Raw genomic sequence first — 60,948 nt, 5'->3', positions numbered from 1 at the left:
GAATCATGGAATGTCTTCGGTACTGCCATATGCACGAACAAGCTTGATGGGCTGAAAATCAAAGATGTTGAGAGTGCTTTATTCAGTGAGGAAATCAACAGAAGAAACAATGATGCTTCCCGCTCTTCACCTGCATTGACCGTTAGATGTGGCAGACATGGCAGGCATGATAATGATCATAAGGACAAGGACTCTCAGAATTCCAGGTCCAAGTCACATGGTCACAGTAAGTCCCGTGGATGGAAATATGATCTTACCTGTCATTATTGTGGGAAAGCAGGACATATTAGACCGTAGTGCCATAAGATGTGCAATGATAAGTGCAAGGAAAAGGGAAAAGAGAAAGTGCAGAAAAAGTCTTTTGAGCGCAGTATTGTACCTACAAAGTCTAGTGTGAAGATAGAAGAGGTTAATGTCATGCAGGCCACTAATTCAGATGACAATTACATACTTACAGCTTCTTCATGTGATGCCTCATAGGCTTCTGAGATACATTCTATGTATGCGTAGTGCTAGCTTTTGGATTCTGGTGCGTCATTTCATGTGACACCCTGTAGAGATTGGTTTCATACCTATCGTACCATCTCTGGTTCTCTATGTCTTGGTAATGACAGGTCTCTTAACATTGTGGTCATTGGAGATGTTAGGCTGCAGTTTCCTTCTGGCAGTTTTTTTGTTTCACATGATGTACGCCATGTACTTGCATTGAGTCGCAGCCTTATATCAACTGTGGGACAGCTTGATGATGCAGGGTATTTTGTGTCTTTTCGAGACTTTGCATGGAAGATTACTCATGGCAAGGTTATGCTTGCAAGAGGTGCCAAGTCTGGTAGCCTCTATCCCTAACTTGTATCTGGAGCTACCTTGGATCATGTTTTTTTTGTGGGTTCTATCCCCCATGTATCCCTCTGGCATGCTTGTTTGGGGCATATGTCCCAAGGAATGAAAATGCTCTGTGCTTTGCAGTATCTTCCACCTTTTGATTCTTGTGATCATTGTTTGTATGGCAGGCAGACTAGAAATATGCATAAAAAGTCTAGTAATAAACGCATAGGTGAGCCCTTAACTCTTGTGCACTTAGATGTATGTGGGCCCATGCCTTGTCAGTCACTTAGTGGGGCAAAGTACTTGGTTACTTTCATAGATGATTACTCATGTAAGGTTTGGGCTTATCCCATAAAGAGAAAATCCAATGTCTTAGACACATTTCAACGTTGGCTTGCATTAGCAGAGAACCAGTCTGGGAAAAGGCTAAAATGCCTAAAGTCAGATAATGGGGGTGAGTATGTATCACGTGCTTTTGAGTAGTTTTGTGATAAGCGGGATATTAAGCATCAGTCGACTGCCCCTTACACCACACCCCAGAATGGTATGGCTGAACGCATGAATAGGACCATTCAAGAAAGGATCCGTAGCATGCTTAGCCAGGCTAACTTACCGCAGCACTTTTGGGCTGAGGCAGTTACTACTGCAGTGCATCTCATTAACAAGTCGCCTAGCAGTGGCATTAACTTTCAAGTTGTAGAGGAGGAATGGGCAGGCAAGCCCCCCTCTTATGATCATTTGCATGTCTTTGGATGTTAGGCATTATGCCATGTGCCCAAGGACAAACGCAATAAGCTGGATCCTAAAAGTGTCAAATGCATTTTCATTGGCTATGAAGATGTAGGAGAGATGGGTTACCATCTATGGGATCCACAACCGTGGAAAGTGATCTGCAACCATGGTGTCATCTTTCATGAGGAAAAAATGCATATACAGCCTGAGAAAGTGGTTGAGGTACGCAAAGTTATCTTTCAGGAAGAGCCACCTACTCCCGTTCAACCCACTCCACAGCCAGCTAGACAGCGTGCAGCATCACCTGATGCTCATGGCCCAGATGTTAGACATGCTTGTGTTAGTCAGGATGTTGGTTAGGCAACAGAGCCTAGATTGAGGTGTTCTACTAGAGATAGATGACCTCATGACCGTTTTGCGTCCTCTATGGATTATGTGCTGGTTTACAGATGCAGGAGAGCCTCTTACTTATGATGAGGCTATGCACAGGGGTGATTGTCACTCTTGGGAGAGGGCTATGCAGTCTGAGCTTGACTCATTGCATAAGAATCAGACTTGGGATTTGGTTTCCTTACCTCAAGGTAAGAAGGCTTTGCCATGCAAGTAGGTGTACAAGCTGAAAAGCACCCTTGGACACCCCAAGCTGGCATACAAGGCTTGATTGGTTGCTAAGGGTTTTAAGTAGGAGCATGGTGTTGACTTTGATGAAGTTTTTTCTCATGTGGTCAAGATGACCACCCTACACTTAGTATTGGCCTTGGTTGCACAGCTTGACCTAGACTTGTACCAAATGAATGTTAAGAGTGCTTTTTTACATGGGGACTTGCATGATGAGATTTACAAGGAGCAGCCTAAGGGCTTTGCTAACCCTGGCAGGGAACATCTAGTGTGCAAGCTAAAGAAGACTCTATATGGCTTGAAGTAGGCACCTAGGGAATGGTACCATATGTTTGATGCATTCATGCAGTCACAGGGCTACAGCCGTAGTGCTATGGATCTGTGCTTGTACACAAAGAAAGCATGTGACGGTTCTTTACTGATTTTGGTACCCTATGTGGATGACATGCTTTTAGCACGGACAGCTCATGAGGAGCTAGATGCTCTTAAGGCTCATCTCAAGAAGAGCTTTGAGATGAAAGATTTGGGACACGCCTCTCATATACTTGGTATGCACATTATGCGCGATAGATATCAAGGACTACTCTATCTGTCACACAAAGGGAATACATTCATAAAGTCCTTGAGTGCTTTCGTATGCAAGATGTTAAGCTAATCCTATTGGCTATCCATTATCTTCTCATGTGAAGGTTTCATGGGCCGATTATCCACAGACAAATGAGCAGAGGGTCGAGATGGCCAAGATTTCCTATACATCAGTCGTGGGCCTGTCTTATGTATGCCATGATAGCCCATGTCCAGATATTACTTTTGCAGTTGGGATTGTGGCATGTTATATGGCTACACCTGGCAAGAAACATTGGGATGCCGTAAAGGGTATCATGTGGTACTTGAAGGGCACAGTAGATATGTGTATTTGCTATGGCAGCCAGGATACAGGAGTCATGGGGTACACTAACTCTGATTATGCAAGACATGCAGATAGTAGGAAGTCCACTTCTGGCTACGTGTTCACTTATGCTGGAGGGGCTATCTCTTGGATGTCCAGGGCGTAGAAGTGTATGGCCCTTTCTACTACAAAGTCCGAGTATATTGTAGCCACAAAGGCTTGCAAGGAGGCTATCTGGTTAGGCCGTTTGATTGCAGACCTTGGTATGACAGATGCTATGCCTACACTACATTCGAATTCTATGAGTGCCATTCAGTTGGCCAAGAATCCGGTCTTCCACGTGAAGACAAAACATATTGAGGTGAGGTATCACTTCATTCACGAGGTCATTGAGGACAGGTCTGTTGACTTTGTCAAGATTCCGACTGAGAAGAATCCTGCAGACTTGCTCACGAAGAGCCTCACTACAAAGCACTTTGCCTTCCTTAGGAGATTGATGGGTGTTGGATGAGATGACATTTTTTTTCTCATCTTGTTGTACATGTGTACATGTTGTGCTCTCTTTTCTTTTTCTCTCTCACTAGGGAAAATTCGCCTTTAAGTGGGAGGTTGTTGGGGGTAAAGGCGCCTCCGCCTAGCCGCACGTGTATTACTACATTGATAGTACCCGCCATTGCACATTGTAGGTGGCGGACACCCGTCACAGTCACTTATTCTTTATTCTTTTAGTGACAGTTTGAATAAAGGAAGGATTGGCCACACATTGTGGTTGTTGGAGTTCCCACTTTGAGTTTCACTCTCTCTCTTGCTCTTGCTCTCCATCTGCCATAGCTCTCACCACCAAGCTTCTTCCTCCTGGGTTCCACTTCCCTTTCATGCACTGTCACTAATGATGTGGGTCAAGTTGTGCTCACCTTGAGATCGAAGCCCTCACTCCACATTACATGCTTGGAGGATTGGGAGAGCATATCCATTGCAAATCATATAAACAGGGTTACAGGTGCTCATGAAGGTGTCAGTGCAACAATTAAGTCTATCAAATCAAGGTGGTGCACTGACGTGCTGAGCCATGGCATTGCTCTCCCCTATGTCAAGGAGCTTATCAATTTGTGTGCATGCAAAGCTATCACAAAGTCCCATCGATTTGATGGAGTTTCCTTGTATCCATTTCATGCGGTGGAAAGGAAAGTGCCTATCATTGAGCTTGTGTCAGATAGATCGCTTGTGGAGTGCAAGTTGTAGGAAATCATGGTTAAGCATAAGGTTAGGTTGTGCAAGCTTCGGTCGACCAAAAATCATGGTCTATCCAAGGTGATTGGGGAATTTGCATGCCATTGTGGTGGTAGTGCCACTCGCAAGGGCTCCCAAGTTCGTAGGCTAAGAACATTGAAGAAGTGTGGTTGCCCATTCAAGGTCCAAGTGGAGTATAAAGATGGCACACAAGAAGTCACTACAAGGGTTCATGCCTTGCACGAGGGGCATGTTCTTGGTTCTCGTGTAGATTTGTCTCACTTACCAGTGCATCCTCGCATCATTGATTGCTGCAAGGAGGACTTGTTTGATGTTGGGACGTCTCGCCATATGTCGCCAAGATGAGTCTTTCAAAGGAACAATTTCACTTGCAAAACGCCTCTCCACAAGATCAAGCCACCTTCAGGTTCCTCATAATCCCAAAAGAAGTGCGAACTTTGTCATACCAACTGTGCCTCGAAGGTATGTTGGATTTATTGAAACTTCGGTTCTATGCCAATCAATTACTGTTGACACCAATTGGATATGGGGTATTGTAGGCAAACTTTCCAAGGACGATTGGATGGCCATGTACATGGAAGCAGTTCGTCTACGAGACTTGAAAAAGGTATTACACATATCCCTTTTCACGTTCGTATATTACAACAATCATTGTGCCTGTGTGATGAAGCAACTTTGGATCATGTAGGTGTTGTACTGCCAGCCTTACAATCCCCATGCAAAAGAGGATAAGGATAAACCATTCATACTGGTTATCCAAGATGAATGGATGTTGGAGATTAGCAAGAGGTACTCAAGGAACAATGCATGGGCAATTGACAGCACCTGTAAGACCAATGTGTTTGGTCTACCACTTTATGCCGCCATTCTACCGAACCAACATGGAATGGGTGTTCCCATTTGGTCCATGTTATGTACAAGCGACGACGGTTCCAGCCAGGAGATTGAGACATTGCAAATTACAATGCAAGAGTTCTCTCCAGGATGGGTGATATTCGTCCGGCTGCTCTTATCATTGACAAGTCCCACCAAGAGCTAGAGGCCCTCTCTAGCATTGTTTTGGAATATCCTTTTTGTTGGTGCACAAGCAACCTTGATGGTGGGAGATGTCAGGTTGCCTGCCACATAATACTTTGTTGGTTTCACACAAAGAAGGCATGGGTTGAGAATCTCCTCCCCCAGGTACGAATTAGCTTCATTTGATGTAGTTTGATTAGCTTGGGGTTTATATTTAAGAGTCTATACATTGAGGTTCATGCATGTGTGGCCATTGAATGAAGGTTCCTGCAGACAAGCGTGGCCATGTTTATGCATCACTATGCAATCTAATGAACTGCCCAACGGAGGAACAATTTGAGGACCTGTTTGAACAGTTGGTGCGTTGTTATTGCTCTCTCCCAAACGTGGTGTGATATGTGACCAATGGATGGTGTGGGCATACTTGCATTTGGTGAAGAAGGTGGCCCAAGTTTGGTCGGATGTTTCCCCATAGCAATGTAGACACCACTAATCTCATTGAGAGGTTATGGCAATTCATAAAGTACACGCTCCTTGATGCGCAAATCAACAAGTCTACCTTGGATCTACTACACGCCTTGGCAGGTAGCTCCAACCTTGGGTCCTAGGATGGGTGGAACCACGATCGAGTTTTTCAAACAAAAGCAGGAGATGGGTAGTGTATTCAACCTATAATAGATCTTGTTTTATGACTATATGAGTGATTGAGTGACTTTAAACATAATTACTTGTGATAGCTAACTTCGCGGGCCTTGTTGTCTATGGATCGAGCAAGAGTCACACTGCTAGGCTGGCTACAGGGGAGAGGATACTCCAACAGTATGAGAGGGATCAATCCTCTCTTCAATTCATGAACGAGGGAACGATGCTCTTCAAGATGGCCAGTACAACACAACAAGAGAAATGGTACCATGTGAGTATGCAATCAATTTACTATGACTGTGTTGATTGGGTCACTAACTGCAAACACTTATATGGCCTGAGGCTGATCTTGGAGAGGCACTTTCCACACCTTCAACAAGTTTTACCCATCATCGATAACTTGTGGGCAATTGGTGATGCACCAGTTGGCATAGCTACATTCAAAGGCCATGATTTAGAGGAGCTTTCTTCACAAGAGGGGGTGTATGAGGAGGATCTTGTGTCTTCTATAGTGAACCTAAGGGGGCTTCTAAAGAGGATTGAGGACGAGGTTCCTTCATACGACTCATCATAGAAAGAGGCTTGCTTGCGGAAACTACAGAGTGTCAAGAGCTCTCTTGATCACACGTTTGCCCCTATGGAGGTTGTTATGCCAACAAAGGGCGGGGTCCATCAAATCCAAGCAAATGTGACACAGACATGCCTAGGCCATGGCAAGAGATCTCACTGTCGCCCAAATGAGGAGTTGGGTTCTTCCATGCAGCCCATGAGTCGTCCTCTTGTCACAGGTGTGCTAAAGCGCAAGCATCAGAGAGGAAGGGGTCGAGTGAGGTTTAGCACTAAACCTCGCATATATTGCAGTCACTACTGCACAAAAACATTTTTGGTTGACCCTATGGTCATTTTTTCATGCCATACGTGCCATGCTTTGCTCCCTCTCACCTTACGGCACACTTCACGTGATGCGGCATCTATTTTGGTAGGTAGATGAGTGCAAGTCTATGATCAGGCGTGTAGTGACACTCTCACTATTTCATATTGTTTCTATACGGAGCCTTATGAGGAGCGACATTTCTCCCTCACATCTCACAATGGGCAGGTGATCACTCCCGTGCTGGCATCTAGATGTCGGATGTTGCTACTATATACTTGAGCATTGCTTGTTTGGATTCCACCAATTTTTCTTCTATATAAGCATGTTTATGGTTTATAGTTGTTACTACATTATCTAGAAACTAGTGGAGCTATTTTTGGTATATGGAAAAATCAACATGTTTGCGCATAACCAAGATGAGGCTTATGTGATAAAGGAAGCAACCAATGATCGGAATTTATGCTACAATAAGAGTGTATCGTAATTTCATATTAGCATGAACCAATCATCTAAATCCATCAACTAGTTCCAATACTCTACAATGTGCAACTGTTCAATTATTTGAAAATAATGGCCATAACAAAGCAAATTTTTGTGAGAATAATTGCACTCCATTACTATGGAATTATAAAATAAATAAATCTCACATTATAATGTACTAATATTGACAAAATAGTTCTAATTTGCTCATATGTCTTACTTATTATTTTAAAGCACTTATTATCAAAACCTTGTTGTTAAAAAGAGTAGAGTAGGTAAATTTGTGGAATGAAATTTTTTAATGTGGTCAAAGATATAACATTGGAAAATTATATCACAAGTTGCTAAAACTTATCACAAGCACTAGTGAGCTTGATAAGCATGTTAAAAAGAGTAGAGTGGGTAAATTTGTGGAGTAGAGTAGAGTTATCAAATCAAAACAATATAGAATCTTGCCCATTCTTTGGGCCAATATTTTTATGCATTTATATTGACTTCAAGTTCTAGGTGTTTCATCAGCTAGTTTATTTCTCCTGCTTATGCTTGTTCAATCTTGAACACATTATCATACAAGTATAATTCTGGTGCATGTGAACATAAACACATCATTAAATAACTATCAACTTGAAGATGATTGCATTGACCATCAACATCTCCCCTTAAATATGTATATACAATAAGTTGCCATGCTAAACCATACAGTATTTTACACATTCTTTGCACTAATCTTTCAACACATATATATTTACTTTAGGATTTTAATTGTTTTGTTGTTGAGTGTATTTTTTTTCTTTATGGTCATGCAATTGACAAAGGGTCGTACATGTATAATTTTACTATATGCTAGAACACTTGAATATGTTGGAAACACTTGAACTATTCATTATCAATCCTCATCCAAACAAGTGGTTGTTCATGGCAAGTAATCTCATAGATATTACTACTCTTACAAATTCACAAAAAGTGAGGATTCATATATTGGCATTTACCTCCCTTAACACATCCAAATCATCCTGAAATTATATTTCAAATTCCACAATAAGAGTGATCCAATTCCATAAGCATGACACATCCTGAAAGTATGTTCCAAATTGGCATTTCATCAAGTCATACATGAAACTTACAAATGCTAACTTGCATTCCAAAGACTATAAGAGAATGTCTACTACCACTCAACTACCACCCTAGCACAGTAACAATCCACTATCATTGCACTCCAAAGACTATGAGAGAATGTCTGCCTCTTGCATCTCTATGATGGTTCATTCTTGAAACATGGGATGATTATTTCATCACAAAATCAAGTACTTTGTGAATTCAATATGCTGGAAACACTTGAACTATTCATTATCAATCCTCATTCAAACAAGTGGTTGTTCATAGCAAGTAATCTTATAGATATTACTACCCTTTACAAATTCACAAAAAGTGAGGATTCATATATTGGCATTTACCTCCCTTAACACATTCAAATCATCTTGAAAGTATATTTCGAAATTCCACAAGAAGAGTGATCCAATTCCATAAGCATGACATATTCTAAAAGTATGTTCCAAATCCATATTTCATCAAGTCATACATGAAACTTACAAACACTAACTGGCACTCCAAAGACTATAAGAGAATGTCTACTACCACTCAACTACCACCCCAGCACAGTAACAATCCACTTGCAAAGATCCTCCTTGGTCGATTGCACGTACTCAACATCAAACCATCTTCTCCTAAATTGCAAGAGGCAACACACAATCCTTAGAAATGCCCAAAAAACCAAAACCCATTATTGCTCAACTTGAAAATTTCTTACCCAGTACTTTGGTGGCTTTCCAATAACCCCACCCTCGATGATGCTTCTCATGTAAGCCATCACATAGAACCCGCAGTCCACTGCATTTGTTTGTTGAGGGCCCTGGTTATAGCAAAACACGAAAAGAGGGTTAGTGCAACCTTTTACCCTAATCCCTGAACCATGAGTGACCCTTATGCAATGTTCATAAAGTACAACCTTTATGTGTACAAGCTTCATTTGATCCACTTTTGACAACATGTTGGCACATTCCGCGCATGTGCAATGCCTAGACAATGCATACACAGCCTTGTAACACATACACACGAGTGATCAAAAAATAATATGTGAAACAACATCACAATCCACACAAGAAAATGGGGTCGGGCGGATTCAACGTACCTATATACGAGGGACAAGCATTCCATGGGATCAGTATACCTCAATGAATCGAGGTATAAGATGACACCTCGATTATCGGGTAATTTCTCGACCCTTTTCAATCTAGGATTGTAGACAATGAACAGGCTCCAATGTGACCTACAACAAAACAAGAATGCATGTCATGCCGTCAAGATCAAATGGAAGTCCCTTGCAAATAACAATTTTGTCGCATGGCATACAAACCTCAAAACCACTCGAAAGAAAATAAAAGTGGCTGTCGTGGGATTGGTGTCGTCGAAGTAATTCTTCAAGGCCACAATGTCATGCTCCTCAATCATGGACAAGTACAAATACCACAAACTATCGACAAAGCACACGTCATGTGTGTGCTCTCTCGGAAGCACATGCTCCATCCATCTAGAACCAAAACCATCGTTAGTAATGTAAACTATGATATTACCCTAAACCCTCAACATCACATATTGTACAATGTACTACTCACATGGCAAATAGATTCAATGTGTGTGTTGATGCCTCTTCAGGGCGAAGCAAGACATCAATCAAGGCTTGGTCAATATCAACGTGTAGCCTCGACCATGATCCCACAAGCTCTGTGTACACATAATTCTCCAACCTAAAATGCAAATCCTCCATTATGCTTTTACATAGAACTAACATACACAATGACAAGCATACCAAGAGATATGAACATACCTTGATGTGACATTTTTTTGGGCCCTTGTCTTGACAGGAGACCCATTCTTCATAACATCTATCATGCCACTGCCAATCATATACTTGCAATGTGATACGGAGCTAATAATCCCATGAGGGGAGGAGATGGTGATGGGGTTGGAGCTGGGTGTAGGTAATTTAGGTGAGAGAAGAAGGGATGTGAATAGCTTCCTCCTATCAACCTGCAATCCCAATAAGCCATGATTCAAGTCTCACAAGCCACGTATTTCTCAAAATTATCCATAAGCATCAACAATAAATACTAACCTGGAGAGTTATATCTTCATCACTAGTGGCAAGACCGCGCTGCAACAAGCCATCTACCTCTATTTGTAAGTTCTGCTCGTTTACTTCCGACTCATGGTGATGGTCGATGGCATCACCCTCACCACACGCAACCCCATCAATATCACCACTTATCAATCCCTCAGGCTCTCTAGTGTGGGACCGTCTCTATGCCACACCCCAAGTCATTTTTAAACATGTTAAAATAAATGTGAGATAATTAAACCAATGTATTGCATTGCTCATAAGAGAATAAAGATTAGATACTCGCATGCTTATCATATCCCTCGGTAATACGCATTTGTGTGCGTTGAATGCGATGCTCTTTCTTTGAATCGTACTGGCCCATAACTCTTTTCACAAAAGCGGCTACGAACTCTTCTTGTGTCATGGTACGCTCCTCCTCTAGCAAGTCCCATAAGTGTCTTGCTCTTGCATATTACCCTCTCTCATACTTCTTGCGAGCTAGCTCTAATTTTCTCTCCAAGTTTCCAAAACAAGTCTCGGCCTGACAAAGCCATGCATTAATAACAACATGAGTGTGTGTGCTACCAACAGGGCGACTAGTCTTTCACCGAGGAATATCTATATGGATGACATGCTCATCCCTCAAGTGGACGACCATGTTGATCCTCCTCTTCATGTTCACATGTTTCTTTGGGCAAAGGATATCCGCATGGCACTGCCGGACTTGAGAGCCATCAGGGAGAGTGATCTTCACATATGGTACTTGACCCTAAGTAAGCACATACATAGTGAGTGGCCACTACATAACAATGCCAAAATCTTAGAGAGCACCACAATGCCATCGAACACTATGCATGGTATTGCAAAACTCTTACCGGTGAGTGATTCTCGAAGATGGCACCATCATTGTGTGGCGGAGGTGCAACACGCTCATCATGGCTTTCACAGGTAGGCTGAGAAGGTAATGTTACATACAAAAAAAATGGAGGTACTCCTCATGAAATCATTATAAATCAATACAATTCATTGAAAGTAGAAATTGAAAGATAAATGAAACTTACAATCCTCTTTGATCGTGTGTGGTGCCATAACCAAGTGTCTATCAACCCTGAACCTAAACAAACGTCATGATTTATGTTACACAAGATAAGTGAATGATAAACCCTAAAACCCCAACAAAACCAAATACCAAGCACAAAACAAGAGAGGAATCAAAGCTAAATCCCAATAAGCCACTATCATAAACAAGAATCGTAATCCATGACACACTCATGTTTGGTTCCTTTCCCATCCTTAGAAAGCATACTTTCAATTCTGGGTTTACTTCTAGGTCCTAGGCACATAAACTTTCAAGTGAAAAAGGTAAAAGCTACACAACTTATAGTCATATTGTGTCCTATTCAAACAAACATTGCTTACATACCTTCTCTAGCTTTCCTACCTCTTTCTACAAATTACTTTTCTTGTTGAAATGCTACATTCTTTAAGTAGTTTATCCTATAGCAACAACTCATAAACATTGCAAAATCACACCCAAAGAGTTTTGAATTTGCAAAAAAGTAAAACATAGTAACTTTGTACTTTGAACCATAACATAGTAACTTTGATTCTTTGAACCCAATCATACATGATTGATGTAAATAACTTTATTAGTTGAAATAGATTTCATTGAATGCCTCAAAACATAGGTGAATCATAAATGAACTTGTAGTAAATCAAATAAATGTTCTTCCAAAACAAAAACATAATGCGACAAGATTGTATAGTTGACTTTGCACCAAGTCATGATGTTATGTGAATGACTCTTCATGTTTTAACAATCTAGGTTCAAAAAGTTTATGAAAGTAATATTTAAAAGGGAAACTTGATCCATTATATCATCAAGTTGGTTATAAATCCTTACGAGAATTTAGAATTCTTAGTACAAGTCATTGATATTACAAGAAATTTGTTATGTTTTATTGTGATATTGATGTAATGTATCATGTTAAAACAACCCAATTTACCATTTTCCGAGGAAATTTCATGTGGGTGCAACATGTTAAGTAAATTTTTAGATAGGGAATAAAAAATGTATCATGATAATATGAAAGTTTACCATTTTTATGGAGGAAAGAGGTAAATCCAGCATTTCAACCAAGGCCTAAATTATTCATGCTCCTCAAAATAGCCACTTGTTTTCAACATCTTGTTTTCATAAAGGGTATTCTTCTACCAACACATACCTGTATATACATCACACACACACTACTCTACATAAGTGGCAATTTAGATACATTTTACATATCACATCATTTGGATAGTACTCTAATTTCCACTTTCCACTTTCCCTCTTAATTTTCTAAATACATACATAATACATGGTCACTACTACTCTGTAAAGAAATTCCATGTTAGTCTAATGACATGGAAATTCCATGCTAGTCCAATGTTCTTGTACACCCGATTTCCACTCTCTTAATTTTCTAAATACATACATGATCAATGGCAATGGAAGTATGAAGAGAGATTTGTGTCAAGAAGAGAGAGAGAGAGGGGGGGAGGGGGGGGAGGGGAGGGGGGGTCCTCGACTCCAGAGAGAGCAAAGTGTCATACCCTTAAGGGAATCCTCTTGAGAGAGATAAGAGGAGTTAGGACACAAAACCACAGAGAGAGAGAGAGAGAGAGAGAGAGAGAGTTGGACAAACACAAGTCGCACCTAATTTGGTCCTGGCCATGGGGCCACCCTGATAGTGAAAGCAATCACAAACCTACAAGATACCCTAGCCCAAGATCTCAAAAAGATACATGTAGGCTAAGGCAAAGGGGGAAAAGAGGCTTAAGGATATTGTAATGATGATCATGTTGATGAGATGATGATGGTCATGATGATAAGGAAGGCTAAAAGGAACTTCCACAAGGTTAGCTTAGGACCTATTCGTACCACACTCTGATTCACAATCAAGTTCAGAACTTCCTTCTTCAATTCACAAGTTCACATAGTTGGAGAGTTCGCAATTTGTTTGTGAACCAGAAACCATAATGGCCAATGGATGAGGGCATGGCCCTAAGTGGTTCTTGGTGGAACATGATTGAAACAATATGAGTAAATAACACACATGGTGAGTAGAACTTGTGGAAGAGGCATCTTACCCCCCAAAGTTTTTTTTCATAAAGTTCAAATTTCTTTGTTTCTAACTAGCTATTGCAAGACTATTTACAACCAATTTTAGGTCACCATCTGAAGCATGTGGTCTTAAATCAATTTTTGGGTGTAAAACATATTCTCTCTTAAATTAATTTTTGGGTGTAAATCCACTTTCTCTCCTAATTTTTTAAATACATACATGATCAATGACAATGGAAAGTATGATCAATGACAAAACCTTTGCTACCTATGAGCTATGGGATCAATATTGGACTCTTCACGAAGGACAACAAAGAAGATGGCCCCCCAATTTGCAGCTACAGTGTCGCGACCTCGAACAATTTTCCAGGAGCGTGTAACCTCTAGTCATTTGCATGAGTGTGTGACCTCCAGCAATTTGCACGAGCGTGTGACCTCTAGCCGTTTGTCAGAAAGTGCGACCTCAGGCAGTTAGCTTGGACGAACCCAACGCGTGGACAAGCCTCAGAGAGAGTAAACCCAACCTCGCGCCGTGGAGCAGTCCTACAAGCGCCAATGACCAACCACGCTAGTCCTGAGCGGGGGCGTTGTTTCGTCGAAGATGGCACGGGGGCATCATTTCGTGATGTTGCACAGAGATAGTCCTGAGCGAGCGAAGATGGGTGGGAGATAGGATGGAGATGGTCTTGAGCAAGGGCACCTTGCGGAGATGGAGTTAGGCGAAGCAAAGTTGAGGTAGAGAACGGGTGAATGGAAAAGAAACGAATGATGGGGCCTCGATCTTCACTTCCAACTCCAGTTCGACCGTCGATCACAGCAATTGATCACTTCCATGGCGAGAATTACAAAGATTTTGACCAATCATGGTTAGTTAAGGCACGTCCAGACGGTGGCGCAAGTGGGATCCACAATGTCCACCCTGCGGCAGTTTTTCGAGCAACCAAGTTTAAATTTTGGTGTTGGGTTTACTTTTGCAATACAAATTTACTACCCCGTGGACTGACTGATGCCAGGAGGCATATTTCACGGTGGATTCTGTGCTACGGTCATATTTCACGATGGATTCTGTGCCACGGTGGATTCCGTGAGGTTTTACAGTGGATTCCGTAAACTTTGTTTACCGGGGCTCATACACAAAGTGGATTCTTTGTGCGAGAAGTCGATGGGGACGCCTATCCTTTTCGGGCATTTCGTTAATTTAGTGTGTACATGGGTGATTCCACAGCGGGTGATTCCGCAAAATACATATTAAATTAATAAATGTTTATGAGTTTAGAGTGCGCACTCGTGATAAATTAAGGTTAGGATTGATTTCTAACCAATTGATTTATTTATGTAGTTGAAGACTGCTAGGTATTCACTTTTGTCGGTTTAATTGTATTATTTTACTAACGATTGTGAATGCTTCAGTTGATGTGTAGAGATAGCAGCAGTGGCGGATGAAAGCATTGGAGGATAGCGTGTATTCGAGTTATCACTTATATTTTGATGGGCGCATACCTTAGGCATGGCGCCTATATTTTGTTGCGCCTATTTATTAAGGCGTTGGATATTTATTTATTATTTTTGTATGCGCATGGATGCACGATTATTATATTTGTATTTGGACATTGTATTGGGTATACCTGACTTCTTGGGCACCCGCCCATTAGCTTTATTTCTATTTGGCACTAAAGCAAACTCAAAAGCCAAAAGCGTGTTATTTTGTAATTTGGGCTATTATTTGAGCTTGAAGATGATTAATACATAAAATACATGCTTTGTGAAGCGCTCACACAAGGCATGGGGGGAGATTGCATCCAATTGGTCTCTTGTTCATGTCGTGCATGCTTTCTACCTTGAGTTTTGTGCAAAAAGTAGAGTTCTTTTGTTCTTGGGGACCTTATGCCGCTCACTACGCGCGCTTACGGCATCCGATCTGTGCACCAGTGGTATCAAAGCAAAGCTGAGATCAAGAGCTTCTAATCGCTACCCATCTTGCGCAAAGGCGGAACTCCTGGAACGATTGAGCTCTACAATCGGTTTCATCGCAAACGGTCGATACGGGTGGATTCCTGGCAGTTAAGAACCTCTGTCTACAGCCTGTGATCGCGAAGGACCGGCCTGAGGAAGCGGAGGACCACTCCTATATCTCTCCTTCCAAGTCGTTTTCCACAATCAACACAGATAAGCTCTATATCTTTCAAAAATCCTAAAAGCTTAAAATTAAAGGTTAGAAAGCTTAGTTTTAAGCTTAAACAAGCTTAAAACTAAAAATCGTCAAATCGGTGACAGCAACAGGTCTTTTCCGTGATTTTCGGCTCAGAAAAACGCCCCCCTTCTCAAAAAACGTCAACTGTCATCACCAAGCTTAGTTATCTAAGCTATAAGTCATAAATCCTCGTAATCATTCAAGTTTTCCAAGTCTTGTGATTACAGTAAGTCACGAAGGTCAATCAAGTTCTCAAAAGTCAAAACTGACTTATTCCAATAACTCCTATAAGGACTATTCATGTGCAGAAGCACAAAACTACAAAGTTGTTCCCTGGAAGACTCTGTTCGCATACGCAAACTTACTGAACCAGTTTTAGCACACGCAGAAGGTCATACGCAGATTTTACGAAGACTATAAATTTCACAACTATAAAAGACAAAGACCGTGAAAGCCAAACAAAAATCTATAAGCCTTGTATACCCGACTTTGAGCTACGCTCATCCCACTAATTGGATTTTGAGAGAGTGAGGTCTTTTGGATTTTTACAGGATGACAAAACAAAATATGGACGATTTAATGGCTGAAGGCGATCTTCCCGAACCTACGATGGAATAAAAATTAGATTTAATTATGATGCAGCTTGATGAAGAACGAAGAGCCCAACAAGCTTTGCAAGTTCAATTGGCCAATTTACAACGATCAACCATCGACAAAGATGGACCACAACCCGAAGATCTTATCCGACGTACCATCGATGCGACTCTTGAAGCTCAATCCATCCGCAAAGAAACAAAGATAAGTAAAAGAAATTTCAAATTCCATACTTTCAATGGAACTCGAGATGGAAAGACTGTCCTTGCATTCATCAATCAATTTGATTATTACTTTCATGAAGAGACATACGTTGAAAAAGATAAAATTAAATGTGTCACTAATCACTTAGTCGATCGAGCATCTCTTTGGTGGACCGTGGTTTGTAAGTGCATAGATTGTTCCACTACCTAGGAAGGTTTCAAAAACAAATTTCTGTAAAATTTCCTTCCTCCACAATTCCATGAAAAAGCCATAAAGCAATGGGATCTTCTTCAGTAAAGAGATCGTGAGCCTATTTCCCAGTACACCGAATGTTTTTGGATTACTCTACTACAACTCTGAATGCTTGAAGACGTATCTGAAGTGACTCACAAGCGCAAGTTTATGCCTGGATTACTTGGGCATTACTACGCTGAAGTCAATATGTTCAAGCCTACAACCCTTGAAGATACAATTTCTTTGGCTCATGACACTGAAGACAAGATTCGAGGAAGAGACAAGCATCCACAACAATTTCAAGCAAATGGTAATTATGGTTCCAAGCAATTCAATTCAAATTTTAGAAGATTCAATCAAAGTCGTTTTTCTTCATCATCTTTCCATAAGTCTTGGACAAAACCACCTGCTTTGCCATCAAATACCAATCAAAACCCTAAGCCATCCTCACAGCCAAATCCTAATATTCATAGACTTCCTGCCATTGCCAACAATGTATCTAAAGCCAAACCTATAGTGTATTACAAATGCCATCAACCTGGACATCTAGCAACCAATTGTCAATTAAAGAAACCACATGTCTATATCAATTATCTTGGAGCAATGGAAGATGAAGAACATGAGGAAATGCCTGACTTTACGGAAGGTGAGGACGACATTGCTACTCCAGATATTTTACCAGGTATGCCAACTCCACATTCTTTGTTGACAATAAAATGTTTAGTACATAAAAAAGAAAATATTATTTTGTATGATGATGAAAATACACATTATTTTATTTCTGCAAAGTTAGTGAAAGAATTGAAATTACAAACTGTTTCTACGCATTATCACATTAAAGCAGCATTCTTAGGCACAAGAGGTGCATGACTTAGAAATTAAAATTGATGAATACACTGAACGAAGGAATTTTCTAGTTGTATCTTTACAGTCCAGTGATATTATCATAGGTATGCCTTGGCGTCATCAGCATAATCCTGACATAGATTATTCTACGCATTCAATTAAAATTCATTTTCAAGGAAAATAAATTACGTTGCATGGTATGCACGTATTTAATAATTTTCCACTACTTACTCATACTCAAGCTAAACGTGCATTACGTAAAAGTAGTAAATCTTATCTAATTTGGATCAATGAACTTCAAGCTAAAGAAAAACATACGCATCCTAGGCATAAAGAATTCCTTGCACAATTTAAATATTGTTTTGTTGAAGATTTACTACCTAAACTACCTCCTTCACGTTCTGAAGACCACAAAATAGATTTAATTCCTAGTACACAACCACCATGTAAAGCATCATATAGACATAACCAGATTGAACAGAAAGAAATTCAAAATCAAATAGAAAAATTATTAAATTGATGATTAATTAGACCTAGTAGTTCTCCATTTTGCGCACATGTTTTATTGGTAAAGAATAATAATAATACTTATCGCATGTGCATTGATTATCGTGCCTTAAATAAAATTACTGTAAAGAATAGATATCCAATTCCTAGAGTAGATAATCTTATGGATAAACTACAAGGTTCTGTCATATTCAGTAAAATAGATCTTAAATCTGATTATCATCAAGTGAGATTAGATAAATCTGATATATTCAAAACTGCATTTAGAACATAATTTGGACATTATAAATTTCTAGTGATATCTTTTGGATTGACTAATGCACCTGTTACATTTAGTCGAATGATGAATTACATATTCTTGAAATATCAACATTATGTTATAGTATTCTTTGATGATATTGATATTCAGTAAAAATAACAAAGAGCATTATGAACATCTGTCTTTGGTTTTCAAGGTATTGAAAGATAATCAATTGTATGCTAATCCAGAAAAGAGTAAGTTCTTTCAAACAGAAATTGAATATCTAGGTCATATTATGTCATCAGAAGGTATTAAGGTTGACCCTAAGAATATAAAAACAATATTAAACTGACCCATATCTAAAAATGTGCATGAGTTACGTTATTTTTTAGGTCTTGCTAATATTTACAAAAAATTTGTGCGAAATTTTTCATTACTTGCTTTGTCTTTGACTAAACTTTTAAAGAAAGGTATTGCTTATCATTGGTCTGATAATCAACAAAAATCTTTTGATTTATTGAAACATACATTAACACATGCTCATGTATTATAATTACATGATTTCAATAGACAATTATTTTTAGTAGTTACTGATGCTAGCAGATCTGGAATAAGAGCTATACTTATACAAGATAATCATCCCATAGTCTATTCTAACTGTAAATTGAAACCATCTGAATTTAAATATTCTACATATAAAGAATTATTAGTTATAGTACAAGTTTTAAGACAATGGAAATATTACTTAATGGGTTCTGAGTTTATGATTAAGATTGACCAACAAAGTATTAGGCATCTCCTTAGTCAACCCCAAATATCTAACCGACATCAAATGAGCAGCTTTCATGCAAAGTTTTCATCCCCTTATCCAATATCAACCAAGTAAAGAAAATGTAGTAGCCGATGCTTTAAGTAGAAGACCGACCATTCATAATATCTCTATCATATCATTTGATTCTCTTACCCCTATGAAAGATACTTATCATCAGGATATTACTTTTCAATCTGATTGGAATAAATTAGTTGAAAATAACTGAATTCCTATTAATTCATTGTCTTACAATGATGGATTCATGTTTTATGAAAATAGAGATTGTGTTACAATTCCATTTAGATCTTTTGTTTTGAATGAGATTCATTGTCCTCCATATCAATGTAATAGAGATATTATATCTACTTTGCGTACATTGACTGAAGATTTTTATTGGCCACATATAAACACTGATGTATCTAACTTTGTGTCTGAATATTTAGTTTGTCAAAGAGTTAAGAGACATCATGGTAAACAGTATGGTTTACTAATGTCTTTATCTATTTCATCACGACCATAGAAACAGATTTCTATGAATTTTATTACTAGTTTACCTAACACTAAAGCTAACCATGATATGATTTGGAATGTTGTAGACAGGTTTAGTAAACAAGCATATTTCATTCCATGCAAGAAAACTTTAACTGCATCTCAAGCAACTCAAATATTTTTTAAAACTGTTTTTATTAATCATGGTTTATCAAAAGTTATTATTTCTGATCGTGATTCTAAATTTTGTAATAATTTTTTGATTATCTTATTTGCTAACTTATGAACAAAATTTAATTTTTCATCTGCATTTCATCCTGAAACAAATGAACAAACAGAAACTACTAACAATACTATTTTAGATCTTTTACGTACTTACACTATTTCTAAACCACAGACATGAGATACACATCTACATTTACTTCAGTTTACATATAACAATATACCACACACAGCTACAAAAAAAACACCGTTTGAAGTTATTTATGGTTATAGATTGTCTACACCTGTTGCATCTTTATCAAATAAAATTCAGAGTGTTGATGATATTGCTAACATGTACGCTACTATTTTTTATGAGATTAAAGATATGATTGTCAAAGCCCAACAGTCATATACAAAGCAAGCAAATAAGAAAAGACATGCCATGAATTTCAAACTTGACTATGTTTGGTTGAGAATAGAAAAACGTAGATTACAAAGTGTAGATAAACACCCAGTTATAAAATTAGCACCTAGATTCTATGGACCATTTAAGATCATTCACAAAATCAATGACAATGCATTTAAGTTAGAACTACCACCACATTGAAAAATTCACACCTTTCACATTAGTTTATTACGACCATTTAAAATCATTCACAAAATCAATGATAATGCATTTAAGTTAAAACTACCACCACATTGAAAAATTCACAACACCTTTCATATTAGTTTATTACGACCATTTAGAAACCAATTACCTGTGCATCCTGTTTATGAAAACCCACCTTTGTTAGATGAAGAGACTGAAATCCTTGAACCTAAAGCTATTATAGATACTGACTTTATGACCACTAGAACTGGCCGTAGATATTCTAGATATTTGGTCAAGTTTAAAAACCATCCTGTTGAAGAGGCCCAATGGATGCACGCTAGAGACCTAAATGCTTTCTTCACTTTGTTAGCTCCACATTGAGCTAATAGCAATTGAGGACAATTGCTATCCCACCCTGGGGTATGATACCAGGAGGCATATTTTACGGTGAATTCCGTGCCACGATCATATTTCACGGTGCATTCCGCACCACGGTGGATTCCGTGAGGTTTTACGGTGGATTCCGTAAACTTTGTTTACCGGAGCTCATATACAAAGTGGATTCTTTGTGCGAGAAGTCGATAGAGACGTCTATCTTTTTCGGGCGTTTCGTTAATTTAGTGTATACATGGATGATTCCATAGCGGGTGATTCCGCAAAATACATATTAAATTAATAAACGTTTATGAGTTTAGAGTACGCACTCCTGATAAATTAAGATTAGAATTGATTTCTAACCAATTGATTTATTTATGTAGCTGAAGACTACTAGGTATTCACTTTTGTCGGTTTAATTGTATTATTTTACTAACGATTGTGAATGCTTCAGTTGATGTGTAAAGATAGCAGCAGTGGCGGATGAAAGCATTGGAGAATAGCGTGTATTCGAGTTATCACTTATATTTTGATGGACACATACCTTAAGCATGGCACCTATATTTTATCGCACCTATTTATTAAGGCATTGGATATTTATTTATTATTTTTGTATACGCATGGGCGTACGATTATAATATTTGTATTTGGACATTGTATTAGGTATGCTTGACTTCTTGGACGCCCGTCCATTAGCTTTATTTCTATTTGACACTAAAGCAAACTCAAAAGCCAAAAGTGTGCTATTTTGTAATTTAAGCTATTATTTGAGCTTGAAGATGATTAATACATAAAATACATGCTTTGTGGAGCGCTCACACAAGGCATGGGAAAAAATTGCACCCAATTGGTCTCTTATTCATATCGTGCATACTTTCTACCTTGAGTTTTGTATGCGCATAGACGCATAATTATGATATTTGTATTTGAACATTGTATTGGGTATGCCTGATTTTTTAGGCACGCGCCCATTAGCTTTATTTCTATTTGACACTAAAGCAAACTCAAAAGCCAAAAGCATGCTATTTTGTAATTTGGGCTATTATTTGAGCTTGAAGATAATTAATACATAAAATACATGCTTTGTGGAGCACTCACACAAGGCATGGGGAGAGATTGCACCCAATTGGTCTCTTGTTCATGTCGTGCATGCTTTCTACCTTGAGTTTTGTGCAAAAAGTAGAGTTCTTTTGTTCTTGGGGACCTTCTGACGCTCACTACGCGCGCTTATGGCATCCGATCTGTGCACCACCGACGGCATAGATCAAGGAGGGATCTTAAGGTGGCTCGTGCATCATTGATCCCATCTCTTGGAGGTAATAAAGACCCCGTGGGAGATAGTCCTGACGAGCACCGAGGATGTTAAGAGATGCAAGATCTAGAAGAAAAAGGGTTCCAATAGATCTCTCTCTCTCTCTCTCTCTCTCTCATCCCCACCCCAAAAGCAAACGAGCACTTGTGCGCAACAAAGCATTCTTAGGGTGAATCTCAAGTGGTTACAGACATTGCGTTTTACATACCAGCTCGTGGATCTACACGAGTGCCCATATCTAACTAAAAGGCACCCTGAACACAAGGAGACCGTACGTTTTGCATGTTTCTATCATTACCGCATCGTTCGTACTCTTGTTGAGACACCGTCTGTTGAAGCAGCATCAATAATCACGGGCACTCGTGCTGACCTATTAACGCTTGGTCTTGCCAAAACCGCTTGATTCGAGCCTCGAGTATCTTCAGACGTTGGAAATGTGGGAGCGATGCAGAGGGACTAGGGCTGAGTGAGCTCTTAGCTCGAGGGATACAAAATCTTTGATGCATTAGATGCACAGAACACACGTCAGAACATCGTGAAAGACTTGGCATGTCCGATCAAACTTCCAAAAAGCTACTGCAACTTGAATGTCTCATCACACAACCTCACCGCACTCTTCATATCTTACCTCACACCACACCCACCTATGCTAATCATCTTTCAATCCGGTTGGCCAAATCCCATAACCACAGATTCTGTCATCCTCCCCATTCATAAACCCATTCGCGAGTGTGTGAATTTCAGAGATTTAAATTTCTTTCAGAGCTTCATTGCGACAGAATTCAGTAATACCTTGAAGGACGGATACAGAATAGGAATCTATATTCACATGAAGAAATCTGCACAAAATGAAGGAATAAATGAAGAGCATAAAGGTGGCTAGATAACAGATCCAGTCTTCATTAAAACAAAACTGCTAGTACAAAATACATATTTTGGCCTCAAGTGAAAACGAATAGATTTTCTGCCCGAAATGCCATTTGATGACGCTTGAAAGCTTGAGTGACCAAGATTCATGACATCCTTGAAACTTAAATGAAAACATGCCCACTATTGATTCAACCAGCGCGCAACCCCATCCTCTTCTCCTAACACTGCAAGTATCTCTATTGCAACATCAAGCGAAACCTGCACACAAAACCAAGACATTGAAACACTTAAATATAGATACAAAATTACAACTGTGAAGTCTCGCTACACTTCAGAGAACCTGAAGAAAACAGTGATGCATTCATGTTCTATTCTTTCATAAGCAATCATATAGACAGGACCCACCCAGCACATGGCCCTCTTCATTTACATCATCTTTAAACTGAAAGCACTTGGGATGAGAATAGCCAAGAAATGTGTTTGAACTGATAACTAAACTATTTTGACCTTCATAATCCTACGGCCAATTGACGCACATGTCAGTGAACAGTTGTACTTGGGCCGATGCACTATATCTTTACTATATTTAGTGGTTGTGAGGAGCTTTCTCAAATGTTCTCTAGATCCAAGCAACTAACAATGGCCTAAAGTGGAATATCAAAACGCTCCAGATGCAAACAACTGGCAATGACCTGCGTTGAATACATTATCACCTGCCAACGGACCTTCTAACCTTCCATGAATGCACGTCAGTTATATGGAGAATGGTTTCTATTTTCCGTTCTTTGACTGGTTTCTGATTAATCAGCACTTGATCTCACTGTGAAAAGACCAAGGGGAAAGACGTGTCGACTGAGTAATTCAACTACTAATAAAGACTGCTTATATTTTTTCGCAGAGAGTATCAACTAGGACTGAACCTTGTCATAGAGAGAGAGAGAGAGAGAGAGAGAGAGAGAGAGAGAGAGAGAGAGAGCATCATAATATGTTTCAGTAAAGGAAGAAGAATAAGGGGAAAAAAAACAAAAAAAACCTACATTGCGGAATTTGCTGTTGGTTAATCTACAGTCCTCTAAGACTGCACCTGCAAGGACCCAGCTCTCCCAAACATCAAAGGTATGGTTTACAAAAACAAGCTCCAGCTTTTTATTCACCTGAAATATTAAGGATCCACTTCATTTTAAATTTGAGGTCTTTCAGCTTAGGTAAAGAGAATGCAAAAAGTATAGTCCCTTATACAACTCCGAAAGAAGGCATCAAATCAATTATTACCTGTAAAAGCTTTCCTCCAGCTGCAAGTGATCGCAAGCCAATGCGTTCCTAGCGAAAGTAAACAGAGACAGCACAGGGTAGATTCATGTATCCTTCACGGTCCTAGATTGCAGTATGTCATCTTGACAAAGAGTTGTACAAAATGGAAAAATGGGAACTGCAAACTTGAATTACCCTGTTTCGCATCACAATCAGAAACTGAGCTGCAGGATCACGAGGAGTAACATTAGACATTCTATCCAACCACCATCCACGCCCTGGGCCCCGTTGCCGTGCTACATAAAAACCAGACCCATCTTCTGCTCGTAAAGCCACAACGTAACCCTCCTTTAGAAGATCAACTGCTTGGCCAAATATCCCCTTGCTGAAACCTGTTGAACCTTGTCCATTATTGGTGGCCTCACCAGGAAAAGCATAATCAGAATCTCTTTTTGTTTTGGAATCATCAGGTGATGCGAAACGGGAGCTTGCACTGAGCACTTGATCCCTGCCACTGAAACTCAATGTGTGGTCATCTCGCTGCAATGGCAGCCAGTTTGTCTCCCTTTCTGTTGCTAAAGAGTCTGCACTCTTTTGTGACTTGCGCCGACCTTGACGCTTCTTACTTCTTTTGCCTGGACCTTTTACATGGCTCCTACTGTCATGCTGACCAGAAGGTTGAGTGATACCATCATCTTGAACGCGAGGATCAGGTGTATTGAAATACATTTGTTTCTGCCAGAGTTGTTGTCCACAGTGACTATCCCCCAATAGAGGTTTTGATTCAGTAGCCCACAAAATCGCATCCTTAGTTTCTTGTTTGTCTTGCCTCTCTTCTTGCCATGCATAATCTAGATCATCATCCTCTTCATCAGAGACAGCACTACTAGGAATAACTCCATCCAGCAAAAAGGAACGCAGAATTGTGACAGCTTTTGCACGGATCTCCATCCAGACTTCCTCACTGTAATCAGCACTTCGAGGCAAAATTAAAACATTTGGCATTTCTCTGACCTGCATGTAAGTTCATATATAAGGAGCTGAAAGTCCAACAATGAGGCAGTAGCTACAAAAGAGATTTCTTGACAATCATGGTGTGTGCCTTTTTCCTAGACTGAATACCTACTCCAATAGAAGCCCACACACTGAAAGTAGATAACAAGTACAGTTGGAAGTTAGGTTTCCAATTTTTAGGTGCTATGACTCTGATCACTTTACTCTCAATCTTTCAGAAAACTTGAGAAGAACAGCAACCACTCCAAAACCTTAACAAGACTATTATTATCAACAATCTGCCGTCGCCTTTTTTGAGTAACTATCATCCTCTTAGTGTAAGAAGAACTTGCTTCTGCGCAACGCACTTTCTAGACCTTCACAACATTGACTGCCAATGAAGAATTACACTTCAGATAAGAGGCCAAGAGCTCATGTTCAAGGTACTGTGATTGTGGGCATTTTCATGTGAAAGAGAGTAAGCTGAGATGCTTGATGGATCGCCTGGCAGGATGCAAAAAGTCTGCTCCAAAAAGATGACTTGGGGGAACTCTTGCAGTCAATACAACTTTATCATCGATACAAAGAACTGACAGAAAAGATTTGGACAAAAGAGACAGAAACAAGGCACTGAGCTGGAACAGGCCCACACCAGGCACCCTCACATAAAAGAGAGAACAATCTTCCCCTCAAGTCTCTTGTAAGATGCTGGTAAGCTTTCTGCCAAATTTTCAACAATGCAAACAGTGAAAGAGAAAAGAATCTGATGGAGATAATGTTCCCTGGAAAGCTTTTCCTCAAGTAAATCAATGTCATCACTGAGGACACCTACAAATCCTAAATCCTCAAAACAAATCAGTCAAACACAACCCCAGATCGCTGAGAATGCAGAATTCAGCACCTAGACAGCTTCTAGAAGAGATCTGCAAAGAAGTAAAATGTAATAAAGGTGGTAACTGGAGCAGATCAGCCTTGCCTGATGAACAAATTTGGACAAGCTCACCCAACAAAATTGATACCAAAATCAGCCACAATGTGTACAGGCTTGCTTGACAAAAACAACTAGTGGCAGCCTTGTCTGCCAAAGAAAAATAGGGTAGAAAGTTATTTGATGATGGCGATGGCAACAAGATGATCTTGCTCTATTTGGGAAACATGTTGGATAGCTTCATCATCTTTGAGCAGCAAAGGCTTGAGCAGTCTAAATTAGTAAAACAACAGAAGGTTCCATCTTTTAAATGGATCAGGCTGCCTCTTGATGGCCTTGAACAGAAGTTTCAGCCCCCAAATTCTGGTTTCATAGCTCTTTTTTGACACAACAGCTTTCTGAATAAACTTGACTCTTATGATGTCAACTTTAAAGAGAGTTTAAAATAGCTGCATGATTGAGTTCTGTGCTTTTAGGATTCTCCAAGTACCTACCACTATTTTATAAAGCAGCATAAAGTAAATGCTTGAGTGGATACTCTACACCTACAAAACTCAAACATACTGACCTATCCAAAAATTCAGCTCCCAACATCACTCATGATTAGGATTATTGCCTTGTCATCACTTGAAAGCTTAACTTTGCCCAAGGAAGAAACGTACAGGCAATATCCACATCTCAAAGATTGCCCACAAAGAAAAGCGTCAAGAATCTCTTAATAAACACATATGCATGAATGCATGGTGCAGGTTGAGACTTTTCCTTGTATCATCTTTAATATCTCATGACTCATGCACTATCACTAAGGTCATCAACTCTATTAAGCTACAAAACATGAGCTTAAAAAGTAACCCAAAAATTGTTGCCTGATTTATTCAGCTCTCATACAGCCTCAAAAGGAAAATCATTAAATTAAGATTGCAAACCGAAAATCTAGAGTTTTGGTAGGATAAAAGTCATAAATAGTTCTATAAATGGGGACCATTGGATGGGCCATTCTTAAACTATGAAAAATTGGCTCAAAATTTGTCCTCAAATTGTTGGCCAATTTATTCAGCTCTTGTACAACCTCTAAAACAAACTCATTAAATTAAGATTTCAAACCAAAAAATCTTGAAGTTTTGGTAGGATAAAAGTCCAAAATAGTTCTATAAATAAGGACCATGGGGTAGACCATTCTTTATCCCTTCCAATCTATCATCATTTGCCTAGTTTTTGCCACCGTGATCAGCTATGTCCATCACCATGGTCGCTGCCTCATCATCATCATCATCATCATCCTGTCCAAGAGATAGGCGCTACTACTACCTACTATTTGGCATCATATGAAACCAGCCTTCCTCATCGGATAGGGTGGTAAATAACTTGATTAAGCACTAATTACAGCAAGCATTAAATTCACATAAACTGAAAATGCACACTTTACCATTTTAATCTTAGACATTGGATACCCTGTTGGACCCAAAATTGGCACCCCTTGTGGTATTTCTTTAACTTTTATTGCAAATGGATGGAGTACAAATGAGATCCTCTGATCTCCTATTGGGAATAAAGGGACACGGTGATTTGCCATCACCATCGCCAAACATTGCACCTCAACTGCATATCAAGCACTTTAAACGGGTATCAAAGAATTGGTTATCACGAGCACACTTCTCGGAGTCCGTTCGAGCTGTGTCAACTCATCCCACACAACTATCTGAGGTGCAGGTTGCAAGTCACGCAAGGCGCAGGTCGCAGGCCGCAAGTCACCAAGAGCAATCCACAAGCCAAACACAGGTCACAAATTATGCGACAGTTTTCTGGTTGGCACAGGTCTAGCGCAAGTAACACGCAACAGGTCGGCAGTTAGGCGATAGTTTCCAATTCAACGCAAGTCACTCCTAGAGCAGCTCGACAATTCACTTTTTTTTTTCCTTGATAAAAATCATGTTTTTTTTCAAAGGTTCATCTTTTGGAAAATTTTGTGGGTTGTCATGCACGGGTAAAGCACAAATTGAAGAATCTCAAAGATTGTGCATGCATTTACTCCTAGAATTTGGGGCTTCCAATGTATGCTTGGAGATTTTATTCGACTGAGTAAAATTTGCGAAATTTACACAACATCGCATAATGATAAATACAATTTCCTGAAATTTTGACACATTGAACCCTGTGCAATTTGGGGCTTTTGCAAAATCTACAAAGTTGTGTCAAATTTGATCTTGATATGCACTTGCAGTACAATTTCTATGCAAATTGAGCAACATTGGACCTCGAGAAAATTTAGGACTTTTGCAAAATTTGTAAAATTTTGGTAAATTTGGATTACAATTTCAGCAGAGAAATTTTTGGGCTTTTGACCGTGTGGGTCAAATTTGGGTCTTTATTATGCAATTTGTCGTATTAGACCTTGGCACAGCTCCAATAACTTGTGGTGTGCTGTAGCACACATTTTGTGACTCTAAAATTTGATTTGTAGATCTGAAATTTCTGCAATTACTTGATTTTCATTGCTGATTGATACTTATTTTGTGCCTTGGTCATCTGTGTGACTGTTAGGCTTAAATTTGTTGACTTTTGAGTCAATTTTGGGCTGTGAATCATGGTTGGCAATAGTGATAACAGCAATCTTTGCACATTAAGAAGCTTGAGGGTGCACACAACTTTGCTATATGGTAGAAGCATTGCTATAATGTATTGGTGCAAGAGAAACAAGTGAAGCCCATTAAGACATAAGGGATAAAACCAACAACCATGGATCAAGATGAGTGGGATAAGTTAGATGAGCTTGCACACCCTACCATAGAGCTTTCAGTGTCAAACACTCTACTATTTAACATAGAGAAATTGAATTTTGCTTATGATATGTAGCAAAGACTTGAGGAGTTATATGCTTAGAAAAGTGCAACAAGCAAGGTTTATTGATTGAAGAAATTGATGGACCTTCATATGAAGGTACAGCTATGTCTGTACATTTGAATGAGTTTAACTCTATTTTCAACCAACTGATTGCTTATATTTCAATGTTCACCTTGCATAATGTGAGGCATGTACCCCAGCTCAAGAAGAGCTTGATAAGCACAAGGCAGCTAGATGATGAAGGCTATCACACCACTTTGGGGGATGGCAAATGAAAGATATGTAAGGAATCTAGGATTGTTGCTAGAGACTCTAAGAGTGACACTCTGTATCCATTACATGTATCCAGTATGCGTGACCATGTTGTCTCGCCACAACCGAGCAGCCAAGTGTATCTTTGTGGCATGGCCAATTGGGACACATGAGACCAACTAGAATGAAAGTGCTTTCTCATTTGGATTATTTGCCGTGTTTGAGGTATGCTAATTTTGACCATTGTGATCATTGTATATTTGATAACCATGCTCAAACGTCACATATAGAGTCTCTTTCGTTAAAGTCTTCACCCTTAGAGTTGGTATATTCAAATGTATGTGAGATACTAGGCTTGTCTCTAGGGAAAAAGAAATACTTTTATCAGATTTGTTGATGATGCCACATGCGAAGTATAGGTTTATCCAATCTATCATAAAGACAAGGCATTAGATAAGTTTTAAAAATTCATGGCACTTGCTGAAAACATAACCAACAAGACATTAAAATGTCTTTGCTCTAACAATGGTGGTGAATATGTATCAAAAGCCTTTCAGGCCTTTTATGACAGCAAAGGGATAAAAAAGAAGCTCAATGTCCCTTATAATTTGCCCAAAACGGTGTTGCAAAGCGTACGAATAGTACTATTCAAGAGAAAGTTCGTACCACGCTATCTCATCCTACGTTATCCCATGGATTTTGAAGAAAAGCTATTATGGCAGTCGTACACTTCATAAATCGATCATTGAACAGGTCTTTGGAAAGGAAGTCCCTCAAGAAGTGTGGTCGGGCAAGCCACCCTCATATGCACACTTGAGAGTATTTGGCTATGAAGCATTTGTTCACATACGTAAGAAACAACGCAACATATCGGAGCCAAAGTCCTGTAAATGCATTTTTCTAGAATATGGTGACGAGGATGAAATGGGATATAGATTATGGGATCCCAAGAAAAGGGAAAGTGTACACAGCAATGATGTTATCTTCCAAGAATATTGTATCCATAAGCAGGGCAAAAAGACTGAGGAAGTCAGAAGGGTTGTGTTCCGAGAAGAGATACCTATAGGACAACAAGAAGTGCATGTTGTGTAATAGAAAATACATGTTGTAAATGACCCTATGAATGCAAGGAATGATACTGAATTTGATCAACAAGAAACTGCCCATGATATATCATAGTTTCAGCAAGAAAATGTGCCGTTAGAACAGCCAGAACAAGCAGGACATTTGAATAGCAAGCTATTAATGCAAATTTGCAGGCTGAATAGCCAACAAACACTGATCATTGGGTCTGTAGATCAAGTAGAAATACAAAACAGCCGGATAGGTTTGTTTTCTGGTGCAAATTATGTTGTTGATTTGTGGTGAACCATCATACTTCAAGGAAGCTACGGACAAACAGAGCAGCAAGAAATGGCATAAAGCTATGCTCTCAGAGATGGAATCTCTAAAGAAGAATGACACTTGAAATTTGGTGCATTTGCCCAAGGGATAGAAAGTCCTACCATGCAAATGGATTTACAATATGGTCACTTCTTGTTCCTCACTAAAGTACAAAGCACCGCTTGTTGCAAAGGGCTACAAGCAAAAACATGGGATTAGTTTTGATGAGATATTCTCTCTTATCGTCAAGATAAATACTTTGCGGACCATATTGGACTTGGTTACATGTGAGGATATGGAGCTCATACAAATGGATGTAAAGGCTGCTTTCTTACATAGTTATCTGCATGAGGACATATATATGCAACAATCAAAAGGTTTTGTTGCAAAGGGAAAGGAAAAGATTGTACGTAAACTCAACAAAAGCTTGTATGAACTAAAACAAGCACCATATGAATAGTATCATAAGTTTGATACATTTATGCAATCTCAAGGATCCAAAAGGAGTCAAGTGAATCATTGCTTATATACCAAGCAGATAGCAGATGGCTGTCATGAGGACATGTATTTTTGAAACCTCACTTAACAAGAGGATTAATTTTTAATCACATGGTTAAGTAAATGTCGCACATGTGAGGTGTAACTAGGGTTAGAGTAAATTTACAAGTCTCGGACCCGAGAAAATCACGGGATGTTAAAGGCAAAAGTTGCTATAAGTTATGCCGCACAGATACTTGGTGGTATCTAGTGCTAGTTGTTGGCCTAGGTCATTCATTTGGCCATAAGTATCAGTTGTTGCTAACACTAAAGAAGTAGCATTTAATGGTACTTAACGCCAATTTGATAGTCAAAGATGACACAAGACACTCAAGAATGAAAGTTGCCTAGCCAATTATATTATTGACCAATCTGATTATTTTCCATGGCACCAAAATAATTATTAGCTTAATTTTTAATATTTAAAGACTAAAAATTAATATTTAATTATAGATAATGCTGAACAAACCATTTGGAAAGCTTGCTACTTGTCAAAAATGCCCATGCAAGCTTGAAAAACTCTTTAGAGGCTGGAGAGAGGCATTTTTAGTGTATTCAACCTGCAAGAGAGAGGGAGGAGATACTGCTGGTCTGATTTGCAGCCATTGGCCGACCGTTTGAGGCAGCCAGGAGCAAGAGAAGACCAATCAACAACAAGTAACAGCATCTACAGGCTGTTGAGACAGGGCAGCAGCAAAAAATGACTAATTTTCTTCAATTCTTTACATCTACAAGCTATTGAGACAAGGCAGCAATAGCAAATGACAAATTTTCTTCAGTTCTTCGCAATTCAAGTCTGAATTTTCTCTCTCCTCAGCACCCTCTCTCATCTCCACTCTTTCTATAGTCATGCTCCGAAGATAACAGCATTGAGATCACCAAAGGCTGAGAAATTTCAGATTTCTCTTCTGTAAACCCTAATCTACAACAGAAATTAGGGTTTAGCAACAACCTCGAAAAGTATGCTGAAAATTGGAAACTCCAAGACTTGGATTCAACAAGGCTAAAGCTGTTATTAGTCAAATTCAAGTGGAGGGACCAACAAATTAATGAAGAAGCCATGTCAAGGTAGTATAGGCTAGTACACTGTGCCTCACTGTGAGCAATCACTAAACCGATATGAGAGTCAAAGACCTCAACTCTGGGCATCTGGGCATTATGCAAAAGATTGCTCAACCCAACCAATAAAGTGGATAAACGGATAACAAGTTTACCCCAATCTGGGAGGCATATTATACATCATCTAGCGTAGCGCCATCCGAGCCTTAGTCAATGGTAAAACTGACACAACCATAAGCCTAAATCTTGACCGAGGAGTTGTTCCCAACTCAACCTCGTCTAGCTCTATAAGGGCTCAAGAAATGAAAATGTCCTCAATGGGTTTCATATAATAGGTAGCTCCACTGTCCACAATCCAAGTAGTTGAAGTACTCAACTGTGACGAGTGGGCCTTTGCTATCACCTCGTCAAGAGGCAACTCGCACATACAAACAAAACTCGCATCCTCCAATGTCTCTACAGAGATGATGTGGGCCTTTCCAGACCAATCAAACAAGCCCTCTGGCATTGATAACATTGTCAATTGTGATGGCTCACAATGGCAGTGTGGGTCTGCTGGCCTGACCACTGCTCCTGCTGAGAATTGCCACCACCTATCTCCCCTGCTAGAGATTGCCCGACTCAAGGACGAAGGTCTACGTCTTAGTTTTTGGTATTGTGTCTCTTGCCTTTGATCGACATTGGTCATCAAAGTGGCCAACCTTGTGATAATGTTGACAATACCAATTTTTCCTTGGTACATTTTGCCACCTAGGTTTGAGAGATGACTGGGAGTTTTCTAGGGCCTCACTAGATTGATTTTGACTCTGACTTGGAGTTTGTTTCTTATTCTAAGTGATATTTTACTTTTGTTTATCCTTCCCTTGCTGCCCCTTCTGAGAAGCAACAACAAGAGTCCCCTCTACACATGTCAGATTATGAAATTGAACAAGTAGTTGATCGTAACACAATAGTTGACACTTAAATTCATACAATGTGGGTATAGTGAACTGACAAACAAAATGAAAATATTTCCTCAACAACTTGTTAAGAAACAATGTGACTTGATCATCTGAGGACTTAGAAGCTCCCAAATAGAGAACTCCATAAGAAGGTGCCAATACTCTGTCAACTTGACTTTCAAGTTAACAAGTCAATGATTTTAAAGTTTTGAAGCTCATGATCCAAATCGATGCAACAAGTCCGACGAGCCACGTAGCAGTCAATCAAGTGTACTCAACACTCAGATGCTAAGTCAAAATGTTGAAGGGGTGAATGAAATTCAAGTAATAGACCTTGCACCAGCTCGACAATAGCAAAGGCATTCCTACCTTTCCATGAGTGAACATCCTTGTATGGAACAAGTATGGGATCAGGTTGGGGTTTCAAATCCTGCACAAGATCCCATAGGTTCTATGAGTCAAGGATATATCTCATCAAGTTTGACCAAGTAGTAAAGTTCAATCCATTAAAATGAGTCTTGTCATTAAAGGCATCTTTGGCTAATGAGGAAGAATAACCATGAGGTGTCATGTCAAATAAGTAGAATAAGATGGATAAGGAGGTGGTGGTGAAGGGGATAGTAGGAGGGGAAGGTGGATAGACCAGAATAGGCTAAAAATGCCCAATGGGTGTCGATTGATGTGGAGTCACTGGAACATGCATGTTTCCATAAAGTGTCAGTGGAGGTGGAGGCACCAGAACATATAAGCCATGTCCAACGGTCAGCTGGGCACAGCAAAATGACCAAAAGGTGCACTAAGTAATGCCATGGAAACAAACTATGGCACCAACTAATCCACACTCAATGATGGCTAGGTGACATTCCTAGGCCATGAAAACCCCAAAAGTGTGGGGATGGGAGGATGAACCTCCATCATGGAGACACCACCCAGCTGAGGAAAAGACAAGTTCTAAAGGGCGTGCCTACCGGTGACTCCTCGTGTGATGTCTGAAGACATAAAAGGTGCACTTAATGGAGACTGAAAGGAAGGTGCACTGGATGGGTGGAAGATTAAATGGCTTTGTCATTTGTGTAGTTGTGGGAAATCTGTCAAGTTCCTTTTATCCATTAAATGCAAATGATGAAAAAGATGATTCACAAAATCAAATTGACTATGAGATGTAAAAGCTGAAGAAAAAGATAAGGAAGGAGCACTCAACAAAGATTCTTGCAACTTTTGCTTACATTTTCTTGAGTGGAACTCGAAAAACCTATCCTCTTCGGGGCTTATGAACCAATACTTGGTATGAAGAGTTTCTTCATCATGAGCATCACCAATATCTTACGGAAAAAGAGCAAGTAAACTCAAAAGATTGGGAAGTAGTGATACGCGTACCTGACATAGAATGAAGGTGGAGAAGTATATGAAAAATATGAAAGAGATAAAGATAGAGATAATGGTCCTAGAGAGACAAGATAGTTTATACTCCATACCAGTTTCCACATCAGGATGGCCAGTCTATTGTGAAGCTTCCGTCCTTCCTCCAAAATCATTAAACTAGTGCACTGAATCTAAAGGAGAAAACTCAAATTTACTTTCAATTTATTGTTGAGCTCCATACATGAGGATAAGATCGTATTTGGCTCGTGATCTTGTATGGTCTATGGACTTCATGGTAGTCCAAATACTTTCTAGTCATCTCAGAAGAAGAAGCAAGCTGTGAAATATTCTCCATCTTGTGTCTTGATGCGCTAGGCTCGAGAGCATCATGATGATGTGGTGAAGATGTGTTTGAAGTCATCTTGCCTTCCTATTGTTTTTACTTCTTGCAAAGGGCTTTTAGATCAAAGGCCGAGGTTTCGTAGAAGAGAACTTTGCTCTAATACCATGTGAAGAAATACTTTTAACACAAAAACATAAATGAAAGCATATGACAAAGCATAAACTCAATAGAACATGATTAGGGTTAGGATAACTCACACACAATGAACACAATGGAAATCTAAATGAATGACTAAATATTGAATATACAATGCTCATGCAACAAACAAACCATGCATGGAATGAAAATTGTACCTGGAACTCCCATGTCTCAAGGATCAAGGCAATAGTGATGAGCAGAGAGTGTATTACACTCATGACGGATCCCGAAATGCAACAAGATAACCTCCGAGTGTCGAACAACAACAAATGTAACAACCAGTAATGCTAGATTAGTGTTGGATAGACAAAAGAGAGAAGAAAACTTCAAATGCAAATTCAATTGATGATGTGGCAACAACCTGCACAATAAACGCAAGTAGCAGATGACGTGACAATAGCCTACATAGTAAACGCAAGCAACTGACTGATGGTGACATCTGGGATGAGGTCACTAATGGCTGGTTAGGGCCTGCAAATGCAAAAGTTTGCTAACATGGATAGGTTGTACAATGGCAATGCAGCAATCACCAGGCTAGAAACAATGTGAATCAGCAAGAAGAAGGCTAAAAACAAGGGCCAGCAATGGACAACTTCGGCTGAGAAATCCTCTGCGAACAGGGTGTAAGCTTCGTTTGAGGGCTTGAGACCTGCAAAAACGAGACTGAGCTAAATGGAGGGCAGCCTACCTATTTATAGAAAGTTTTGGGACCTCCTATCATACACCATTTTGAAACTCTATCAAACCACACACAATTTTAGGGTTTTCATTAATTAAGCATTTTTGGGGTTGTTTGAGAGGCTAATTCAGCATGTAATGCTTATTTTCGCTCAACACAAAGGGTGCTCATCAATTGCGCACCGACCTACCAAGACCTACAAATGCAATGTTTTAACTACTTTAAATGTCTTCTTTCTTCTTCTTCTTTCAATTTTTTTTAATGAAACAATGCCTATAGGGAAAAAGGGATGGCTAGCTCACAAATCACAAAATACAGCATGTACAAAATCACCCACAAGGATATAACGTATCCATGATGAAGTAATGGTCAAGAGGTATATAGGGGTATGGAGGTGACCAAACCCTAGGTGGAGACTACTCAACATCCAATGTGAGCAAGATGCTCATGGATGCTCTACTCAATGAGATCCATAGAGTAATGCCACACAATGCAAATAAGAATGCACATATAACAAGGTGCCAATTAGACAATGTCTCTCATGGGAAAATTTGTTCACTTGCCCAAGCACCCTTTAATAAAGATCATAAATATGCAATGCAAAGGTAGGTAAAATAGGGAAGGAATGTTGATATTGAAGACAAGAAGCTAAGAGTGAAACTAGAAGATACCCAATGAAGGGTAGAAACCCCTCTCTATTAGCAAATTAGTCAATTCATGTACAAGACTGAGCATGTGAAACCAACCTTCCTTCTTAAATAACATGGTAAATAACCCGATTTAACACTAATTATAGCGAGCATAAAATTCACATAAATTGAAAATGCGCACTTTACCACTTTAATCTTGAACATTGGACATCCTATTAGCCCCAAAACTAGCACCCCTTGCAGTATTTCTTTTAGGAGGCACCCCATCGACTGATTGCCGTGGCCCACTGCAACTCTCCTACATCTTAGGGATTGGCCCCTCGATGCGCTACTTTTACATATAAACACATTCGCACAAGACTCCTTTTTTTTTCCAACAAGATCCAAGAGATACCATGTTTCCTCACCCTATAATTCAAACAATTGCTATGCATTTCCAGGAGTTGATACCATATGTATGATCAATGCAATAGTGGATGTCTCATCGTGCACAAACAGTTATGTTTCGAAGTCAGCCTATGTGCTAGTACGAAAACGATCTTTTCATGAATTCCAACTAATACGTATATGCTTCGTTGCAAGAATCTAGCACCAAGACGAACCGTGTGCTACTTGATCCCTTATTTCCAAATAGGCAGTTTCCTAAATGCTATGCATAGAAAAAGTAATCAAAATTTGTATTATTTCAGCCCTCAAACTGTTGCACAAAATCCTCCTCCCCCTCACCATTTAGGTTTTGCTTTGTTGCATAAGTGTATAGAGGTTGTTCTGTCATGGTTTAATGTATGAAAAGCGATAAATCACGCATTGTGACAAAAAGATAAGGCAAACTGAGGCCAAACCTCGCCTCTTGCTGTCAAAACTGACCAGCAAGCCTCCAGACCAATTTGCCCCTTGGTTTGCTTGGGGATTATAGCCTTCACTCTCCTCCTTGAAAGACAAATTCAGTCCCAAATTTTATACTGGCTGGCTAGCCTCTGGAATCTCCCTAAAATTCCTCAATTTCAGCTACTAGAATTCAAGTTCTAGGACCTAAATTTTAAGCACGCATCCCAAGGTGACCGTTGAAACCCTAGTTTCTACTATAACTTAGGATTTAATTCAGAGATTGACTGAAATCTCTTCCCAACTGGAAAATGCTGAGATAACTTGAGAAATAGCTAGGGGATGAGAGAGAATCCTATATAAAGAGAAAATTCAAAGTTTCATCATGAGAAACCCTAAAAAATTGTTGCTGCCCTACTCAAACAGCCATGGAAGCAATCACCTATAGCTTAGGACCACCATAAAGACTATTGCCCTATCCTATATACTATCATCTATACCAAAAGAACCTTGGCTGCTATCATCTACTCCTAGAGGGCTCCAAACTGCTGTCACATGCTGTAGGATTGATCCCTGGTGGCTGCAAATCATATCAACAACCTCTCCTTGCTCTCTAACAACCTCCTTCTCTCTCACAACGGCTATAATAGACTTCCACCAGTCCCTAAAAACGTTTTTTCCACTTACATCAGTAAGTTTTACCAAGTGGCAGCCTTTTAATCTAACTTTTCAACATTATCCAACTTATAAATTAATTTTCAAAATATTAATTCTGAGAATCAATTTAATAATTATTCTAGTGCTCAAAAAATTCATTTCACCAGTTAATAATTAAATTGGCTAGGCCAATTTGTCTTCCAAGTATTCTTGAGCAGTTATTAGCCCTTAGACTAGCATTAATTAATTAATGTATGTATGTATGGTCTCTAATGTTACCACACTTACATTAATGGCCAATAAATTGGTCTGGGCCTAAATCTGACACCGAATACTGCCTAGTACTTGTCAAGCATAACTTATTACAACTTTTACCTTTAACACCCACTGCATCCTCAAGGTCCTTGGTCTATTACCATGAAATAACTGCCATGTGCATCACGTATGTTAAACAACCTTGCACATTTAATTAGTAGCTTAATCAAATGTTATCAACAAGATTAAAGCATCTCAAAATTTCATGTCCTCATGACAACATGTATTTGTGGACTAGGCATTTTATTTCAATCATGATTTGTGGGTCTCAATAAATCTTAGGGCTAGCTTGTGGCCAACTATCATTTTGATTAGCCAACATGTTTACTCTTTAGGCCCCAGCAACTGGCAAACTTTTTTATGATGGTGGGCTATTTATTACCAAGCAACTTCCTTGTACAAATCATTAGTATACTCTGTTACTTATAGGTCTGTTGGAGAGAGGGAGCTAGTACTAGTGCCTACTCAGCATTGACTCACTATTGTCTTGTATTGTCTCTTATCTTGGCATATGGATATATTTTCCAAGTATTCCCCTTCTCAATTTTTTTCCAATGTATCGAGATATGCTAGGGTTTTGCAAAAGAAAACACCACGAGTACGACCACGACTAAAACCCAAAGAACTTAAACACAAGCACAAATATGCAATACAAAACACAAAAATGCAAATTGCAAAATACAAAACGCAAAAGAAGCACAAATAGAGAAAAGAAAGAGCACTAAAGTGAATGAATGCATGTTGTAAATGAAGGAAAGAGTGTACAAGATGCTCAAGGGGAGAGCTGTCCAACAACCAATGGCTCTTGTGGGAGTGGACTGAGGGAATAATCGAAGTGTGGCATCCACCGAAGACCAATCCCAGTACTATAACTATTAGTTGAAGCTAATATGATGTTCAAAGTGAAAGGGCAGCAAGCTGGAAACCAAAACACAAGAGTCTCTAGGGCTGGAATTGGTAAATGCAGCAATGTAACCACTTGAAGATGATGGTAACCAATCGTCAAAGCCTATAGAAAGTTGGGCAAGCCGCAACAACAAAGGAAGGTAAAGACAATGCTAACTAGACATGCACTGCTGTCAACGCAGGCTACAGTATCATTGAAAGCGGCTAGTTAGCAAGGCAGCCTGTTCAAACTATAAATGTAGCTGTTAGGAGGGGCAAAGACTGGTCACCAGCAATTGGAATCACTAGGCAACAATGGTGGACAAGGCACCACAGGCTGTTGATGGCATGGCAATAATCATGATAGGCTAGACAACCACAAGAGAGAAAGTTGATGGCTAAAACCTGCAAGGCAAGGGATGAGACTGAGTGGTGGGCAACCTATCTATCTATAGATGAGTGGATCCTCCCAAATTAGGGTTCGACTTATGGGTTATTTACACTGTTTGGGCTTGTTTTGAATAGCTAATCAATTTGTAACACATTTTTTAGCTCAATACCCCCTCTCAAGCCCAAAATTGGAACCAAAAAAGGGACTGCAAGCATAGCTCAAGCCCATAAAACCTGATGCATCACAACACAAATCAACCACGGGGATTAAACAAAGTGAAACCAGCCTTCCTTCTTGGAAAGAGTGGTACTTCCCTGATTAAGTACTTAATTACAACAATCAGTAAATGAATAAACTTGAAATGCATAAATTACCTTGATAATCTTAGACATTGAGCACCTTATTGGCCCCAAAATTGGTGCCTCTTTCAATATTTCTTTAACTTGATTGCTAATGGAATGAGTACAAACTGAGATTTACTGTAGCAATAATCAAAAATCAATTCAACCCAATTGTCCTTTGATTTTTTACCCATGACTTGTACGAACGGAACCTCCAACTGGCCAAATCCTGCCCCAAATTATAATGAATGAGCTAGCATCTGAATTCCCTGACAATTACACAAATTTCAAGCACTGAATTTAGTATACAATGCCTTCACCAATTGACATGGGTCCCAAGGTGACTGCCAAACGCTAATTTTTGCAAAAATTTAGGGTTTATAACAGAGAGATCTCTGTTGTCCACCAAATTCGTCTAAGATTTACTCAAAATGGCTAAGATGGGTTGGAGAAGGTGAGAGAGAGCCAAGATGAGAGAGAAATCTGATTTTCGTTACAAGAAAACCCTAAATTTTGTTGTTTCTTGCTCCAGTCACCTACTGCCAAATACCTCCAAAATAATGTCACATGACCAGCAATGCTATTGCGAGCCCCTGGAAGGTGACTCCTTGCTGTGCCCTGCCTGCTGAGGTCCCCAGATGGCTATCTTCTGCAGCAAACTGTTGTTCTCTCATCATAAAATGGACCAGTAGCTCTCTCTCTCTCTCTCTCTCTCTCTCTCTCTCTCTCTCTCTCATATATATATCGACTAGAGGACTAAGACACCCAGCCCCCAAAAACGTTTTCTTAGTTTGCATGGGCATTTTTGCGAAGTAACAGGCTTCTAACCCCATTTTTCAACATTATCCAGTCATTTAATTAATTTTCAAAATTAAATAATCCTAAATATTAATTTCAGTCCTTCCGATCCTACCCAAAATTAAATGTGCCCATCCATAATCAAATTGGCTTGGCCATTTGTAACCTCAGTGGTCCCCAACCTCTGCTGACCCTTAGACTTGCATTAATTAATTAATTAATGCTAGTCCCTAGTATCACCACCAACACTTATTGGCCAAATAACTATCCTAGGGTTAAAATTGACACCAACTAGTCCCCAAGCACGGTTGGCACGACTTATCACAACTTTTGCCTTCGACACCCACTGCATCCTCGCGATCCTTGGCCTGTTACCATGAAATAATTGCCATGTGCATCACATGTGCTAAATAACCTTGCACATTTGATCCATAACTTCATCAAATATTATCAATAAGATTAAAGCATCTCAAATTTGCATGTCCTCGTAACACAAAGGGTTCACATTGGCTACCCATAGGCCTACCAAGACTACAAAGATGGTGATCATCTTACATTGAAAGGCTCAAAGGGTCACCCCAAAGAGGCCAAGATATCGAATAAAGGATGCTCATCGACTACCTCCTTACCTACCTAGACCTACAAAGGAAAATGTATCAGAGTGTGCAACAAAAGAGAATCGTGAACACAAAGAGAAAAGGAGAGGAGAAGAGAAAGCAAAAAGAGAATAACAAAGAAGAAAGCTGAATACAATGAGGACTAATCAATCCCTACAAGCAACCCAAGCATAGTTTCCAAAAACGGCGTTTCTGGTGCCCAGAAACAGGACGGCCGTTTCTGGCCGTTTCCATTTCTGGGGAACGGCATTTCTGCCAGACAGGGGACGAGCAAGGTAAAACCCCCAAAACAGACTTCGTTTCTCAGTCGCCTGCATATTTCATCTCTCCCCCTGCTCGTTTTGGACTCTCCTGCTGCTGCACCTGCTCGAACTGAAGCAATCGTGCCTGAACTGCTGCACATCAGCCCGTGGTCACTCAGTTACGCTGAAAGCTCTCTTCTCGAAAGATAACCTTCAGCTGTGAACATTCAGCTTGTTTTCTTGTATATTTCAAACCTGAATGTCTGCAATTTTCAGCCAAGATATATGAAATTTTTTGTCCTGCTAGTTGTGTGCACTATTTCAGCCTTGTGTGTCATTTATTTGTGAACATTCAGCCTGTTTCATGCAGATTTCAGACCTGAATGTCTGCAATAATCAATTTTCAGCCAAGATATATGAAATTTTTTGTCCTACCAATCGTGTGCACACTATTTCAGCCTTGTGTCATTTGTTTGTGAATATTCAGCCTGTTTCATGCAGATTTCAGACCTGAATGTCTGCAATAATCAATTTTCAGTCAAGATATATGAAATTTTTTGTCCTGCCAGTTATGTGCACACATTTTAGCCTTATGTGTGTCATTTGTTTGTAAACATTCAGCTTGTTTTCATGGCCCATGTAGATTTCAGAACTGAATTTTTGCAAATTTTCAGCCAAGGTATAAGAAAATTTTTGTCTTGCCAACCATGTGCACATTATTTCAGCCTTATGTGTTATTTGTTTGATGTTTGGACAGCTTGCAGCCAAGAAAATCATACTCATCCCACTGTATGAACTCATCAGACCATATAATGTGCACCAACTCCTTGTGAACACGCACCAATCTCTCAAGCACAATGAAGATGTAGGCAAATCTGGTGGTGGAGGGTTTTACGAGCTCAAGGTGGCTAAATGAGCAAAATATGGTAAGAACCTTGGGCCTCCTCCTCACAAAATTGACCATACTTGTGGCCATGCTAAATATAGCCTACACCCATTGAACTTCGTCTATATCCTCAATCAAAAGATCAATGGAATGAGAAGCACATGGTGTCCATACAATGCTTGGAAACTCCTCCTCTAACATGCTGCCCATGGAGACACAATTGCTTCCATTATCGGTCACAACCTGCACAACATATTCAGGCCTGATTTTCAAGATGACATCCTGCAAATGCTGCCATATAAATGCACTTGTCACTACAAGGCCTAGCAAAGAGGGATCAATGGGCTTCACAAACATAGTGCCCTTACAACATGAGACCATGACATTATACACATTTCTCCTACGAGCGTCGGACCATCCATTACACAAAACAGTGCACCCATACTTCTTCCATGCATCTTTCAATGGCTCTAATTGAACCTCAATGCATGCCTTTTCCTTCTTGAGCTCCCGTGTGCATAGTGCCTCTGAGGATGGGCCCTCCCATTCACATCCAATGTGGCTAATGGCTTTTATGGTTCGCCTCCATTGCTTTGTTTTAGCCACATGGAAGGGAATAGCACATCTAATGAACAATCTCATCAACTCTCGAATTGCCTCAGCTATGGCTTGCTTTTGCATAGCAGCATGTATGCTAGCCCTCTGTAATGAACCTCTAGGAGCACTTGAAACATCAGGCTGAGGCAAAGGAGTCCTCATTGCACGTGAATCAGAGACCGAGACTGAAGCGGATACACTTGCAACAGGATTTGATGCAGCCCTACTTCTCTTTGACGGTCCAACCACACTTGTACTACCCTCTTGTTGCTAAGTTGTGGCTAAGTCTTGGTCATGTTCTGCACCAACTGTCGGAAGACCAAGCTGTTGCCTCCTTCATAAATCAAGAGAGAGCTTCACATCTCTTGATACATTTGCACATGGAGCTGTGTCTCTTCTTGGCACATAAACAAGATGGTCTTTGACCCTAGTGACACTTCCTATTTTCACCATGGCACAATAAATACATTTCCACTTTTTAGATCCACCTGACCCCTCATATAAGGTTATGAGAGTAACATACCAAAGACCATGGCATTTCAGTGCAATGTCATGAATGATACTTGGTGGAAAGATGTGGAGGCTATGGTGAGAACTCTCAATCCTATCTACACAATGCTACGCATTACCAATATGAAGGGTAGCACTATGGGTCTTCTTTATGAGTATATGGATAAGATAGGAGAGGCTCAAAAAAATATATAACTTTTTGCCCTCGGACAAGTAAGTAACTCTTGAGTCGTTATTTTACAAATCGAGATTATATGTGTGAATTTTGAAATTTGAATAACTATTCTTAAGACTTGAATTGACATTTCTTCAATGTTGACATCTTAAGGGCTACTCAAATCGTAGCTGTGTGGGAGAGGAGATGGAATTGGTTTCATAGACCAATTCATGCAGTGGCCCATGTCTTGCATCCTCTTTGGCGAGATGATGAGTAGAGTGAGTGTGAAGAGCTAGAGGAGGGATTCATGGAGTATATGACAAAGGTGACAGGTGGCGATGTGTCAATGCTTTAAAGGATTGAGGATGATCTTTTGACATTCCGCAATGAGAGCTTGCATTTTGGTAGAGAGACTGCGAAGTTGAGAGAGACTCAACTTCAACCTGTCTCATGGTGAGGAAAGTATGGAAATTGTGCGCCCACATTGGTAATTTGCAACCCTAACATTTCTTTTAATAATTATACATAATTACATATTTGTAATTTATTATCACTGGCATTCACTGCATAGTTTGATTCTTGAAAGTTCAATCTTAAATTCTTATGGCTCCGTTTGTGTTTCTATTTGAATGATGATTTATAGAAACACATTGCTATACGGGTTCTCTCACAAGATTGTAGCTCAGGCCCTTGTGAGAGAAATTGGAGTACTTGGGCCCTTTTCCATACAAAGAAAAGGAATAAACTTACCACTGCTCAGTTAGAGAGGTTGGTCTTTTGCCATTGTAACCTCCAACTACTTGAGAAAAACGATATTCATCCCGAGTCTACGCAAGTGATTACATTTATATTTTGCTAATAGCTTATGGTCTTTGAAGTTTGACTCTTGAATGCCAATTCTAGAATCTAAAGATGATAACTTTTTTAAATCTCTATGTCAAATAAACACACGTAAATATTGACAAGATCAACACAGAGAAGATTAGATTTGTTCCAAACATCACTCCAGAGTAGCAAGACATATATACCATGCTCTACCAGGAGATGATAGCCCCAAGCCGTACCACACGCAACACGACTGCTTCATAACATCAGAGAGCCATAGATGGAGCTAGCACTTCACTTGCTCTAGCAAATTCAGGGGCTTCTGGTAGTTCTAGCTCATCCGTTGAGGTGGATAGCGATGAGCCAGAGCAGAATCAAGATGACAACACCTCTATTGGCTTAGATGATGTTGCTACAGATGCTTGAGCATTGAGCCTTGATTTTATAGTTGATGTTGAGCATTGTTGACAATTGTCAGTTGCTTATGTTTTTTCCCATGACTGACCAATGGCCGTTGTTTGAACTTTGAAGTTATCAGTTCTTTGAGATCTCATAGATCTATTATCTTACTTTTATATTTGACTCTTGAGACATGTCACGACTCACATGGTATATCATATGATCATTGCTATATCTTATAGTCTTGACTCTTGAGTCTTTAAATTGGCTTTTGTTGATGTTAGATGTATCTAGATTCTAGAATCTAGATTGCACTATGATCTGTCACCGATGACTACTCATATTATCATGAGTGACGAGTGATGAGTCTCATGAATGATGAACTTGACTTTTAACTTTTAATTTCTGATCATGATTCTTGGATGACAGATGTTATGATGTTAGTATGTTACATTTTTGTTTCAAAATATTGTAAGTTATTTTGGGTGATTTAAGATTTCTTCAATCTTGTGATTTGCAACTTGCGAAATTAATAACTATGTGAAATTGCTGCGCAATGTGATTTGTGAAATTTAAATCATGGGTCTCGGAAGTTGGATTTTTGTGCTAAAAGTTAAGATTGTTCAGGCAGTGACTCTAGTCTCTAGTATACTTAGTATATGTATATATGTGTATATTTAATCATAATTTATTGGTTTTCTCCAAAACACCGTTTCCACCAAAATTTCAAATGGCCAAAACTCTGAGACTTCATTTCTTCCAGTTTCCGAAATTCCCGTTTCCGAAACGCATGGAAACTACGAGCCCAAGGCATCACTGAAGGCATCGAGTCAAGCTGAATAATGATGATAGCACCTATGACAATAATGGTGAGTCCTTGCCAAAGACACAGAAGAATGCAGCAACCTACATGTGTGTGTACTTGCCTAAAAGAAGAACGACCAGCCAAATATGAGGAGCAGCTAAATATAGCTGAAAATCCCCAAAGCTGGCAACTGCTGAAAACGACTATAAATGCAGGCCGACCTGCAATAAATGCTGCAGGAAATGCAATCGCCAATAAAAAATGCTGATCGCCCTCATCTTGTGGTGTGAATGCAGCCAAAAACCACTGGAAAAGAAATGCACTCAACTAGAAAGCAGGGTTGTTAGGTACGAAAGGTACGGTACACTACGATACGATTAAATACGGTACTAATTGGTACCTTATGATTTTATAAGGTATGGTACAATATTAGTACGAAACAAAAACAAAAACTTGGTTACTTTGGATTATATATAATAGAGCAAATGTTTAAGCTAAAATAGCAATGTCACTTGAGTTAATAGGATGAATACATGAGGATAAGAAGGAAAAACCTCATGCACAACATGCGCAATGCACTACTAGAAGACAAATAGGAGTGTATATGGATGGATGGACAAACAAGCTCTTCATTCTTTCGTGTGTGTGAGACGCGAGAGAGAGAGAGAGAGAGAGAGAGAGAGAGTGTGTGTGTGTGTGTGTGTGTGAGAGAGACTCGGAATTATGATATAAACATAAGGCTTAGGAGCTGGAAGATACTGTATGGTCTAGTCTTCAAAGGCCAAAAATAACCTATTTTTTGGTACGAAATGGTACGAACCATACGGAACGAACTAGCCCGTACGTAGTACGAATGCAACTATGCTGGAAAGTAACCAGCCAGTATGAACACACCTTAACCAGCTGAAAAAGAAATGCATGCTCTAGAATGAGCTACGTCTTCCATCAAAACACATGAATGCAACTAGGGCCTCCCATCTTCGTGATATCGCACTGCCTCTCAGACGGAATAAGAATAGACTCCTCATGTGAGTCATCAAAGCATTGGGACCGGTGATAAGACATCTTTATACAACCTGCAAACACACAAAGGCTGCTGAGTTTTGCTGTAGGAAGGTCTGAAAGGAGAGAATCAGCAACACCTGCAAGAAGAGAGTTGTGGGTGTCCCGTCATTGTCATATGGCACTTGTGAAACGCAAAAAATCTGTGTTTACAGCAGCGAACTGCAAGCTGAAATTTAAATTTTCAGCAACAATGTGAGATTTCTAGAGCAGCTTGAGGGGTTTGTAAATTGCAAGATTTGAACGATGGAGTGTATGGCCTGTAGAGGACCTTGTATAGCTTGAAGCAAGCCCCTAGAGCACATAATCAGAAGATTGATTCGTTCTCCATAACACAAGGATTCCAAACCAGATGACTTTGATGAATATTGGCTCTCATACAGCCAAAATTGACTAATAGCATGTTTAAATTCCTGCTTCATCAACGAGTTGTGAGACACTGTGAATAAGCTCTGTTTTTCAGCTTTTCAGCAACACAAAACTGCAAACAGCTCTTCAGCACCAAGAATCCTGCTAGAGCAACAGGGACTAGTCAATGCAGATTGCAGCCAGCAGCCAGTTAAGAATAGCAGCAAAACCAATGACATGGGGAGGGGTTATCTGTTGACTGTAAAGGAATGATGTGGCTCATCCTACAATACAAGAAAAGTAGAGTTCACCTTCCCATACATTGCACTACTAAAGATGTAACTGATCAGGTGCAAATCTGTGTTGATATTAATCTTTTACCCTATTTTAGCTCTTGTTGATCGCATTAATGCCCATTCAGTATTTGCAGTATTCACACTAATATTAGAGAACCAAAACCCCTTCATGATTGTCCATAGCCCAAAGGATTCTAGTGAGAGTTGAGGTATTTCAGCCTGCAAATTCATCCTAAACCAGTTTGTGCAGCACCTTGGAACAGATTCAACTGTGTGTTGATCTGTTTGACCAGGTACTAACCATGTTTGAGCAATTGTTGGCCAAGCATTTGAATAGGTTGCAGTGAACCTATGCTAACCATTGTAATCCCTCGGCAAAATGCAAAAAACATTCCTATCAGGAGCTGGGAACATAAAACCTGTTAACAGAGAACACTCACATGAATGACTGAAAAGACATGCATGTTGAAACTGTAATCTCGCTGTTCAATCAGCTGAATACATAGGAACATCAAGGAAGACACTCTGGAAAACATGAACAGTAAAGAGCTGATACCCTAAAGAAGGTCAGGTGAGGAGGTCCATAGAATCACAAAACTAAGACAAGACAACAGATGAGAAAATTTTCACAGTTCCAATCCTCCAGAATGAGAGACATCTTACCCAAGCTTCAAGCCATTGAGGCCCTTCAACACCATCCAGAGCACACCCTGCAACAGTTCCATCAATCAAAGCTTGCTTCAAAGCGCAGTCATCAAGCAAGTGGCTGCTGCTGGTATTCACTAGGAAAGCTCCTGACAAAAGTAACCACTGTAGAGATTGAGTTATGCCCTGAAACCCCACTACATTGCATGTTTCTTTTACCTCCACTTGATCAAAGAATAACTTGCATTCAAATTAAAATGTTTCCCATGCCTGGTTTGATGTGCTGAAGTGTCTCTACGTTGATTAACTGAACAGTTTCTGCTGTCAGAGAACAATGAAGAGACACCACATCACTGGCGGCCAGAAGCTCTGTTAAGCTCTCAACCTTTTTTGCAGCTGCTGGGAAGTTTAAGCGTCCTTGCAATATTCCACCCTTTGCCTGCAATGTGATGCTAAACCATTCATGCTTCCAACTAGATGATGAAAATACAGACTGATGCTGACAAGATCAAGTTGATTCCATTTGGCATAATTCACCTCCATGCTCAAGAGCCTCACAATTCCCAAAAGTAGATGTGCACATACCTCTTCTACCTCAAAATAGAGAACCTTCATTTTGAAAGCTAGGATCCTAGAAGCCAAAGCACAAGCAGACGCCGATCTACCAACAATTCCCAAAACCAGCCCTCTGCATCGTCTCATCCCTCGGCAGGTAGGTTGTATAGTGCCAAGCCAACCTGCACTTGCAATGCCCTGTTCCGCAAGTATGTGAGTATGGCGAAGCATCCCCAGCACAAGTGCCATTACTGTGTCTGCAATTTCCTCTGCCCGTCCAGTATCCACGTGAAGAAGATGAAGTCCTAAATCATTGGCAAGTGAAGAATCTGCACCCTTATCAACAGATCCAAGGCACAATATCAGTTGCCATGGCTGCAGGCGGCGCTGGGCAGCTCGAGGCAGAAACGTAAGTGAATGTAAAAGGACAGCAATCGCAGTCTCAATTCGCCCATCAGAGATCTGTGCAAGGCCTACATGCTGGAGTTGAGCAACACCAGCAAGTGCCTCTTCTTCCAAATGGTAGTCTTCTAAGCAATTGAGAGCAACAATCAATGGAAGAGCTGCTGCTGCTGAGATGTCTTTCTCCCGTAGAAGAGCAGAAAACTCCTTCACATTTGGGATGGACAGATCAGCTACCCGGGTGGATAGTGAACCAACCTCTCCGCTCTTCCGAGACCCTGTCTCAATTTTTGTCATTATGACAAAAGCCTGAGTTGTTGGCAAACCATTACCATGGAATGCTACAGGTCCTGCAGGTGATCGATTCCTTTACTTGAAAGACAATCAGCGAAACCTCTGCAACGGTTCAGAACTGATATGAGCGAGCTCCCGCATCAGCACGCCAGATACTGTCTCGGTCGGTGCAGAAAAGCGAGTTGAGAGTTGTGCCCTGTTCCTCCGTGCTTGTCTGAACGGTTGCAGCGTCTCTCTCTGGAATAGAACGAAAGATCGTTGTCATGGATGGAATCGGACATGTGAGAGAACCAGCCATCGAGACGTGACAGCGATTGGCCTCCGGTCGGCTTCGAGAGAGAGCGTGCTAGAGAGGCTATACAATTTGTATTGTATTGGGCTAATACTACCGTTCACCCAAAAGGAACTTTTGCTAGCCAGCTGCGAAAACCCTTAACTTAATATTTTGGAGAGATTTAAATCAAATTTCATGTATTTGCTGTTTTTATAGCTAAATAGTTTAGTAAAGTTCAAAGTTTTGAGCTTTGTTTTATGGATCCAAGTTGAAGAAAACAGGAATCTCCAGCGGTCTGTGTATCCGTGGTATGGAGGAATCTCTCCAGCGTGTGTTCTAGAATGGATGTTTAGCCGAAAGGGTGTGGACACTAGTATTTAGCCACTTCCCCCACATTGTAGAGGTGAAAAACCTACAATCTTGGGGTGCTAGGGCTTTTTGACCCCTCCAATAAGCACCGTTATCTCACTACTTAATCGATTAGGCTAGTGGCTTTAGAGCTTATCTGGCATACCAAAAAGCAAGTAGTCTTCCAAGGCATTAGTAGCATACCTTGCTAGATGGAGATAATTTCTAAAGCTGGCTATATTTGAGAATACCTACCATCATTTCATGTGTAAACTTTTCTTTTTTAGTTAGACCCACGCAACAGTCACAATGTAGGGCATATTAGCCATGAAAAAACATGGGCATCTCTTATGGACACCAAGGATAGAATATGAGCCAACCTAACAATGGAGCTTAATTGCAACTAGGATCCTCCTCCTCAAGCCACCCACCAAAGAGGAGGGTTCATCTGAGCATTCAAAGGACGAATCTAGACCACGCACACTCTCTATGTGAACATAGGTGCCTCTTTTAAAGGCTTTTTCAAAAATAATGCAATTAATTTTATATTAAACTTGTGTCTATTGTAGACACTAACTCGTGCAATTTTGCCTAGTTTTAAAGTATAAAATATCCAATTATTGGTCCATTATGTTCCAATGGAACTAGGACTTCATGTTCTTTCTATTCCCGCAACTCCAAGGAGCTAAGCGGTTGTAGAACACTAACTACAAACATGATTAACTTCAAACAAAAACTCAACTTGTAAACTACTTGCAATGGTGGAGCAAGAGTGCCCCACAATGGCACAATGACAATTGTTGACCCCAAGCTCAAATCTCCTGATGGTGTTTCTTTAAATTCCCAAAAGATATCACTAACCCAAGTACAAGAGGTTGATATGCAAATAGTTATATTTTCTAGCTAAGGATTTGTTGATGGTTACTCGATCAAATGCCATCTCTAGCAATCTTAATAGCACATCTAGCAAATCTCCCTATGAATGTTAAAAGCTCAATGATAAAGGGGTCACTAATTTGACCCCCAATCGACAATGCAAGCTCCCAAAACTCAATCTAGCTTTGTAGTGTGTCAAGCACCGATGTGCATTTCCATTGTTACATGGCCTGAAAATCCTACTTGCATTCCAAATTCCAATCCTTGGGCAACCTTGGGGCACATGCATGATAGCAAACTAATCCAACCTCTTCCCAAGCTTATTTCTACCTCACAAGTAGGGGTATTTACTATAATAAGTAGCTCTAGATAACCAAGCTTCAATATAGTGATCTCTCTCTCTCTCTCTCTCTCTCTCTCTCTCTCTCTCTCTCTCTCTCTCTCTCTCTCTCTCTCTCTCTCTCTCTCTCTCTCTCTCTCTCTCTCTCTCTCTCTCTCTCTCTCTCAAAATATCCAACATGATGGAATTTAGGAAAGAGGCAAATACGTTTATCAAGGTAGTGAAGCCATCATAGAATATTCAAATAGCCTAGGCTAAGTTAGGGTCATGTTGGATGTGCTAGCTCTTATAGCTTTAGTAGTCAGCTTTCATTTGGACCAATGGCACGCCAAAGTGGATTGTAACTAAAACCTTGAGGTTTGGCATTTTGTGTTATGTGCCTCTTGAGGCATCTTAGAGGATGTTAATAGAACACCTCTCTCTCTCTCTCTCTCTCTCTCTCTCTCTCTCTCTCTCTCTCTCTCTCTCTCTCTCTCTCTCTCTCTCTCTCTCTCTCTCTCTCTCTCTCTCTCTCTCTCTCTCTCTCTCTCTCTCTCTCTCTCTCTCTCTCTCTCTCTCTCTCTCTCTCTCTCTCTCCCCAAGGGAAAGGGGTGTCAATCTCAAACCACCAAGTCAAGGGAGCACTCCTTAATCAAAGGTCTTTTTTCAATAGTGTTCATTGTTGCAACCATAGTTGTTGATAAGGCTCCCTCTTTTGTAGCGCAGTTGTGTATCTAATGTACTTCATCTTGAGGCTTTTAAAGAAAAAAACAATCAACAATGTGAGTAAGTTTTCATATTGAAATTTTAATAATAATATGTTTATTTTCATGTACAAGTAAGTATAATAACCAATGGCTGAAATTGTGGCATCATAAGAGCGGATAATTAAATTGAGCATCATGGGTACCTACAAGTCATTATTAATGTCTTTAGTCTCACATCTCTTGAGGATAAGTCTATGTAAAATTTGAGTGTCAAGCTATGTCCCATTCAAACTATAAAATCTTGCAAGCAAATGCCACAAAGGCCCAAGCCAAAAATGTCAACCAAAATGAGCAAGTTATGGATGATCAAAAGGCGAAGTGAAAGGGTGAAAATCTTATCCTCCCATATATACGGAATAAAAAGTGGATAGCTAAGAGATCTACTAAACACTAAAAACAAAAAAGGTTAGGCTTACATCTCACACTCCCATTGCCTTCAACACTTCATTCATAAGCTTGCATGGTCACATTATTCTTAAAGAACAAAAATGTCTCCAGAATTATATGTCAATAGTGATGTCACAATTATCACGTGCAATTTATATGCAAGTATCCAATAGCCAAATTGTGGCATCATGTTATGTTATTGTTGAATCAATGTTAAGCCTCACACCTCATGAGAATCAATAGCCAATATCTCTCGCATTCAAATTGTGAAATCCTACAAACAAGCACCAAGACAACCATAGTGGAATAGATAAGTAATAGAAAACCAAAAAGCTAGGTGGAAGGAGAAAAACCTTATCCTATGACTTAGAAACTAGACAATGACAAGACCTTTGGTGTATGCAAACTTTTGAAGATATTCTTCTCTCTTCTCTACCCTCCATAACTTGAGCTTGAGTGAGAGGGAGGTTGCTTTCTTATGAGTAAGTTTGCAATCTTGAGAGTATGAGAGCTTCTCCTTTTGCTCTTCCCCTTCTTCTCTATTTCTTGCTCTCGAATCGAGCAAAGGTAGATCGAATAAAGATCTACGAGCTACTACCATTGATAAGAGCCTATCAAACATACCTCTTCTTCCTCTAAACGACAACACTAGTGATCAAGGTAGATGTAAGTGCTCATTTTATTATTCTTGAGCTTTCTATGAACTCCTCATAGTCTTTGGAAAAGAGTAGTGAGAGTGAGTAGGAGTAAAAATGTGGATACAAACAACTTATGCAACAAGCCTTGGAGTATGGAGAACCCATGAAAAATAGGTGGTTTGTCAAGTCCTCGATGTTGAGCTTTTATGCCTCAACATTTTTCTATCATTATGGGACAAGAGGAAACTCTATGTACTTATTCATATGCTATAATTTCTTATTGCATTAGCAAAATAGAGCATGCAATTATCCAAGTGTCAGGTTGAGATTTATTTCAGACACATAATGAGCATAACATCTTGAAACCTATTAGGATAGTGACCTAGATAGTTGTGTTTGTTGGAAGATAGACAAATGATGTATGCTCTAGGCAGAGATGCTCTATATCCCATAAGCACAATGAGGAGAGTGGAACAACTCAAAGGCTATATAAGCATGTACCTGGCTCTCATTTCAATGAAATGCTATTGTACTTTGTACTTCCAATCTGTGTCCTTGTCATGTCCTACTCAAGATTGTGTTTATGAGTCCAAAGCACTTAATCTTGGAGCCTAATTCACTTGAGTAACAATCATTATCTCTTGTCTATGTCATCATGGTTCCAGTCTTTGCCTTCCGACCTCCATAACCAACCATGCTCTAGATTCATGTTTCTAAACATGGTATCAGAGCCATGGTGAGCATGGTTTAGCTCTTCTCATTGCTTCTCTAGCTCCCCACAACCTTAGTCTAGTTCATCAAATGACTTCATCTTTCACCTCTATCTTCACCCTACCTTCTTGTCTACCATAGCCAGCTTGTTCCCACCTCACTTGGAGCTCTTAGATCTCTCCATACAAACCATATCTCACTGAGATTTCTTCTTAGAGAATATTCTCTAGTCAAGACTCTCCCTGTTGGCACATTAAACCTCGACATTACTCATCATCTAGCCCAACATTGTGTGATTTTCAAGTCACTGTTAAATCTGCACTCATCCTTTATCATATAGCTTGTCTCGATTCTACAGGCTATGATTAATTTTGTGAGCATAGGGTTTTGATAGGGCACTATATGAGCTTCCTTCTCATCAAGTATCTCACCAAATTATTACTTCAATGAGCTGCAAGGAACAAAAAACCAATCGCCTGTAAAACCCTAAAACATGGCAGTCATAGTCATTGACTTTCAAGCTTATAATACACTTTATTTTCTCACTCCTCTCAGCTCACTCAAGTGTTTGCCCCTCTGATCTAGTGTTCCACTCACTTCTTGGCACTTCAAATCAGTAAAAGGAGAGGGGAGAAATCATCTAACAACATCAAGTTCTTCAAAGCATAGTGTATTTTGACACTCATTTTAGTGCTTCTTGGCAATTGTGTTTCTTGACACATCCAAGAACAACTCATTTGTTGGTTTTACTTTAGTTCTTGCAATGACAAGCATGAAGATTTTTAATGTGAAATGCCCAATTGATTAAATTCCTTGTAAGCCTCAATCTCATTGTAAAAGGATAAACACTACCCGAGTATACTCGTGGTGGTAAGACCTCCTTCAAAATGTCTGAACTTGAACAAATAGCTAAATTCAATAGTGAAAGCTTTCACACCTGGAAAGAAAAGACAATGTACCATCTCATAAGGAAAGATCTTTGGGATCTGTTTGAGGATGATGAAGGAGATGTAGATGGCAAGAAGGAAGATGTTGTGATTGAAGAAGTTTAGCCCAAGACAAAAGAGTGGAAAAAGATGAACAACAAGGCTCTAGACATCATTGCATGGGGACTATTTGATGATGTATTGCACCATATCTTTGGTATGAGAGATGGAAAAAAGGCATGGCATAAGCTTGATAGGATCTTTGGAACTTAAGCTAAAAACTCAAAAGTAAAATTACTCATGTAGTTCTATAAGCTAGATGTAAATTATAGTTCTTTTATGACCATGCACATTAAGAGCCTAAAAACTCAACTAGCAATGTTAAAGAAGAACATAGATGAGGATGAAGCCATAGCAGTGCTACTAGCAAGTGTAAATCAAGAACCATATGAGAACCTTGTGTCTACCCTAAGTAATGTTCCTAATCTCTCACTCAAAGACATTGAGCATTCTCTACTTGATGGAGAAAGCAAACTTAAAAACAAGGATGCAAAAGAGATCATCTCAAAGGTCTCTTGTACACCAAGGGAACTTATGGAGTAAAAGGATGTGGATGAGGATTCAACACCAACAACAAGGAATGGATTACATGTCATTACTGTGGCAACATTGGCCATATAGCCAATGAATGTTTTCACAAGAAAAGAGCATAACAAGTGCAAAATGATCACTAGCATAATCAGTTCATGAATGAAAAAGATGAAGAAGATGTTTCCGCTACCAACAATAACTTTGATAGATTGTTTTGAAGAAATTTCCATTGTATCTTTCCCTCAATGGATCATGTATTTTCCCATAGTGGATCTTTATTTTTTTTAGTGGATTTTCTTTGTAAAAAACCCTTGCCAAAGATGTAAAGTTTCAAGCTTTAACTTGACTAGGTTGCTTATGAGCTAGTCTCCTTGTCATCATATAGGGAAGCAAAAGCTAGTAAGTGTAGGAACTCATCATTTAAGGGGGGGGGGGGGGGGGGGTTTGTTGGAAGATAGAAAAATGATGTATGCTCTAGGAAAAGATGCTATGTATCCCATAAGCACAGTGAGGAGAGTGGAACCACTCAAAGGCTATATAAGCATGTACATGGCTCTCATTTCAATGCAATGCTTTTGTACTTTGTACTTCCAATCTGTGCCATCATGTCCTACTCAAGACCGTGTTTATGAGTTTGAGCACTTAATCTTGGAACCTAATTCACTTGAGTAAAAATCATTGTCTCTTTTCTTTATCATCATCGTTCTAGTCTTTGCCTTCCGACCTCCATAACCAACCATGCTCAAGATCCGTGTTTTTCAATAATGTTGCAAGAAGAAATTGGATTCAATAATGAAAACAAAAAAGATTAGGTTGATATTTCAATTCTATTGCATTCTAGACTTCATTGTCTTCAAACTAAGCATAATGTCACTTGAGGCAAGTGAGATAGCTCTCTAGAGTTGAAATCGCAGCATTTACCAAAAGTTTGCAATATAAATGCTACATATAATGTCGCAAGGCTAATATTCCACTACTATTATACAAATTCATGCACTTCCATTCGTGCGTAACTTTTGATTCTAAAATCAAAATAGGGTCACATGGGTAGCTAATAAATCAAAATGATTTTGGTTATAATCCCACAAGGGATCTTTACTTGCAAAAAAGTTGCACTTAGTGATTATTTCCTCCATTAAGTTATTTTTTGTGCATTTTTTAGCATGGATATGAAATCCACTTTATTTGTATCATTCATCCTATGAAATTATTTTGGTAAAATCATGGATCATTGTAAGAATCCAATAAACCCTAATTGACAACTTGGACTCATTCAAGGGTCATCCTAGTTCCACTTGCCAACTCAAATACATCCTGAGGGGCTACCCACACCTAGATCGTGAAAGTGTCCAACATTCTTGACCTTTGGTTGTGGCATTGTAGTAAAAGCTTTACTACAACATCATGGATAATATAAAGATGTCATAGTATTTACTAATACAACATTTCAATATTCATCTCACTATGATAGAAGGAAGAAAATACTAAGTAGCCCCCAAAGACCCTTGACTTAGTCAAAGAAATGTAAGGTCTAGCATTAGCTCTAGCATTAAGTGGACCAACCTAGAGTATGTAACATCTCACCAAAGCACGTGTGCAATCAAGCTTGAAGTCTAATCAAGAAAATTTTCAACTATGAGTTGTTCAAGTGCTTGAGTGGCTCTAGGTTAAATTCTCCTAAACAATCTAGAACTTTGACCACTTAGCATAGTCTTACAAAGACGAGTTATTTACTCTTGATTGATCACATAGTAGACCTTGTTAACTAAGAAAACCAAGACTGGATCTCAATTTTTCAAATCTAGCATATAGAGACATTCTTGATTAAATAACAATGGGCACTAGTAGATACAAGGGACAATACATTAGGTCAAATAGAACTAAGCTTAGATGCCTTCATGGATGTAGGAGTAGATTAAAATACACCAATGACACATAGACTAAGATTGGCTATCTTGAGCTTGTACTTGCAACATCCAAAAATTAACCCTTACAAGGGTCGACCTTACTCATTATAAATCATGATGTTATGGAAGTAGAAAGTGTAGTTTTATTCTTTTATGGCTTTTCTAGCAATGAAAATATGGGAAGGAGGTACTACTTTTGCCAAGGCAAGTCAAGAGCTACAATGTGAATTACATCGAAAAGATAATTCATATCAACCTAGAGTAATAATGATTACAAATCATAGATCAAGAATTGTAACAACATTCAACCATGGGAATTAAGATAAAGAGCAAGGCAATAAGAACTTACCATCATCCAACTTTGATTCCAATGCATTGACTATCAAGTGGGCAACAAATTGGTGGAAACACTATAGGTATATATCGAGAAGAACCATGAACCAATCATCCAAGTCACCTTGATAACCAATTTTTATCTAGAGGAAAGGTAAAAAGAGAGTTATTTGAAAACTAGAAAGCCCAAGCCTAACTGAAAAATAGGCCAAATCACCTTGATAACCAATGTACAACTAGAGGAAAGATGAAAGGAGGGTTATTTGAAAACTAGAAAGCCCAAGCCTCTCTCTCCACCAAAAAAGAGGCCAAGTAGGAGTAGAGATTGCAATAAGAAAGGACAGAGGCAAGATGGGTGCCAAGAGATTGATGCAAGCACAAGGTTGCATGTGAACATAAGCATATCGTCTAACTATTAAAGAGGAAAATGAATACCTACTATGATTGCTCCAATCTCAACTTTGGAAGAACTAAAGAGCCAAAGTGTATGCACCCAACCCAAGGTTGAGTAGAAATAGTCCCTAAGGTGCCCAATCCATAAGCCACGAGCAATCAAAACCAAAGTTACCAGGGAGTACCAAAAGCAAGTGCATGTGTACAAGGAAAGGCAATTGTTTTCAAACTCACTAAGCATAAAGCAATGAAATGACCTTGCTATAATGCAAAAGCCTCATAACCAACCACCATTAGAAGAGAAGAAGAAAAGGACCTTCAAAAGCAAGAGGTGGAGTATAAAGATAAGCAATCACCCTTATAAAAGTGCAATGGCAGAAATTACTAGCTACAACCACATCACATGAATGAGACCTAAGGTCCAAAATTCAAGAATTCTAGTAATTCAAGTACAAAAACAATCCAAGAGACCCAACAAGGGCAAGGACAAACAAATAAGTATCTAAAGTGTGCGCTTCTAAACCTGACTTTTCTATTGGTCTAAGGACAAATCATGAAAAACAAATGATTGAACCAATGTGCAAATGCTTAACTAAGGAAAGTAGTGTGCCGATATAGCCACCAAATTACATGAGCTAGATGATTTCCACAATGTAGCACATGAATTAAATGACATAGATGAGAAGTTAAAACTAGTAGTAGCCGAGACATGACATATCATTTGGGATGAGCATGAAATGATATATAAGGAACACCTCAACAAGGTGTAGAAGTTCACAAAAATCATATCCACAAACAACATTCACACACTTAAGATAATCCCTACATACAATAAGAGCCTATGCCAAACAAGTGAGAAAGAGAAATAAACATTGAAACTAAATTTCACATTAGTAAGGTCTTCTTGAAAAAATAGCAAGACATTAGATGAAAAATAGTCTTAGTAGCCACATCATCACCAACATATAACAATATAGGGCTAAAAAACCATGAAAGACATAGCCTTATTTATATTGCCCTATATAACAATATAGGGCTAAAAACCATAAAAGATATAGCCCTATTTATATTGCCCGCACCATAGTTTGACTAATAGCTAAGTTGCACGATGAGAAGAAATTCTCGATGAGCTATTGAAATGACTACTCTTGAATAAAAAACTTAACTAAAGCATAACTACACTATTGAGGCTCACACGCACTCAAGGGGACATGAATAGACCTCTTATTGATTCAAGAGGTTGGTTGACCTCGGTAGTCTAGCTCTCATCTAGTCACTCACCTTCATACTCAAACCATTTCTCTCACCACATCCAAGCAAAAAGCAAACCAACAATTATGAGCTTGTAGTAGATACACCTCTTATTACCTTTTTGTTGTAGTCTCCATTCAAAGCTCAAAAAGTGGTCTCATGATTCTTGTGGTTTCCTTTTTGAGCTCCAACCTTCACTCCAATGCTCTCAAACCTCTCAATAAGCTCATCCGTGATTCTTGTGCTTTCCTCTTTGAGCTCCAACCTTCACTCCAATGCTCTCCAACCTCCCAATAAGCTCATTTAGGCCCGCCACAAGAATGAGGAAGATAGAAGAAGAAGGAGAGGCAATAGATGCAATGAAGTGCTTCATTCATTGGCCCCTCACAGAGGATAGTAGAAAAGCACAAGCAAGAGCAAGAAGAAATATTGAACTCAAAAGTTGGCACACACTAGAATGAGCTCTTCCATTCACTTTTTAGCTTTTATGCATAGAGTCAAATTTTAGGGTTTCTACTGAATGTTGGTCAAGCCATCCTCTTTTGAGGTCCCTTGGTTGGCCCTTGTTATTTGATGACTGACACCCATTCTATCTAGGAGTGAATAGAATTACATATTCTACCATTAGGAAGTTTTACAATTTACATAGGCATGAGGCCACTTGAATTTTTACAACAATATTGTTCATTCCTTCTATAATAAAAGTACATCTTTTTGGTTGAGCGAAATTTTTACACTTCCCTATTTTAATGAATGCTTATACTATGCTCAAGGGTGGAGATTGCCTAGTGTTAGCTCTTCATAGAGTCAAACATCATACCAATTTCAACCATTTGCTTCTCTTGGCATTGGTGCAACACATCCTTCAAGCTCTATCCTTGTTCTTCATGAGCTAGCATTTCTAGTGGTGGGTCGGTTACCTTTTGTGGTTGGGCTTGCAATATCTTAATCATTTTTGTTGTAGTGTGCTTTATCTTCAAGAACCATCTCCATTGTTTTTTGTGAGCCATGAGGTTCTTCGTCCACCTCTTTTGAGGGTGCATCAAAATATAAGGGCTCCATGATTTCGGTTATGGGTATCATGATTACAAGAGGCTCAACGGGTACTTCTATTAGTGGTTGGAGAGTGTCACTAGGTTGCAAGGAGATTGGTGTGACTAGAGTCCCATGCCTCTTTCACACAAGTGTTTCTAGTGTAATCAAGCTTCCTCATGTGTGCATCAATTGATCTACATGCTCATGCAAGTCTACTAGCTAGTCATTCCATGTCTCCCCTAGATGTAACTTCTTTAGTAGACCTTTCTTTTTTGAGCTCAATCAGCGTAGCATGTATACCCTAGATAATAGTCATAAGTTGTTATATTTCAATGGGTTCTTCAATTACTTTCTCCTTGATTTTTCTTGAATTCCATGCTAGCTTGAATTTTACTCTTTCAACTATATCTTTGTCATATCTTCTTGATGGGCAAGTTGCACGTTGGTGATCAAGTCCTCATGTGCCTTTTCTCATTACATTTTTTTTAAGGATTCTTTTGTGGCCAAATCATATGTATCTCTATCTTCTTTGGTCAAGGCTATCTTTTTCTTCTTGCTCTTTTTTTTTCCTCCCTCTGTGTTTGCTAGTGCGAATTTGCCTCTACTTGACTTTGTATCATCTCTTGTTCTTTACTACTCTACTCCCCTTCCTATGTGCCCTCTATTGTAGATTGTCTCTACTTCTCTTTCTCTCACCTCTTATTCTTTGCTACTTTTCTCCCCCTCCTTTTCTACATTAGGATTTTCTATCTTTTGAGGATATGTCTCCTCCAACTAAGTCAGGTCATATGGATGATGGAGCTCTGAAAGTGACTTCTATATTAGCAAGTGCACCCAAGTATACACAAATGAATTAGGTTAA

The 60,948-nt window shown here is 39.4% G+C and overlaps 1 protein-coding gene across 1 annotated transcript; it reads right to left on the bottom strand.

The window, feature by feature from the left end:
* Positions 1-23,069: 23,069 nt before the first annotated feature.
* AN (NAD(P)-binding Rossmann-fold superfamily protein) lies at positions 23,070-49,703 on the bottom strand. Its single transcript, XM_087685400.1, has 7 exons — positions 48,665-49,703; positions 48,350-48,518; positions 48,098-48,228; positions 24,508-25,326; positions 24,334-24,381; positions 24,099-24,215; positions 23,070-23,319 (listed from the first exon to the last, which is right to left on the bottom strand). The coding sequence occupies exons 1-7, from the start codon at positions 49,331-49,333 to the stop codon at positions 23,242-23,244; spliced, it is 2,031 nt and encodes a 676-aa protein (XP_087541526.1). The 5' UTR covers positions 49,334-49,703; the 3' UTR covers positions 23,070-23,241.
* Positions 49,704-60,948: the final 11,245 nt, after the last annotated feature.

Source organism: Lygodium microphyllum, chromosome 9 (assembly GCF_053477565.2).
Source record: "Lygodium microphyllum isolate KBCC chromosome 9, Lygodium_microphyllum_v1.1.10, whole genome shotgun sequence".
Taxonomy (NCBI): domain Eukaryota; kingdom Viridiplantae; phylum Streptophyta; class Polypodiopsida; order Schizaeales; family Lygodiaceae; genus Lygodium; species Lygodium microphyllum.
Note: the sequence above shows the minus strand (reverse complement) of the source record. Positions and strands in the feature narration are given on the sequence as shown.

Excerpts from the sequence above, each read along its gene's own strand:
- AN (XM_087685400.1), bottom strand. The coding sequence starts at position 49,333 with ATGACAAAAATTGAGACAGGGTCTCGGAAGAGCGGAGAGGTTGGTTCA. Across the intron at positions 48,519-48,664 it reads TCTATTTTGAGGTAGAAGAG|GCAAAGGGTGGAATATTGCA; the intron begins GTATGTGCACAT and ends ATCACATTGCAG. Across the intron at positions 23,320-24,098 it reads CCAACAGCAAATTCCGCAAT|GTTTCGCTTGATGTTGCAAT; the intron begins GTAGGTTTTTTT and ends TTTTGTGTGCAG.